General features: G+C 44.8%; 3 protein-coding genes across 5 annotated transcripts; 1 reads left to right on the forward strand and 2 right to left on the reverse strand.

Moving 5' to 3' along the window:
- Positions 1-1994: 1994 nt before the first annotated feature.
- Positions 1995-25287, forward strand: TAF12 (TATA-box binding protein associated factor 12). 3 transcript variants are annotated; one of them, XM_043990777.1, is made up of 7 exons: positions 1995-2124; positions 14175-14431; positions 15072-15323; positions 17482-17559; positions 18585-18699; positions 24418-24506; positions 24839-25287. In XM_043990777.1, the coding sequence occupies exons 2-7, from the start codon at positions 14360-14362 to the stop codon at positions 24872-24874; spliced, it is 642 nt and encodes a 213-aa protein (XP_043846712.1). In that variant the 5' UTR covers positions 1995-2124; positions 14175-14359; the 3' UTR covers positions 24875-25287. The 3 variants fall into 3 exon arrangements, with proteins under 3 accessions (XP_043846712.1, XP_043846714.1, XP_043846713.1); XM_043990779.1 differs by lacking the exon at positions 14175-14431 and having other exon boundaries at positions 1999-2067; XM_043990778.1 differs by lacking the exon at positions 14175-14431 and having other exon boundaries at positions 2003-2124.
- Positions 25288-27327: 2040 nt separating this feature from the next.
- Positions 27328-30297, reverse strand: LOC122745338 (ras-related protein Rab-39B-like). Its single transcript, XM_043990579.1, has 2 exons — positions 30068-30297; positions 27328-27760 (listed from the first exon to the last, which is right to left on the reverse strand). Exons 1-2 carry the CDS (start codon positions 30280-30282, stop codon positions 27328-27330), a joined length of 648 nt encoding a protein of 215 aa, XP_043846514.1. The 5' UTR covers positions 30283-30297.
- Positions 30298-45150: 14853 nt separating this feature from the next.
- Positions 45151-47294, reverse strand: RAB42 (RAB42, member RAS oncogene family). The gene is made up of 2 exons (XM_043990487.1): positions 47059-47294; positions 45151-45663 (listed from the first exon to the last, which is right to left on the reverse strand). Exons 1-2 carry the CDS (start codon positions 47292-47294, stop codon positions 45240-45242), a joined length of 660 nt encoding a protein of 219 aa, XP_043846422.1. The 3' UTR covers positions 45151-45239.
- Positions 47295-53191: the final 5897 nt, after the last annotated feature.

Consider the following 53191-nt stretch of genomic DNA (forward strand, 5'->3'; position numbering starts at 1 on the left):
ACATTATGTAGATATGATAAATTGTTGCTGAAACATGAAATTTTGCAAAATAACCTATGGCTGAACCCCTGAGGCTGGGGCACTCTGACCCAGGAGAGAGGGACTTATCGCTGAACATCCCAGGAGAAAGATTTATTGCTGAACCCAATTACTGCATTTTGCTCAAATTAGATGTCTGTAAAAAGTATAAAAACTGCTTGATTTCTAATCCCGGTGTGTCACACCTCCTGGTTGTCCCAGTAAGTGTGGTACACCTTTCTTTCAAAAGAAATAAAATCACTGCTTCGGCCTCCTTTCTCCTCGAGTCTCTATTACAGGGGTCAGTGGGTGTACTTCCCATCCCACTCACTACCAGTGGGGGATAGTCCTCTCTCACTAAAGGAACTTTTCATGGGCAGATGGTCCACCCCCATCAGTCCTCTATAAAAGTACCTTCCAGTCTCCTGTTCGAGGAGATTTGGTACCTCTGAGCCATGTGCTTTATGCCAATCTCCCCATGAAAGTCCAAGGATTTCTTTCATGGTTTCCCTCCCCCCACCCTTCCCTTCCCTTGCTCCTAAATAAACTATCACCTTATACTAAGTTTTGTGTGCAAGAGGGTGTAATTCTTTAAAGAGGAATTCCTAAGAACCCCAACCCCTACCCCAACCAGTACCCCATTTCCCACCATAACAGTTCTTTCTTTCTTTCTTTCTTTCTTTCTTTCTTTCTTTCTTTCTTTCTTTCTTTCTTTCTGTGGGGCAATGAGGGTTAAGTGACTTGCCCAGGTTCACACAGCTAGTACCTGTCAAGTTTCTGAGGTCAAATTTGAACTCAAGTCCTCCTCCATCCAGGACTCGTGCTTTATCCATTGTGCCACCTAGCTGCGCCCCCACACTCCCATTTATTTCAACAAATATTTGTAAACTGCCTACTGTGCACTTGTTCAGGCAGCCTCTGTGGCATTTGGAGACCAAAAAATGAAATAATTCCTAAGGTCCAGGAGCTTACATGTCTCCCAGGGAAGACATAACATGTGTGCACAGAGAAGAAAATACAATCAGTTAACCAACAAACATTTATTAAGCTGTGGATAGCAAGGAAAAGGAAAAACAGTCTCTGCCCAAAGGAGCTTAGAGTCTAAGAGTTCAATATTGGGACAGCTTAAGTGGCTCAGTGGATAAAGCGCCGGCCCTGGATTCAGGAGGACCCGAGTTCAAATCTGATTTCAGATTCTTGACACTTACTAGCTGTGTGACCCCTGGGCAAGTTACTTAAACCTTATTACCCCGACCGCAAAAAAAAAAAAAAAGAGTTGAATGTAAGGACACTGCAGAGGTAGGAAGGATCCAGGATGTGTAGGTACCTCGGGAAGCATGCATACAATTAACAAAAGTAACTTCAGGAGCTAAGAGGTGGGGGAAACGGAAAAGGTCTCGGAGGCAAGGCTGTGGCCCACCTGCCCGGGGCTATGAGGTGGGCAGTGCCAGGGAGGTGAAAGTCTTCATTCATTAGATCATAAGCTCCTAAAAAGCAGGGACTGTTCTTTTTCGTATCCCCAGCCCTTTGCAGTGCCTGACACACAGTGACCCCTAATACATGTTTATTGAATCGTCAGGGAGCTGAATAACTTCATTCAGAATGAACGTGTCACCCGCGTTAGGCTGTATGCTCCTTGAGCGCAGAGATGGTCTTTTTCTTTTTTGTATGCTCTGCGTGCCCCATACAAAATAGGCGCTTAATGTTTATTGAATTGAATTGAATGCATGCATGCATGAATGAATGATTTTAGGCAGGAAGAGAAAGTGCCCCCCCCCTCGCCGGCTCCCAATCCAGCCCTCCCCAGGCTTGTTTTCCCCAGAAAGCGAGAGCGTGGAGCAGTAAAACAGGCAACAGTAGCGTACGAGCAGCACGCGTGCGCATGGCACCAGTCACGTGGGGCAGGAGGCGGGCTCTTTAGGCGTCCCTGCGCGCGCAAGACCTGCCCGGCCGGAAACAACTTTTAGCTTCCGGGTCACGAGGCGGGGAGAGTGGTTGCCGGAAGTAGTCGCTGAGGGAAGCGCAGTCGGACCCGGCAGTTGGGAGTGTGTAAGTTAGTGCCTGCTGGGAGCCCGGGGATCATGGGCAGATGAGAGTTGCCTGCTGGTGAGTGCACGACCGGCAGAGGCATTGGGGAGGCGCGTCTGCGGGGGTCCGTCAGTCAGTCATTACTTACGCGCCTGTTGTGTGCCGGGCACTGTGCTGAGCGGTGGGAGAGGGGGAAGGAAGGGGCGGCAGGTGCCGAGGGGGCAGGACCCTGGGTCTGGGGGAAGGTTGGGTTCGAGGAGACAGAGAAGGGGGCCAAAAGAGGGGGCTGCGTCTGGTGGAGGGGATGCTGTCCCCGGGCAGGGGCGGGTATGGTGGAGAGGGGGTGTGGCTGAGGGGCAGGAGTCGGAGGGAAAAGCTGGGTCTGATGGAGAGGGGACCTTGTCTGCGGGAGGGGGTGGTTCTAATGGGGAAAAGGGGTGGGGGGTGTCAGATGGGGCTTGGATTAAGGAAGGGGAGTTGGGTCTGGGCGGGAAGGAGTTAGAAGTGGGGACTGGGTCAGATGGGGAGGCGAGAAGGAACTGGATTTGGGGGAGTGTTGTTCCTCCAAACCCTTTAAGATCGTTTCCTCTTTGTGCTGAATTCTAATAGTTTTCTTTCTCCCATGAAACAGCAAAGGGTTAGGCTAAGGAAAAGTGAACGGGGTTATAGCTACAGGAGGGGCAGCAGCTGTTGAGAGACATATCCTACCTCCCCACCCCCTTTACTTGTCATAAGGTCTTTTATTCTGGAAATGTTTTAGAACCTTGTCTAAAAATGAATAATCAGTTCATTTTGACAGTCGTTTAATGAGGGCCTTCTCTGTTCGTGGCCCTGTGTTAGGTATTGTGGGACTTAAGCAAGGCAATCCCTTCCCAAAAGGAACTTTTTACTTAGTAGGAGATACAGCAGATAAAACCATAGGTGCTTTAGGAAAGGCATTCAGCTGAAAGGTTTAGGCTGGGAATGAGAGATGGAGAAGTTCTGGTGAAGGTTTTCTTTGAACTGGTCTTTGAAGGATTGTTCTAGGTGGAGAGATCAATGTGAGCAACCTCAAAAAGTGCAAGGCATGTGCTAGAATCGGATAAAATACTAAAACTTTCCCAAATCCATATAGTAAAAGAAATCAGAAAAGATTAGGAAACAAGGAATTTATATTAATGCCAATATACACGTCTTTTAGAGTGGGATTAAGAGTCAATAAAAGAAGTAATAGACACACGTGTAGTCTAATCTGTTTTGTTTGAGACTATTTGCACATTCTTTGTTTTTATGTTCTTCATATAATTTAATTTAATTCATATAATTTAATACCTGTACTTATCAATGGTAGTTAAAATAAAATGTGTGTATTATATATTAAATGTATACACACATATTTTAAAAAGACTCTAAATTCCTTTTGACCCAACCCCTAGCTTCAGCAAGTGGCAGTAACAGCAGCAAGTGTTTATTAAGACCTCCTTATTTGTAGAGCACTAGCTAAAACATAGCCCCTATCTATCCTTAGAGAGCTCATGATCTAACAGGGAGGTAAGACAAACAGTGATAATTACATGTGATACCTGTATGTCATATGGACTTCAGTTCTTTAAATTGACATTTATGTCTACTGTACTGATTACTCTTTCCACACCTTTTCATCCCTCAAACCTTCCACAGCTCTGTTTCCCCATGTCCTCTCAGCTGTGAATATTGCCTTATATTTCATCGAAAAAACTTTTGGCCCATTCACCAAGAACTAACTCTTATTCACTCCTTATCTCACTTCACTCAGATGCCTTCTGCTGCTATCTTCTCCTTCACCCCTATTTCACATGAAGTGGCCCTTCTCCTTGCCAAAACAAATCCCTCTACATACAAGAGATCCTGGTTGTCTCCTCTCTCATCTCTACTCTCTCACTAATCTCCAGCCTCTCCCTGTCTACTGGCTTCTTCCGTACTGCTTTTGAACATATGTCTCTTTCATCCTCAGGAAATCCCTATTTGGTCCATCCATCCTTGTTAGCCACCAAAGGAGAGATAAGAGAAAGCAGCTAAGCTCGAGAAGGTTGTTTACAATAGGTATCTTCTGGGGCAGCTAGGTGGCACAGTGGATAGAGCACTGGCCCTGGAGGCAGGTGTACCTGAGTTCAAATCTGGCCTCAGACACTTAACACTTACTAGCTGTGTGACCCTGGGCAAGTCACTTAACCCCAATTGCCTCACTTAAAAAAAAAACAAACCCAATAGGTATCTTCATTTCCTTCCCTCTCAATCTCATAACTCTCTTCAGTCTGGCTTCCAACTTCATCATTCAAGCAAAACTGCTCTCTCCAAAGTCATTAATGATCTCTTATTCACCAAATCTAATAGCCTTTTCTGCCCTCATCCTTCTTGACCTCTCTTCAGCCTTTGATACTGTTTACAATGTTTTGTGTGACACTTCTCTATCCTAGCTGTCTCACCACTCCTTTTCCCTCTCCTTTGCTGGATCTTCATCCATGTTATGCCCGCTAACCATGGAGGATCATCAGGGCTCTGTCCTGGGCCCTCTTTTCCCCCTATACTATTTCATTTGGTTATCTCAAAAGCTATCTCAGTATAGATGATTCTTAGATCTTCAAGTCCAGCCCTAAGCTTTCTACCAATTTTTAGCCTTGTATCTCCAACTGCCCATTGGATCTCCCAAACTGGATATGCAATGGATAATTTAAAGGCAAAGTGTCTAAGACGGAACTCGTCTTTCCCCAAGGGTACAGTCTATCTACATCAGCCTGGAAATTTACACTCCTCATCTTCCATATCCACTTTTCAAAACTTGTCATTTCTACCTTTGTAACATCTTTAGTATATACCCCCTTTTCCCCCCCTTTTTGTCTTCGGGCATTTCTACCATCCTGGTACAGACCTTCATCTCCTCACCCCTGGACTATTGCAATAGCCTCCTATTTGGTCTCCATTCCTCTAGTTTCTTCCCATTTCAATCCATCCTCTATTCATCTGTTGAATTGTTCCCCACCTAATAAATTTCAACGGCTCCCTACTGGATCTGTACTGGCTACAGGGCCGAATAGAAGTGCCTCTCTTTGGTACTCAGAGTCCTCTACAACCTAACCCCTTCCTCTCTTTCCAGTCTTCTTATAACCTCTTCCCCTCCTCAGACTGCCCAGACTGGAAGCATGGTGGTCACTCACAAGCCTGACTCCACTGCTGATTTATGTTTGAGTTTGACTTGTTACCTTTCTGACTTGGGCCAGTAGAGTCTCCTTAGACAACCTGATAACCCCACCCTCCCTGGGGTTCACTCTGTTAATGCCTAATTTAGTGTAGGCACCCATTTGGCACTAAGATACCACAGCTCAGCATTCCCAAACTCAAGAGAACCATTGGCTTCAGTCTCCCCTAAGAAGCAGGGATTATAGGCATGTACCATCACTCCTGCTGGTCTGTGTTTTTCTGATAGTCTTTAATACCCCTTGGTATTATAGGACAGATTTTAGTTAACCCAACAACAGAAACCACAATGGAATCAGGAAAGCTCTTTGTGGAGAGCGTCAGGCCATCCCTCCCTCTGGCTAGATCCCACATTCCCTCTGGATCACATGACTCATGGTGCTCACAACTTTCTGCCATGCTGACTTCAGGCTTCTATCAAGAGCCAAATGAAACTGGTCTTTCTGTTTCCTCTTCCATTTTCTTTTGAGATTCACAGTCTTAAAAGCTAGCTTTGCCACTTAGTACCTCTGTGACCTTGGACAAGTCATTTGGCTTCTGTAAAAGCTTCTTCAACCAGAAGATTGGATAAATAAGACATGGTTCTTGCCTCAAGGACCTTGCAATTCAGTAAAGGAGATAATGGATCCATAATATCCCATTGGATCTGGGATCTCTTGAATGTAAGCAGTTCTCTCCAACGAGCCCATCCATTTGTGCCCATCCTGTCACACCAGTCCTCCCATGAATTGGGATCCACCCAATCCGTGGGAGTTTGGTATCCTCTTGACATTCTGTGGATACCAGTGGAGCATACAGGCTGTCCTTCAGTGTCTTTCACTTTTGTCCTGTGACCAGCCCCTCTATTTTTTTGGCCACGTACTTATCTGATCACATCTTTTTTAACTTTTCATATATAGAATCTTATTTTTAGAATTGTAGGGGAACTTAGATGTCATTGAGTCTAACCTCCTCATTTTACAGATAAGGAAACTGAGGCACAGAACAATTAACTTGCTTCCCTAAAGGCGCACAGCCAGTAGTAAATTTCTGAACTGGGATTTGCAGCCAGTTATTCCTGATTCCAAGTCCAGTATTCTCTCCACCACACCATCATGCCTTTAAGAATTTTGGGGTTGACTTTGGGAAGTTGCAAGGCTTCTTTTTTTTTTTATGGCCCCAAATTTCCTGAAACAAAGACCCGATAAAGAATTTAATTTGTTTTTATTTTAAAACAAGTCACAACTCAGCCCACACCTATTCTGCCATTGTATAAGTTACAAATGATTAACAGTTGAGGGACAATCTTTAGTAGCATTAAAAAAAATCCACATAAAACAAATATGGTAATCTCCTACAACAAATGTGACCCCATCTCCGACTCTTCCATATTGTTGCATTTGAGTAAACTACTCTTTTTTTTTTTTGGTGGGGCAGTGAGGGTTAAGTGACTTGCCCAGGGTCACACAGCTAGTAAGTGTCAAGTGTCTGAGCCAGATTTGAACTCCTGTCCTCCTAAATCCAGGGCCAGTGCTTTATCCACTGTGCCGCCTAGCTGCCCCCTGAATCAACTAACTACTCTTAAAACACATTTAAAAACTCTTGAGGATTAAGTTAATGCCCCTCCCCCCCATCATCTCAGTTCAAACTAAATTTACAGTGAATGGCTTTCAGCAGTTTCTCCACATTATTAATAGCTGGAACAAATGATGCTAAGGAATGATGTTCTGTTCCACTTTATATGCACTAGACAATGGCCTGGTGTTCCAATCCTGTGCTTCTACTTCTTCCTGGAAAACTTTGGTCCTTGGTTTGGTGCCTGCATTGCCATTCTGGCCCAGACATCCCATGATAGAGAGTGGGTCTCTGGAAGTCATTGAAAGGGAAAGTAGCAACAGTACAAGTACCCATGTTTTAAAACAGTCTACAACCTTCCACATGTATTTCTGGTAAATCACAGCATTCTGCAATTTGATCAAGGCCATTACCTGTTGGTCCTCATATGCTAGAAGAGTATTATTTCTTTTCTTCTTTTTTTTTTTGGTGGGGCAGTTGGGGTTAAGTGACTTGCCCAGGGTCACACACCTAGTAAGTGTTAAGTGTCTGAGGCTGATTTTGAACTCAGGTACTCCTGAATCTAGGGCCGGTGCTCTACCCACTGCGCCACCTAGCTGTCCCCCCTAGCTGCCCCCCCCCCCAGCATTCTTCTAAAGGGCAACAAAACAGGAAATGAAGAGATGAAATTTAGAGACTAGCTCTTTAAGAATGTAGAGCAGCCACATTATTGAAACCTCTGAACATTCAGCTTAAGAAGTTTGAAATTCATTGACTATTGCTGATTTGGTCTGTACCTAAAGTTAGTGGGAATGAAAGAAAGGAAACTGTACGCAGTATATTTGGAGGTAGAATTGACAAGATTTGGAAAGGTAGTTAAGGCTGTTGCCATTGAGCCCTATGGAGTAAGTGAACTATAGCAAGAAAATAGATTTGATCATCTCAAAGGCAATAGTGGACTTTCCCTTTCCCTCTCTTTAATTGCGTAGACTTTGATTCCACTTATAAATTCTGATAGGATTATGATGGATACTGAAGGTTCTACAGATAACAAATGATGGGTCTCCAAACCAAGTGTCATTTTCTGGCAGTCTTGGAGATGAGTGGCTGGTCACCCAGTAAGAGTCGAGTTTGTTTCTATTCTGAGGACTACTTCCAGTGCTTTGGTCACTTCTTTGTCATAGGGAGATGACTTAGGAAATTGGACTGTATACGAGGTTGATAACCTCCTTGGGAATAGGGAAAAGCAAAAGTGATGCAAAGACAGCCGTGGTATCTTCCATTGTGGAAAGCAAGTTGTTTACAACATGCTTAGATTCATCATGCTCATGTTACACCCCTTGTAATAGATGGTTGCTGAAAGTATCTAATACCTGGGGTTAGTTTAGAAAGTTGAGCAGAATCATAAAGACCTGCTTAAACCTACTCTTCCTAGGGAAGCAGCAGTGCACCCATGAAAATGTAGAGGTTGTGGCTGCTTTTCATCTCTCCCAATAAATGCATTCCTTTAGCTTGTGTAGCGCACACAGCTCCTTACCTTGTGTAGTCTCTTACCTTATGTAGGGCACATAGCCATAAGGCAGTGTAACGATTGGAATGACGCCACCTGCTGGATACTTACTGTAGAAGAGTTCTGCCCATGAAGCAAAGGTCTTTGAGGGCAAGACCAGGAGTCAGGAAGTGACGCGGACTAGTGGGAGGAGGAAGGAAGAGACTGGCGCTCAGTCTCGCTCTCTTTCCTTTGGACTCTGGTGGAGAGCGGAGCTAGAAATGTGCTCTCCCTTTAATAGATAGGAATCGTTCAGAGGTTACATAGGATTTCTGTGCTATTATATATACATTTTGAAATTAATGGTATGGGTTTATTTTCATAGAGATTTTCATGCTTTTGAGATTGTGTCTTATACTTAGTTTCTAAAACAAGGAGAATATTTGTAAAAGCTTTTTATAGTCATGTGATCAAGTTTATATTTTATAATACTCTTATTGATATTAAGTTCATATTCATTTAGATTTCCTTAGTTTGAATTTCACTGTATTTTATTGTTCCATGTGTATTTTCTTCTATTCATTTGTCTATCTAATTTTGAAACATTGCAAGATGGTTTTGATTTTATTATACAATGTTAATTCTAGGAGTATTGTGCTCCCATATTCTGAGTTGTTTGTTTTTGTTATTTTTTCTCAACTGATTATTTGATCAAACTCTTTAAAGCATTTCCCTGGCAAATTGTTTGCCATGGCAAGTGTAAATTGATTCTAGAAGTATTATTTTTGATAAGCATATTCCAAAAAAAAAAAAAAAAGAGGGGAACATTTGTAAAAGTTTTCTTTGAGATTGTGTTGTGCTTTAACTTGTATTTAAATATGTTCAGATTTTTCAAAAAAGTAATTGTATACTAAGTTAAAAAAAAGGGGTATTATTTGAAATTGTTGCATAATTATATATTGTGTTCTGAGTCAAGATGTATTCACATTTTTTGCAATCATTTATTATCCTCAATTTTTAAATCCATATGAGACTTGGATTATGGGAATTTATCATTTAAGACATTAATTGCCTTTATTCTGAGTTATCAGATGCCAGTTGGCCAAGATGCCATCCAATCACAAGAGAAATATATGCAAGAGCAGACACTGAACTGTCACATGAGGGGAGACATGCATGAAGTCAAGGTATGGCCGAGGGAACGGCTTTTGACTAATGTTGAGGTTGGATTCTCTTGGTTTAATATTTTATTTTATTTTTCCCCACAATATTGTACAGATGGCTGGAAGTATTCATCCCACCCATCTCACTTCTACACCTGGCTTCCATGCTCCCTCCTATATGCCTGATGCCATGGACATCTCAGTCCCATGCATCTGATTAAGTCTGACTCAGTTTCTTCCAATATGTTCGGTGGCATGGACATATATTCCATCCACCTATTTTAAGCCTGGCATACTGTATGGGCAGAACATATTGCTCAAGTGTGGGAATGCTCATATCCCATCATTTCTCTGTTCTTTTATGGTAACCCCCATAATTATCTCAGGTGTCATGATAAATACAGTGTTGAATTTGGCCTTGACACCTGTTACCAATTATATTAGATTTTTTAATTTCTCATAATGGCATGAGGATAATTAGGCAGATGATGCAAAAAGTGATGAAACAAAGATAAAAAATTATTTTTAATAATTAATATCGCAGCAATTGTCTTCTCAATTACCCTCCACAAGGGGGGGACTATAGTAATATTATAATTTTAAAGAATGGTTCAATTTTTGTTTTATTATATGTTTCATGTGTAACAACTAAGATTCTGAATTCCCTTAGACATGTTTTTGAGAACTTTCATTGTTTGATTTGATTATTGACAAAGCTATTTTAAAGTTCTGTTAAGCTCAATTTTGTAGGAAATTTTCCTGGCTGATTACCAGCATCCACACATCAACCCCTGAAAAGACTTCCATTCCACGACTACACCTAGAGGACATCTGAGAAAAGACTTTCAGAGACTTTAAATTAACAGTTTTGATTTGTTGTTTTTTTTCCTCTTTCTGTTATAATATACACCATCTGTAACATGTATTCTCTGCAGAGGCCCTCCCTTTGCAGGACTAATGTCAAAGCGTCGGTTCATGAGGACAAAAAAAAAAAATCGCCCCTCTGGACAAAACTTTCCTCTCTTCCTTTTCTATATTGTTGTTCACATATTATTAGTTAGCAATAGTTATCATATTGTTTTTACTGTTCCGTCAAGGAAACATTTTGTTTCTTGAGGAACAACAGGGGGGACTGTAACGATTGGAATAACGCCACCTGCTGGATACTTACTGTAGAGGAGTTCTGCCCATGAAGGGAACGTCTTTGAGGGCAAGACCAGGAGTCAGGAAGTGACGCGGACTAGTGGGAGGAGGAAGGAAGAGACTGGCGCTCAGTCTCGGGCTCTTTCCTCTGGACTCTGGCGGAGAAGGGAGCTAGAAATGTGCTCTCCCTTTAATAGATAGGAATCTAGGCCTTTTTCTCTCTCTTTACCAAATTCTTATTCTCCTTAATAAATGCTTAAAAGTCTAACTCTTGCTAAAGCTTATAATTTATTGGCGACCACTCATTAGATATTTTAGACAGTTTAGCTAGAATTTTAGCCCTTAACAGCAGAAAATGAGATCGGTGAGGCATGGTCCGAGCTTTCAAGGATCTTAACTTCTAGTAAGAAAAGTGAGATCGTACCAAGGCAGAGTACAATTTAGAATGTAGAGTAGGTGAAGGAGAAATCTCTTTGGAATTATACCTCAGGGTTACTCTTGAATTAACTGTGTAATTGTTCATGTTGCATACTGTTTGTCACCCATGATTTATATGGAATTCCAATCCTGTCATGGTAGATTCCATTATAGAGAACTCTGTGTAACAGATTTCATTTTTTAATACTACCACACATATTACAAGCTTCATCTTAAGTGTTTGAAACATGAGCCTAGAGCCAGAAAAAAAGCACTGGCTTTATGTTCTCTAAGAAGGGCCTTTCAAGTACCTGTGGGATTTGTCTTGGAGTCAGTAGAGTTTAAAAGGAGCACTTCTTTTTTTTTTTTTTTTCATTTTGCATATAAGGTATTTTATTTTTTCCATTACATGTAAAGATAGTTCTCAAGTTTTGTTTATACAAGCTTTACAATTTCAGATTTTTCTCCCTCCCCCCTCCCCTAGACAGCAGGTAATCTGATATAGGTTATATCTTTATATGTATATATCTATATACATATACATATAGATATATATATTTATACACATAATAACATTAATCCTATTTCTGCATTAATCCTGTTATAAGAGAAAAAATCAGAGCAGTAATGCAAAACCTCAAAATAGAAAAAAAAACACAACAGCACCCAAAACAAAAGAAATAGTATGGTTCAATCAGCATCTATACTCCACAGTTCTTTTTTTTTTTTCCTTGGATTTGGAGATCCTCTTCTATCATGAGTTCCCTGGAACTCTTCTGTACCATTGCATTGGTGAGAAGAATATAGTCCATCACAGTAGGTCAACACTCAATGTTGATGATACTGTGTACAATGTTCTTCTGGTTCTGCTCATCTCACTCATCATCAGCTCACGTAAGACCCTCCAGGTTTCTCTGAACTCTTCCTGCTCATCATTTCTTACAGCACAATAGTATTCCATTGTATTCATATACCACAACTTGTCCAGCCATTCCCCAATTGATGGGCACCCCCTCAACTTCCAATTCCTTGCTACCACGTAAGGAGCAGCTATAAATATTTTTGTAGATGTGGGTCCCTTTCCCCTTTCCATGATTTCTTTGGAAAAAAAGACCTAAAAGTGGAATTGCTGGGTCAAAGGGATCGCCCTTTGGGCATAATTCCAAATTGCTCTCCAGAATGGCTGGATCAGTTCACAGCTCCACCAACAATGAATTAGTGTTCCAATTTTCCCACAGCTTCTCCGATTTATTATCTTCTTTTTTTGTCATTTTAGCCAATCTGATAGGTGTCAGGTGGTACCTCAGAGTTGTTTTAATTTGCATCTCTCTAATCATTAGAGATTTAGAGCATTTTTTCATATACGAATAGATAGCTTTGGTTTCTTCATCAGAAAACTGCCAGTTCATATCCTTTGACCACTTCTCAATTGGGGAATGACTTGGATTCTTATAAATTTGATTTAGTTCCCTATATATTTTAGGGATGAGGCCTTTATCAGAAGTACTGGCCTCAAAAATTGTTTCCCAGCTTTCTGCCTCCCTTCTAATTTTGGATGCATTGCTTCGGTTTGTACAGAAATTTTTTAATTTAATATAATCAAAATCATCCATTTTGCATTTTATAATATACTCTATCTCTTGTTTGGTCAAAAACTGTTTTCCTTTCCAAAGATCCGATAGGTAGACTATTCCTAAAAGGAGCACTTCTGCATTGTTCTCCATTGGTTCTCTGGCCAATTTATGACATCTTATAGAATACTCTTCATTATTACTTTAATGCCTCAAAATATCTATTTCAGCAGTTGCAGGTCCTTCTGCCAACACAGATTACAGCCCCTCTACCTGAGACAACCAACACATAATGTATCAGGGGACCTATTCATAGAGCCTTTGTAGTGTGGTAGGCCATGCTAATTTGCTCTCTGCAATGTAGCTCTCTCAAGATCCCACAGTGCCACAATGAGGCATCAGAGCCTGCCTGTGTGGAGCAGTTGTGAGTGGTCCATTAATAAGCAGTTGCTGAGAGGTGAGACAGCAGAATGCATTCTTTAAACAGGGTAGGATAAAATAATGGGATTTGGCTGGGGCCATGGGGCCCCACCTGAAGATTGATTTGGAATTGATTGAATTGGGTGAGACTGAGAAACTGACTGAGAACCTACTTAAGAATGATTAAGGGGGCGGCTAGGTGGTGCAGTGGATAAAGCACCGGCCCTGGATTCAGGAGTACCTGAGTTCAAATCCGGCCTCAGACACTTGACACTTACTAGATGTGTGACCCTGGGCAAGTCACTTAACCTCCATTGCCCCGCAAAAAAAAAGAATGATTAAGTTGAGACCCCACCTGAGTGGGGTGTTATTCTCAGAGGCTGTGGACTCCACCATCAATAGATCACTCTCAACCAATCAGCTTGAAGGACCTTCCCTTTTGGGGAGGGATACAGGAAGTAGAAAGCTGAGGCTGGCTAGCTGGATCTTCTCTTTTTGTTTAGGAACTGGCGCATGGCGGGAGATGGAGAAAAAGAGAGGGCCTCTTTTCATTCGGGACTTCAGCTTGGTGGGAGATAGAAAAAAGGCGGACAGAGAAAGAGAAGAAAGTAGAAAGTAGATAGACTTTTCTGGTGTTATGGGATCCCGTGTGTTATTTTTACTCTTTAATAAATTTTTAAAAGCCTAAACTCTTGCTGAATTTATCGGTAATTTTAGCCAGTTTCCCCCCCAAAACTGGGGGGGGGCAGGTTAGGACCCACATTCGATTTTTTTTTTTTTTAGTGAGGCAATTGGGGTTAAGTGATTTGCCCAGGGTCACACAGCTAGTAAGTGTTGAGTGTCTGAGGCCAGATTTGAACTCAGGTACTCCTGACTCCAGGGCCGGTGCTCTGTCCACTGTGCCACCTAGCTGCCCCCCCCCCACATTAGATTTTCAACATCACAAGGGATATATTAGAGTGGTGGTCAGGGTAAGGAAACACATGGAGGGGCATGTGTGTGTATACACACACCTAAGGGTTTGCCAAAGTTCTTCTGAAAGGAGTTGGTCTCACATTGCTTCTAGTCTCAAGATCCTGTTGTTGTACAACTAGGCTGCACATACCCAGCTATGGGTAGACCACTGTCTGGTTCATCTATTCTGAGCTCATTCCTAATGATAGACATTTACCCTTCCAGGAGCCGGTGGGCACCCCCTGCAGCAAAACCTTAATCATATTGGCTTCATATAGCCAAGCGGGTCATCTTTCTGGGTGCTCATTAAGGACAAACAGCCTCTACTGCCTTCTCTCTCTGGCTAAGACCTGACAGCCCACATTCTGAAATAGAAGGAGGGAGCATTTACTTTCAGAAAGATTTAGGCAATGGCTGCTCCTCCTTTCACCGGGCTCACAGCGGTTGCTGATGTAATTAAAGATCTAGACACTCAGATAGCTGTAAGTAAGCTGGGACCGTGGCATCTGTGGCCAAAGTTTTTGAGTGTGCACCATCTTGTCATGTTAACGGGCTCAAGGCCCTTTTCAAAAGGCTGATTTGGCACTTTAAAGATTAACATCAGAACCAACTTATTCTTAAATTGTTAAGCTTTGTGCTTCTTGGACATAACTGCATTGAGTGTCAGTGCATGATGTGGCGTGCCAGTTAACATGGATTACTAATCATTTCTGAATCACTGGGGCTGTGCTCCTGTCTGCAGAGGTGGGTATGGTGTACTAGTGGAGTTTCTTTTTGGTTATTTGGATTTAATGCATATTTTCCCCCAATGTTCTATTTTTACATAAACCTCAGAAATATCTTACTCCTTCCAGTCGATGTCTGTATGTGACTCTTTGATCCAGTAGCCTTCTTCCTGTTCTGAAAACTATTTGTGATAGGCTGTAAAAGAGAGACAGTTTCCCAATGTCAGCTGAGAGCTGTGCATTGGCTTCTGTTTCCATTTTTGTAACCTAAGGTATCAACTTGTGACCGTGTCAGATGAACTCAGGTCCTGAACATCTGACAAACATGCAGTTTTAAAAATGTACGTCCTTTGTTACTGATGCTTCTGAAACAGATTTTTATGTTTTCTTTTCCCAGTTGATTGGCCTCGGTCCCCACAATCCCAAAAAAAAACAGGACCTTGACAAGCTCCATGAACTGAAGGCCAAAGCCCGGCAGATTATGAACCAGTTTGGCCCCTCAGCCTTGATCAACCTCTCCAACTTTTCATCCATAAAACCAGAGCCTTCCAGCACCCCCCCTCAGGGGTCCATGGCCAACAGTACCACAGTGGGAAAGATGCCAGGCCCCCCAGGGACAGGGGGCAGACTTAGTCCAGAAAGCAATCAGGTATCAGTCGTCCTTTTTCTCATGGACTTCTGGGTACTTTGTTTATTGTTTACTAATGCCAGTGTTGCATGTTGTGCTCTGTACTCTTACTTCTCTATGGTAAAGGGACTGGACTCAAGCATTGGGGTAAATTATTAGAAAAGAATAGGATAAAGATGTTTGAGTCCTGTGACATATAGCTTTCTTCATTTAGTTACATATTTTTTTCCAACTATTCTGGGACCTCAGGTGTCATAATTAAGTACCTACTGTGTGTCACCTGAGAGTCAGAAGGGTGTAGTGGAGAGGTTGGCCTTAGTCAGGACTAGCCTCTGATACGCCAGGTGTGTCACCCTGGGCCCATCACTGCTCTGAAATGATGAATGGCAGAACAGTGGAAGGAGATGTTTCCTCAAGGGGGATGGGTCTTTACTCAAATGAAATTAAAGGTCCCGACCACAGAAGACAGAATATGCTGGGTACTATCCTAGTGCAGAAACAGCCAGTCCTTTTCCTCAGAGAACCTAAGAGTCTACAGCATATACAGAGATGAGACACAAGATAATCTGGGGGGATCCAAGAAGGCTTCCTGGCCATGGAGCTGGAGCTATGTGGGAGAATTGTCCAGGTACAGGAGATAATCTATATGAAGGCACAATGTCAAGTACAGAAAACAAGTGTACTTGGAAGGGAATAAGCATTTATATAGTGCCTCCTATGTGTCAGGTACTGTGCTAAGCACTTTTTTTTTTTCTAAAGTGAGGCAATTGGGGTTAAGTGACTTGCCCAGGGTCACACAGCTAGTAAGTGTTAAGTGTCTGAGGCCGGATTTGAACTCAGGTCCTCCTGACTCCAGAGCTGGTACTCTATCCACTGTGCCACCTAGCTGCCCCGCTAAGCACTTTTTAGCAAACATTATCTCATCTGAATCGCACAACAGACCTGCGAGATAGATGTTATTATTATCTCCATTTTACAGTTGGGGAAACTAAGACAAACAGAAGTGAAGTGACTGCTCTGGTAAGTGTCTAAGGCTGGATTTGAACTCGGGTCTTCCTGACTCCAGTCCCAGCACTCTGTGCACTGAGCTACCCAGGTCCCTTTAAGGAAGTGAATAAGATTGTAGATTTAGAGTTGAAAAGGACCTCTGGTATCATCTAGTCTAACATCCCTTATTTTATAGATGAGCAAGTTGGGACCCATAGAGGTTAATTGAGGTCCTAAGATCAAAATTGACAGGTTGCTGAGTCAGGATTTGAACAGTTTTTGTCTACAAATCCTTCATTTCTTCCACTGCTGTATTGTATTTTTATTTATTTTGTTCAGTGTTTCCAGTTGCATTTTAATCTTGTTCTGCTGCACTGGGAGTTTGAGTTTGATAGCTCTCGTGTGTAGGATAGGTTGAAGAGCTGGGAAGGTTCAAGCTGGGAAACGGTTCTAGTAACCCAGGTGTGAGGCCTGAATCAGGGCCATGACATCTAAAGGAGGCACAAATCTGACAGATTTTGAAGGGAGAATTAGCAGAACTTACTGACTTGATAGGAAAAACAAAAGAGACTCATGAAGTAAAGATAAGACCTCCAGAGTTCCACCCTGCATGACTGGGATAAAGGCAAGGCCATTGAATTTCAGAAAAGAAGTCCCTTTTGTGGGGAATAAAAGGTCAAGTTTAACAATAAACCTCCCCCTTGGTCCCCTTCTGGGATGTTCCCTATAGCCCAGGGGCAGTCTGGGGACAGTAGAGGACGGCAAGAAGAACCTAGATTGTTTTCATGGGTGCCTTTGGCTACTGCTGGGGCCCTCAGACACCTCTGTAATCCCCAAGTTCTCAGAATCCTTCCACCTTCCTGATTTCCATTGTTTCTCCAAGCGTGCAAAGGTCTTGCTCTCTTTTTCACTGGCTTTTCCTCAGAGCCAGGCGCTGTACTCCTCAGAAGCTGTTAGAAAAAAATTTAATAAAAATTAAAAAAACAAAAAAGAAGAAGCTGCTGCTAGAGCTGGCTCCAACAGCAAGGGGGTGTCTTAACGAGGTCCTTCATTCAGAGGCTGACCTGGGAGTCTTGCATCACTGGGCAAAAGCTAAAGGGCAGAATGTATATTAACCATGTCTCTCTTGTCACAAATTGCCCGGTTTTTGCATGTTCCTAAAGCATGGCTAAGAATTCTCCCCGTTCACTAGGTTTTGACCAAGAAGAAATTACAGGACCTGGTTAGAGAAGTAGATCCCAACGAACAACTGGATGAAGATGTGGAAGAGGTAGGGGGATGGGTGCAGGTGGGGTGAGCAACCTTGGTTCTTACAACCAGACTCACAGCAGTCTTTGCCAACCCTTCGCCCAATGTGAGAGTTCCTTCTGGAGCATCCCTGAGAGGTAGTTATCCAGACTCTATTTGAATACTCCCAGTGACAAAGGACCTCCCTACTTCACATTGAAACTGTAAGTGTTAAGAGTTTTTCCTTAGAGTGAGCCAGGATTTGTCCCAATCCCTTTGGCACTGGAAGAAATTAAAGCGCAGAGAAAAGCAATTTTCCAACCAGCGTCAACAAAGCATTAAGTAGCAGAGTCCAGCTTCAAATCCACACCCTTCTCATTGTGCCATGCTTTCTGTTCCCTGCCATGGTACCCACTAGGGGTGCACAGGAGAGGATGACTGGGAGGCCTGAGGTGTCCTCCAGCCGAGCTGATTACACAGACTGTGCAGTGACTAAAGAAATCAGACCTAGAACCACCAGGCTGTGCTGGAGAGCAGCTCTCTCCTTTGCCCATTGTTTCCAGGCTGCTGCACGACACCAGGGAAATGTGGGTGGATAGTAAGGCAGGCAGTCAGTCACTGAGCTGACGCCAGGCAACCAGGCTGACAAACTTTTGTTTCCTAGTTGAATTTTGACTGGCTGCATAGACTTAGTGATGACTCATTCTCACAGCACTTATCTTGGACTCCTTCTATGGTGTGCAGTACCTGAGCATGCATCAGTCAGTTCTTCCACTGGGTGGGAACAGCTGAACCAGGAGTGGTGAAGACCAGTGGGCATCCAGAGAGGGTGGAGTTGGGAGCACAAGTAGCACAAGGAGCAAACCCCATTCACCCTCCTTCGCCAGTGAGAATAGCAGAGAGTAAAGGCCTGCTCTGAATGGCGTGTCCTGCCCCACCGAGTGCCGACCAGAGGCTCTCCCGAAGGAATCCTGTCTGGTTTGGGCAGCCGTCCCTGCCAGGCAGCCATCTGCCACTGCGGTTAGAACCAGAGTTCAGATTTGGCCTGTTTTCCTGCCGCCCCTCCAGATGCTACTACAGATTGCCGATGACTTCATCGAGAGCGTAGTGACAGCAGCGTGCCAACTGGCCCGGCATCGAAAGTCTAACACTTTAGAGGTCAAAGATGTTCAGCTGCATTTAGGTGAGTGACAAGTCTGCTCTGGCGTGGCTGCTGCACATCTGAGGAGGAGGCCTGGGAATGCCAGGGCACTGGCTGGAGTCACCGTTATGTGGGTCAAGATTGACCATGGTGTAGGGGGCACTAGAGCAAAGGGCACCCACTGGGTCTGGAGTTGGAAGGCCTACATTAGTCCTGACCCTTCGTATTTACAAGCGGAGGGGCAAGGGGCTGCTCTGAGCTTCAGTTTCCTAATCTGTTAAATAGAGGTGTCACTGGTGCTTCTGAGTTGGGAGGAAATGTGAGCTGCTGCTGTTATGGAATTAACTCACAGACACGTAGTTCAGATGATCCAGTGGGAGGAGCACATGCCTTTCTCAGTAATTTAGTTGAGCAGGGATTTATATACTGCGCACCCAGTAGGTGGAAAGCACAATCATGGAGTGTGACAGCCCAGGCAGCGCAGTATGGGGGGAGGTCACTGGATGTGGAGTGCCCAGGCCTGAGTTCAGGTACCTGGGTCATCTTGGGCAAGGCAGCTAAGCTCTCTAAGCCTCAATGCCTTCTTTTGTAAAACAAAGGGAATGTACTAGCCCTAGAGCCTATGTGAAAGACATGGGCCTGCCCTCTGGCAGTTGATGCTCTAATAAGTGAGGTGACACATGCATATAAATAGCCATCACTCCAGCTGTAATGTGGAAGACCAACCCAGAGCTTTGGTCACAAGAGGGCGGCGTCACTGGCAGTGGGAGGTAAGGGAGACTTCATAGAGGAGCTGTGAGCTGGCAGGGAAGGGGACAAAGGAAAGGCTATTTTTTTACTATTATGATTTTTTTTTCCTTTAAAAAATGTTTTATTGATACCTTTATCTTTTTTTCTGGGTAATTTAATCATTTTAATAATAAGCCAGCAGGTTATTAATAAAAGGGTGGTTGATGGGCATCTCTCTCAGACCAAAGACAGGAAAGGCTATTTTAGCAAATGTAGAAACACTCAGACCTTTTCAGGGCTTGGCAAAGGAGTTTTTTGGGTGGGCTGTCAGGGCCTAAGTGTGCAGGTACTACACTCTGTGTCAGGAGATAGAAGAACAGCCACCGTTTCTGCCCTCAATCAACTTGCTTTGTTGCTAAAGAGATAAGACACGGGGCAGCTAGGTGGCGCAGTGGATAGAGCACTGGCCCAGGAATCAGGAGTACCTGAGTTCAAATTCAGCCTCAGACACTTAACACTTACTAGCTGTGTGACCCTGGGCAAGTCACTTAACCCCAATTGCCTCACTAAAAAGAGAGAGAGAGATAAGACACATGTGAAAATAATAAGTTATTAAAACAACTGGTTTTAGCTGTTTTTAAAAAACTGGCTGAAATAAGTGACTTCAGAAAGCCAAAAGCAAGTAATTGGTATAGTATAGCCCCTAGCTCAAGGCTGGGCATGGGAGAGGCCTGCTCCTCAATGGGTAGAGGTGTGGGAGAAACTATTAGTAGCATTTTGGCTGTCTCTTCAGCCCTTCCTTAAGCTTCAGAATCAGCAGCACCCCCTCCGTGGGGCTGTGATTGGACAGTGTATTTTTGTCTGGATTTACACAAAAGCCTATATCTGAAAGATCTTGTTTAAGTCAGAGATTTGAATCACAAACTAGCATGAGCTCTTCTAATTTACTGAACCCTGACCTGAATTCAAAAGGTTTTGTAAATTAATCATGCCAAAGTTTTGTTTTGTTTTGTCTGAGGCTGAATTTGAACTCAGGTTCTCCTGACTCTAGGGCTGTTGCTCTATCCACTGTGCCACCTTGCTTCCCCTTAAGTTCTTTTTTTGTTTTTTTGTTTTGCAGGGCATTGAGGGTTAAGTGACTTGCCCAGGGTCACACAGCTAGTAAGTGTCAAATGTCTGAGGGTGAATTTGAACTCAGGTCCTTCTGAATCCAAGGCCAGTGCTTTATCCACCAAGCCACCTAGCTGCCCCAAACTATGTTTTTATTTGCTTGGACAGAAGTCATAATTAGTGGACATGGACTTTTATAGCACTATCAGGTAACATATACTACTAAAGTATAGGCACAGCAAGCTACAGTATGGTTTATAGCTGTGAGCTGAGACTGTCTCCTCCCCAGTAGTTACAAGAATAAGCATAAACATGGTCAGGTAGGTAAAAGGGAATGAGGTTTCTGTGGGCTCTCTCCCAAGCAAGAAGGGGAAGTGAAGGGTCTACACGTCAGTCCTCTGACCAGGCACACAAATCCCAGCTTTCAGCATTTGCTGCTTTCTGTTCCTCTGCCTGGTCCCAGTTTTTCTGCATGTCTCTGCTCCTGGCACCCTGGTCTGGTCAGCACCTGGCTTCTACTCCCAGTCTGCTCTCTCCTGTGCTCCCTGCCTGAGGTAATGAAGGGGCTATAAGCCTACTTCAGGCTCTCCATGGAGCGTACAACCAGACTCATCCCCTTTTCTCTTCTCTCACAAGGAAATTCCTTCAAGGTCAAAAGCCTCGAGATCTTAGGGAACTTAAAGTAATGTCTGCCAACAAGCATCAGCACCCCAGCCTTCCCCCTACCTTCTCAACAACCAGCTCTCCATGGCCACATCTTTGTGGTAGGGTCATTTTCCCCTGGGTTTAAATCTGTTTTCTCATCTGTGAAATGGGGATGATAATAGTTTAAAACTACCTATCCTACAGAGTTGTCCAAAAAGCACTTTGCGAATTCTAAAAATGGGCAGCTGGGTGTCACAGTGGATATAGAGCACCAGGCCTGGAGTCAGGAAGATGAGTCTTCCTGAGTTCAAATCCAGCCTCAGGCACTTGTTAGCCTGAGCAAGTCACTTAACACTTTGCCTCACTCTCCTCATCTGTCAAATGAGCTGGAGAAGGAAATGGCAGACCCCTTGTAACGATTGGAATGACGCCACCTGCTGGAGACTTACTGCAGGAAAGCTCCAACATGAGGAGCAGGCCTCTGAGGGCAAGGCCATGCAGCTTTTCTTTGGTGTCAGGGAGTGACGTTGGCTGGTGGGAGGAAGAAGGGGGAGGCTGGTGCTCTGACTCACTCTCTTTCACCAGGACTCTGGAAAGCAGAGGAGAACAGTAGCTCCCTGAGATAGATAGATGAATCTAGGCCTTTCTCTCTCTCTTTACCAAATCCTTATTCTCCTTAATAAATGCTTAAAAGTCTAAACTATTGCTAAAGATTATAATTTATTGGTGACCACTCATTAGATTTTTAGATAGTATAGCTAGAATTTTAGCCCCTTACACCCTCCAGGATCTTAGCCAAGAAAACTCTAAATGGGGTCACGGGGCCAAAAAAGACAGGGCAGCAACAGATTCCTAAAATGCTTAAATTACTCTTATATGCAAAGAGCTTATGCTAGGAACTGAAAGGTTTCTATGAGTTAGTGTTGGGAACCTTGAGCAAATCACCTGACCTCTGTCTGCTGCAGTTTCCTCTTCTGGAAAATAGGGATTCCAGCACCCATCTCCCAGGTTTGTTGTGAGGATCAAATGAGGTAATAATTGGAAAGTGCTTTGCAAACCTTATAGTGTTACAGAAATGCTGGCTGTTATTGCATGCTTACTGTACATGAGGGGATCCTTCTAGGTATTATAATCAACCAGCATTTCTGAGTTCATGTCTATGAGATCAGGGATTTTGAGCTTGAAGAAGGGCCCCCATGAGTGTCTGTCTGCCTTGCTTTTGTCTCCCTGTGCTTAGCCTAGTGCCTGGCACATGTGCTGTACAAATCCTTATTGATCGATTGATGGCTAGATTGTCCAACCCCTCATTTTATAGATGAAGAAACCGAGGTTCATAGAGGGCAAGTGAAAAGTTAAAAGCCTTCCTAAAGAAAATCCTATTATGAATGTGCACCTGCTCCCAGTGCAAGTTACTAGTCAGAATAAGATCAATAAGTAGGCCCTGAGCCCTTGAAGTCAACTCAGCAAGTCTATGCATGTGACCAGACAGAGCCAGGTCTTATAGAGCAGGGCTTCCTAAACTTTTTCTACTCGCCACTCATTTTTGCCTGAGAAATTTTTACTCAGCCCCAAGTATCTAGGTTTATAATATAGGTATACATAACCTTTTACTTTTGCCAAAATTTTTGCAACTCCCACATTGTTGCACAAGCCATAGTTTAAGAAGATAGGCTCTAGAGAGCAAGAGCAAGGTACTAAGGATTCTATGGCAACCATCTCCCCTCAGGCTGACTTTGAATTGACATGGTTAAAGAAGGGCCATGTAACTCTCCACCCACCCCCACCTCACACATCCAACCCTTGATGTTGAATTCAAGCCCCTCCACAAAGGTTTTCTTTGACTTCCCTGCTCCCCAAAGTTGACAGTTACTGTCCCATCCCTCTCATACCTTTCCATAGACTTTGCTTGTACTTCTTTGCACACTTAACTTTGCACATTATGTGTCATTTTGTATTCTTTTTTTTTTCATTTTTTATTTTTAATGTTTATTTTTAAAATTTGAGTTCCAGATTCTCTCCCCACCCCTCCCCCGTGCATTGAGAAGACAAGTAATATATCAGTTATACCTGAGATGTCATGTGAAACATTTCCATATTAGCTGTGTTGACAAGAAAAGGGGGAAAGAAAAATAAAGAAAATTAAAATATCCTTAAATCTGTCTTCAGAGTTCATCAGTTCTTTCTCTGGAGATGGGTATCATTTTTCATCATGGGTCCTTTGAAATGGTCTTGCATCGTTGTATTCAGAGTAGCTAAGTCTTTCATCGTTACAATGTTGCTGTTACAATGCACAATGATCTCCTGGTTCACTTCACTTCATCAGTTAATATAAGTCTTCCCATGTTTTTCCAAACCCATCCTGCTTGTCATTTCTTATAGCACAATAGTATTCCATCACAATCATACACCACAATTGATGGGTGTCACCGCAAAAGAAATGCCATAAATATTTTGGTACATATAGCTTCCTTTCCTTTTTCTTTGGTCTCTTTGGGTTTCAGACCTAGTAGTGGTATTGCTGGGTCAAAGGGTATGCACAGTTGTACAGCCTTTTAGACATAGTTCCAAATTGCTCTCCAAAATGGTTGGACCAGTTGACAGCTCCATCAGCAGTGCATTAGTGAAGCTATTTTTCCATATCCCCTCCAGTATTATCTGTCTCTTTTATAATTTCTCTCATAAGGGCAAGGGCCTTCCCTTGTCCATGTTTTGTATGCCCCTCCCACTCCTAGCCCTTAGCACTAATTAATTGGATAGGGACAAACTGAGGAGGAGAGAGCGTTCAGTGTTGAATGGGTACAGAAGATGGAAAAACTGGGCAGATGTGACTTTGTATAGGGGACAGTAGGATGGCTTGGTGCCAGCAGTGGGGAATGAGCAAGAGACACAGTACCTGGGTTTCAAAGCCTGTACCTACAAGTATATGTGCATGCCTCTTTCTGGGTTAAAGATGTTTGGTTGGGTCCTTAACATGGTTAGTTTATCTCAAGAGCCTCTCAAACTTAAAGCAGAAACATGGGGATTTCCAGTATTTTCCAGCTGTCCCTTTACAGCTGCTGTTCTATAATCAGTAGTCAGAGACTCATCCTCGTTGTATGTTCTTCTCCAGCCGTGGGATTGAGGGCCAGGAGGAATCAGCGTGGCCCAGAGAAGCCTGGCTGCCTCCTCATCAGTGATGAAAAAAGAGGTTTGCCCAGTCCTAACCTGCTGGGATTTCAGGATCTCCCGACCATCAGCAGGCTTCACACTCTCACTCGGTATACTTCTGTTTTCCAGAGCGCCAGTGGAACATGTGGATCCCAGGTTTTGGCTCAGAAGAAATACGACCTTACAAAAAGGCCTGCACCACAGAGGCCCACAAACAGGTACAGAGGAGGGTGGGCAGCAAGAAAGGACGACAGCACCCCCAGGATGGGCTGTGGTTGGGGGCAGGTTCACCTGTGCTATGCTCAGTGGGACATCTGCTCTGTCCCATGGGATCTGCCAGAAATGGTCTGATTGGTGCTGTTGGATTGTGTGTAAGAGCCATAGCTGCAGAACCACATGCTAGGCCTACTACAGGTTTTTATTGTGAGACCACGTGCCCAGCTCAGGGAATAACACGATCTCCCCCTTTCTTCTTATCCTGTGAACAGGCCCACCATGCCCCACTCTTCCCTTATGAGTAGCTTGAATGTGATCTTTCTTTTTCTTTCAGAGAATGGCCTTGATCCGCAAAACAACCAAGAAATAACACATGGGAGGGGCAGGGAGAAGACAGCGCTGCATTTGGAAACACAGGAGAGGCCTCCAAAATATCGCCTATGGAATTTTTTTCATGCTTTAAAGAGAAGCATATGTTTTTATTAACAATACAGCAATATCTCTAGTGACTGAGGAGACCTGCCAAAAACCCTAGCCATTATATGGTCCCAGTTCCCCTCCCTTTCACTTGCCCTCTCAGAGGGGAGCAATGTATCTCAACCCAAAGGAGGTTTTATTTGTGGTTTATCCTAAGCGATTGTCCGAGGGACAGAGAGCATCCTGGTCTTGTTTGATGCGACAGTAGAGGTTTCTGTTTCCCTTTCCTCCCCATACTTTGTAATGTCAGTGTTTATATGAATGACTTTGATTTGTTTTTCAAAAATAAAGATGTTATTAATCTAACAGTGCAGGCTGCACTGCTGGTACTGCATCCACGTTGAGGATAAAGGAGTGAAGGGGTGAGGCGATAGTGGGGAGATAACTCTGTGAGACAGTAGAGGGCAGTGTTGTTCATTGAATTGCATTTACGACTGGAGATCTCGGCGCCCCCTTCTGGAGTTCTTCGGGATTCTGTCCAAAAGCCAGGCTGATCACCGGTGGGACCTTGATGATGGGTTTAGCCCAGTTACTCCAAAGGAAATTGGGCAGAAGCAGCCTGTCCCTTAGTGAATTCCCTTTGCAGTAATATAGGCCAAAGGCCACCATCCCCATCCTCCCCTTCCTCTCCACCCCCACCAAAAGAATCAGACATACTAGCAGCTCACTATTCACCTCTGCCTAGAGAGATGACGGGCAGCTTGGGAAAGGCTGGTCAGTCCAGACACATGACCACTCTGGAATTGATGGATCCCTGGGCCTTTGTCCTTTCCTCGGGGAGAGCTCTGTATGGCAGCTTCTTCCACCACAGATGTTTACACCCCACCCCAGCTCTGTTCATTCCTCCAGAAATTAGTTTATGTTGAAGGAACTATGATCCAAAGGGAAGATTCCAGGTTAGCAGTTTGAAGTTACCAGATCCAGAGGCAAAGCCCTACCCCTCACCAGAGTTGGGAACTGGGGAATGGAAAACCCCCAAATGTTTCAAATTAGCATCATAAATTTCTTAGGTTGCTGTCAAAGGAGTTCCGTATCCTGAGTGAGCAGATGAGACTGAAGTCTAAAAACTAGTCTTAATAGACTAGGACCAGTGAGCAAAGACCAAGAAACCTAATAAATCCAGGGGTATGGAGCTGAAAGAGTCAAGATTGGAACCTGCCACGATGAAGATGACCAAGGCTGGAAAAATCCAAGAAACTGGGTTTATCTAAGACTATCTTCGTTCCTTACCTCCTTTGAGATCACTGCTTCATCTGAATGGGGATGGGCCTAGGAGTCTGGGCTGATTAAGGGTTAGAACCTGCCTTATGGTACCAGAGAACAGAGTAACAAAGAAGCTGTCTGACCCTGTGCCATATGTGTTAAGCCACGCTCCGGCTGTGTCCGCTTCAACATGTACTGTCAGTTATTCACTCCACCTCCTACTTGAGGTAGATGCTGAAAAAAAACAGAGGCAAGACCTTTCTTAGAATAAGGGGAAATTTTACTTCAAATCATACAGAATTATTACTAGAAGAAATTTTCTGTGACCACTTATTTTCTATAGGAGCTCTCATTATGTCATTCCTTATGGCTAATAGGAAGGGAAATCAGGAAGGTAAAACCAAAGCATGAAAACCAGTAGTGAAGACTAGGGCCAGTGAGCAAAGAACAAGAAACCTAATATGTCCAATCACTTTTTTTTGTTTTGTTTTTTGTTTTGTTTTGTTTTTTTGTTTTTTGGCGGGACAATGTGGGTTAAGTGACTTGCCCAGGGTCACACAGCTAGTAATTGTCAAGTGTCTGACACCGGATCTGAACCCAGGTACTCCTGAATCCAAGGCCGGTGCTTATCCACTGCGCCACCTAGCCGCCCCCCAATCACTTTTACAAGAAGTTACATATCCTCATTGTGAGAGGAGTAGGTATTAACCTACTTTATTAATATTAGTTATTAAACTAAATTAAATATGAGGAAAACAAAGGCTGGGAAGTGAACATCCAGGAACATGAAGCTGGTGAGTAGCTATTGATTTGATTCCATGGTGCCCTTTGGTACGGTTGACTACTCAAAGTTGTGGGAAATGTAAATATTTTTGGAAAGTCACCTTGGGAACAGATAAATCAACCACCAGGCAACTGAGAATGGGTTGGAAATCAATCAGTCATGAAGCATTTTTTAAGTGCTATGTGCACAGAAAGAAAGGAGGGAGGGAAGAAAAGAGGGAAGATGAGGAAGGATTCAGAAAAGAAGGGAGGGAGAAAGGAAGGAAATAGACCTTCCCCTCAAGAAAAGGAAAGGCACCATGTTTTGTGCATGTAGAAGGTTGGAGATAGCAGCTGTCACCTGGTGTGACGTTCAGTGAGTCACCAGCATGGACACTTCCACTCTTCCATACCTCTGTCCTTTGTTTCTTGCCTCCCAGGGCAGGATGGTACCCGACTCTTCACCCCATCCCACTCTGTGCTTGGGCCCATTGTCCCCTTCTTCACAGCCTCATAGATGTCATGGGTGAGCAGCTGGATGGCCAAGGCCACATTGCTATCACTTTTGGCTGAGGTCTCCACATAGCGGGCCCCCAACGAGGAGGCCAAGTTCTCTCCTTCCTCAGGACTGACTTGTCTCTCGGCCACCAGGTCACTCTTGTGCCCCACCACTAGGAAGATGATGTCAAAGGGTTTCACTTTCTCCATGGCCTCCTGGTGCCATTTGGGAATGTTCTCAAAGGATGCTCGGTTGGCGACATCAAACAGCAGCAGGCCACCTGCTGAGTTCCGGTAGTAGGACCGAGTCACTGACCTTCATCACCGGAAAGAAACGCAGTCACTTCTCTGCATTAAAGGAAGGGTGCGGGGAATGTGTCATGAAGGCAAGGGGAATCAAGGGACCTCCTCCCCAGCCTCTGCAAGTCACCTTACCTCTTGTGCTCCAAATTTCTCATCTTTCAAATTGGTGTGATCACATTTTCCCTACCTCACAGGCCTTAAGACAAAATAACACAACAATTGACATTTATATAATGCTTTATATTTAATCACATTTCGGCCTTTGCAATAACCTCATGAGGTTTGGTGCTTTTTATTCCCTTTTTACTTATGGGGAAACCAAGGCTCTGAGCCATTAAGTGACTTGACATGGGTGACACATTTAGTAAGGAGACAGAGTTGTGTGGTGGAAAGAGTAGTGGCTCTGAAATCAGAAGACCTGGGTTCAAATGTTGCTTCATTGTGTGACCTTGGGCAAGTCACAACTTCCTGGGCCTGAGTTTTCAGATCTGTGAAATGGGTGTGTCAGACTAAATAAAATTATCCATATCTTGATTCAGGGCATCCTCTTTGGCCGTCCCCCATTTCTGGAATACCCCCCCACACACACTTATTCGCACCTACTGCCCTTCCTGGTTTCCTTTAAGTCCTAACTAAAATCTCGTTTTCCCCAGGAAGCCTTCTCTAACCCCTCTTGTTTGTTTTGGGGTTTTTTTGTTTGTTTTTTACAAGGCAACGAGGGTTAAGTAACTTGCCCAGGGTCACACAGCTAGTGTCACCCCAACCCCTCTTTTTGTTTTTTTTTGTTTTTTGGTGTGAGGCTATTGGGGTTAAGTGACTTGCCCAGGGTCACACAGCTAGTCAGTGTTCAGTGTCTGAGGTCAGATTTGAACTCAGGTCCTCCTGAATCCAGGGCCAGTGCTCATCCACTGCGCCACCTAGCTGCGCCCCCCCCAACCCCTCTTAATTCCAGTGCCTTTCCTTTGTTTATCCTGTATACAGTGTCTCACACACATTTTTTTTTTTTGGTGAGGCAATTGGGGTTAAGTGACTTGCCCAGGGTCACACAGCTAGTCAGTGTTAAGTGTCTGAGGCCGGATTTGAACTCAGGTCCTCTTGAATCCAGGGCCAGTGCTCTATCCACTGCGCCACCTAGCTGCCCCCCACACACACATATTTGCATCTTGCATTAGATTGTAAGCTCCTTGAGGGCAGGGACTGTCTTTTGACGTTTTTGTGTGTGTTCCCAGTGCTTAACATAGTGTGGGCTGCCTAGTAGGTGCTTAATAAACGTTGATTGATTGATCAATTGATAGATGGCCTCAGAAGTCTCTTCCAATTCTAAATCTATGATCCTAAGTTTCAGACAGGATTCAAACTCAGGTCTTTCTGACTCTTGGTTTGCCAGTGCTGTTTCTCCCTCCCCCACCCTCAACCCCCTGCCCAGGATGCTGATCTCTAGTGTTGGTGGTAAGAGAAAGTTTGGAGGAAAAGAATGGGGCATTCTATGGGTAGTAGAGGGGGACCAAAAGCATTTGAGTGCCTAGCACTGTTCTAGGCACTGTGGGAGGGAGGGGGAGAGAGAGAGAGAAGGCAAAAAAAAAAAGTTTGATATTATCCAGCCACACTGAAGGTACTCTAAGTAATTAGTTAGTTCCCTGCCCTGGGCAGGCAGAGGGTTAAAAGGAAATAAGGAGAGTTGTCAAGCCCCAAGGGCAGCCGGAGTAGAGTCATTAATCCCAGATACACTTGGGCCCCAGGTCTCCCAACCACCCTGCCTGTGTTCCTGGCTAAAGGCTTCCCCTCCAGCCCCTACCTTTAAGAAGCAATGATCGGATCCCCCGCCGTGTACCCTTCTACACCTCACAATTTCCTCTCTATAGCTGGCAAAGGAATGAAAATGGGCAGAGAGGAGATGATAGAGAGGCCCAGCCCTGCAGAGACCCCAGGGAGCAGGGGCCCAGGGTGTGGGGGGGCCTGTGGAGACCTGGGAACCAGGATCAGGCTGAGAGGCTGCTCTATAGGCCTCCAGGGCCTCTTCTCTGGGTTCCACTATCAATCGACTTCTCCTGGCCTACTGTGCTGTTACACCTCCTTACCCTCATTCTCTAACCCCACTTCCTAGGCCCATCTGGCTTCTGCCCCAGGAGCTGTCCAGCCTCTTACACTACCCTAGCCCACGAGTATTCGGAATTCCTAGAATTTTGGACCTAGAAGGGATCCAGAAGACCATTGAACATCAGCCCCTCGATTCTGTGCACAAGGGGAGAGACTTGTCCAAGGTCATAGAAAGGCAGAACAACAGGAAGTGTAGCCTAAGCCCCTCCTAGGACGCAGTCACCTGAATCGCTCCTGGCCAGCCGTGTCCCAGAACTGTAGCTTCACCTGGACCCCAGGTTCCACTTCCACAAAGTGGACGGAGAAATCAACCCCCACCGTCTGGTCTAGACAGTCCACAAAGACACCCTCCGTGTAACGTCGCAGCAGAGAGGACTTGCCCACTGTGGAATCGCCCAGAAGGATAAGGCGGAACTGGTAGTGCCAGAGGGTGTCCATGGGCAGGGTCGGAGCCACTGGAGGAGGAGGGAAGCTCCCACCAGGAGCCACAGAGAAGGTTCTGAGGACCAGGCAGCTTGAGGAACACAGCAGGTTTGTACATGCAGGGAGGGGAGGAGAAATCCTGGATCCTAACATCCAGGGACACACCCAGCGTGTGTCCTGAAATGTCATTTGAAACTTCTTAGTCTCTCGTGCCAGACCCAGAAGCCAAGACTCCCCCGGGGGCAGGGCTCTCAGCTCCCCACAGTCTCTACCCAGCATAAGATCCTGGGACTTAATGTGAGATGGAACCTTAGAAATTAACCCCTTCATTTTACAGAGGGGAAAACAGTGCCCCCCCAGAAGCAATTTGCCCAAAGCAACTGAGTGGCACAGGTAGGATTTGAACCCAAGGCGGGAGCTAGGTGGCACAGTGGATAAGCATCGGCCCTGGATTCAGGAGGACCTGAGTTCAAATCCGGCCTCAGACACTTGACACTTACTAGCTGTGTGACCCTGGGCAAGTCACTTAACCCTCATTGCCCCGCCCCCCAACCTCCCGAAAAAGGATTTGAACCCAGGGCCTTGCCTCCAATTCCTGTGCGCCTTTTTACATGAGCCCCTGCAGATGGCAAGCTGCAGAGCCCGTATTCAGACAACAAATCAAGGACTTTTTTCCATTCTAGATCCAGAACACTGCCACAGAGTGAGTCAGAGGGGGGGAGGGGGGGGGCCTGAGAAGTGCTGCCTCCCCACCCCACCCCCCACTACCTCTAGGCTGATTCAGGCTTAAGAACATCTCCCTCCCCCTCCCTCAACCTTGGTCTTGGCCCTGGTCAGCGATCTCATTACTCAGGGGATTTCCAGCATTTGGTGGGGAGGGGGGAAAAGGGGAAGCAACTGGAGCCTCTGCCCCCAATAACTTGAGCAGATCCCAGGCATGGCCTAATATCCCAAGGGCCTCTCTTCAGGGGAAATGAAGAAAACGTCCTAACTTGCACTTGGAGAGTCCCATAGGTTCTGTAGACTCTATGAGGTCTTCAGTGAAAGCAGTAATGAGGCTTTGAAGGCCTTGGGAGGCGTGTCTGCTGCAGGGTGGGGATGGGCAGGGCTTGTGCTTAGGATCAAGAATGCCCATTCCTGTGGAGTTTGCCCTGCTCTCTGTGGGGAGGCAGACCCGATGCAGATCCACGGCCGGCCAACAACAACCAGGCTGCCAAGCCTTGACTTGTGCCAAATGCCAGCAGATGGTATATAGTAAAGCTTTATTGTTTATACAAAGTACTTTGAATTTCCTATCTCATTGGAACCTGGGTGGGCAGGATAAAATAGCCCACATCCATACCTAGCACAGTTTGCAAAGCTCTACCTTCTTGTAATGGGGAAATGGGGTACGGGTTAGGTTAGGGGTTGGGGTTCTTAGGAATTCCTCTTTAAAGAATTACACCCTCTTGCACACAATAGTAGTTAGAATAAGGTGCTAGTTTATTTAGGGGTAAGGGAAGGGGCGGGGAGGGAAACCGTGACAGAAATCCTTTTCTCGTGGGGAGATAGGCACAAAGTCACTTAATGGCTCAGAGGTACCAATCTCCTCTAGCAGGAGACTGGTAGGTACTTTTATAGAAGACTGATGGGGGGAGGGGTCACCATTTGACTGTGGAAATTTCCTTTAGTGAGGGAGGACCATCCCCCACTGGTGGTAGCTGGGGTAATTGGGTAAGGAGTGGAGGACCATCCCCCAGTGGTAGTGACTAGAGGAATTGGGTGAGGGGTGGCTACAGATCTCTCTTCAGGACACAAAGGCCGGAGCCACACCCAAACTCATCTCCCCAGGGTAAGGGAGACCAGAATGAAGGATGGGAATCTCAAGGACAAAGAGGTAAGAAGTACAAGGGTTGGGGCAGCTAGGTGGTACAGTGGATAGAGCACCGGCCCTGGAGTCAGGAGTACCTGAGTTCAAATCCGGCCTCAGACACTTAACACTTACTAGCTGTGTGACCCTGGGCAAGTCACTTAACCCCAATTGCCTCACAAAAAAAAAAAAGAATCTATTAGAAGTACAAGGGTCATTGTCCCTGTTTTCCAGATGAGGAGACTGAGGCTCGGGGGTTAAGTGATTTGTCTAAAGTAACAGCCAAAACTGAACCAGCAGAAGGCACTTTCTATGTACCTGCAGTTGGAGTTCTAAGTCAGACTTCCAACCAAAATCACACATGGGACAATACCAGTGCACAGATCTATACTGCCATGCAGGACCGAGCTGGACTCAACAGTTCCCACCTGCTCCTCCCCAGGCCTCCCAGACATGGCCCAGCACCCCGCTGTTGAGCCCCTCCTCCCAGGGACAGAGCACCTGAGTCCCTTCTGAATTGTGGTACCAGGCAGGAAGCCAGTCTCCTCTAGCCGCTTCTTCCATGGGCACTGGGGAGAGACAGCAGGGTGGTGGGGTGGCCCTTGGGTTAGACCAGGAGTCAGGAAGACCTGACACTGAGAACTATCACCTTCCTTAGGTACCCAGGATCTGTTGGGTCTGCATGTCCCATAAGAAAGGGCACTGGAGTGGGAAGCAGGTTACCTGGATCCCAAATCTGGTTCTGCTACATACCACTTCTGTGACCTTGGGTAAATTATTTAACTTCTCTGGGCTTCAGTTTCTTCATCTGTAAACTGGGGTTCAATCAATCAGTAAGCATCATTAAGCATTTGCTATATTCCAGGCACTGTGCTAGATGTTGTAGACAAAAAATCTTGAAAATGAGTCTCCCTGCCCTCTAAAAGCCTATATTTGAATGTACTCCCAGCACAGTGCCTGGCTCATAACAAGAGCTTAAAAATGCCTGTTGACTGATTGACTCACTGACAGAAAGACATTCTACTATTCATCTTCCATCCTGGGCTCTGCCTAGTTCAACCCCACAGAATATGCTGCCTCCCCCTGGGTAAGCCAATCACCTAATATCTCATCACCATGCAGATTGACTCAGCCTTTGATATTCTTCTTTTTTTTTGGTGAGGCAACTGTGGTTAATTGACTTGCCCAGGGTCACACAGATAGTAAATGTCAAGTATCTGAGGTTGGATTTGAACTCAGGTCCTCCCAAATCCAGGGCTGGTGCTCTATCCACTGCGCCACCTAGCTGCCCCTCAGCCTTTGATATTCAACACCTTCTCACAGAGGAGGCTCCTTGATGGAAGTAACAGAAAAGGAGACTTTTTAAGGGAGCTCCTGGACAAGATAGGCTAGAAACAGATCTTAAAGTGCTTTCAATGCCAAACACAGGAATTAGCATTCAGTCTTACAGACAAGAAGGAGCCTCCATAGTGTCTTGAATAGAAGGGTGACATGATCAGGCCTCTGCTTTGAGCTATCACTTCTGCCACTGTGGGGAGGGTACAATGGAGAAGGGAGAGACTGGAGAACTAAATGCTGGCTTCAGGAGTGAAGAGAAGAAGCACCTTATGCAAATGAAATTTCAGAGAACTGAGGTTCCTAAGGTTTGACCATTCCTGTGTAACCAGATTCTGAAGTTCCTAAAAGGAGATAAAATGACCTGGAGATTCCTAGACATCAGAAACAAGGAGTGAGGAAGGATGCAGTGAACTCGGAAAGGGGAGAGGTGGTTGCTGAATGGTTCTGACAAAGAGAGGGCCTAAGAGTAAAAGTGGGGAGCCAGGAAGACAACCCCTCCCCCTGGAGCTGAGTGCCAAGGATTGGGAGGGAAGGAGAAGCCAGACTTGGAAAGAGTGCTGAGAAATGAGATGTCTTCAGGAAAAAAGCCAGGTTTAAAGCCATTTCAGAGAAACCTGGGAAGACTTGTGTGAACTGATGCAGAGTGAAAAAAGTAGAACCAGGAGAACAATTTACATGATGATCTTGATAAAGTAAAAGACCTTGAAAAGCTTCAGAACTTGTATCCATCCTTCAGAAAACCAATAATGAAGCACACATGCCTCCTGACTTTTGGCAGAGAAGTAGTAGACTAGGGGTGCAAAAAAAGACATACATTCTCCAACACAGCTAAGGTGTCAAAGTGTGTTCCTTGACCATTCTTCCCGGCTATAAGGGAGGAAATCTATTTGGAGGGGGACAGAATTGGTGGGTAGTGATAGTAAAAGCCAAAAAAAAAAAAACAACAACAACAAAAAACCAAAACCCAGAAGAAAGAAAACATCAAAGGAACAAAAGCAGGGCAGCGTCAGTTTATTGTGTTCAAGATAACATATACTTTAAAAAACCGGACTCACAATTTCCCATACAATCCTCTTTTATGTTCTTTTTTATTGAAATGCTCATGATTGTTTGATGCTGTTAAAAAATAAGATGACAAATTTTATAAAGCTAGGTTTAAGAGAGAATGAGGTGGGGCGGCTAGGTGGCGCAGTGGATAAAGCACCAGCCCTGGATTCAGGAGTACCTGAGTTCAAATCCAGCCTCAGACACTTGACAGTTACTAGCTGTGTGACCCTGGGCAAGTCACTTAACCCTCATTGCCCTGCAAAAAAAAAAGAGAGAGAATGAGGAGGTGGAGAGAATGTGAAAAGAGCTCTAGGTTGATGGGAATCATAGGATCTAAGATTTAGAGCTGCAAAGGTTTTTAGAGGATCCAACTTTCTCATTATACAAATGAGGAAACTGAGGCCCAGAGAGGTTAAGTGAGGCCCAAGGTGACATAACTGATAAGCAGCTTCAGGATTTGAACTCAGGTCTTCTTTTTTTCCCATATAAATATTTTATTATTTTCCAGTTACATGTAGAGATAGTTTTCAACATTTGGGTTTTTTTGTGTTTGTTTTTTTTTGGTGGGGCAATGAGGGTTAAGTGACTTGCCCAAGGTCACACAGCTAGTAAGTGTCAAGTGTCTGAAGCCAGATTTGAACTCAGGTTCTCCTGAATCCAGGGCCAGTGCTGCACCACCTAGCTGCCTCTCAACATTTGTTTTTATAAGATTTCTTGTTTCAAATTTTTCTCCCTCCCTCCCCACCCTCCCCACTCCCCAAGACAGCAAGTAATCTGATATAGGTTATATATGTACAATCATATTAAACATATTTCTGCATTAGTCATGTAATGAGAAAAGAATCAGAGCAAAAAGGAAAAACCTCAAAAAAGAAAAACAACAACAAAAACAATAGAAATAGTATAGTTCAATCTGCATCCAGATTCAACAGTTGTTGTTTTTTTCTGGATTTGGAGAGCATTTTCCATCATAAGTCCTTTAGGACTATCTTGGACCATTGTATTACTGAGAAGAATCAAGTCTATCACAGTTGATCAACACACAATGTTGCTGTTACTTTGTACAATGTTCTCCTGGTTCTGCTCATCTCAGTCAACATCAGTTCATGTAAGTTCTTCCAGGTTTCTCTGAACTGCTCCTGCCCATCATTTCTTACAGCACAATAGTATTCTATTACATTTATATACCACAACTTGTTCAGCCATGCCCCAATTGATGGGCATCCCCTCAATTTCCAATTCCTTGCCACCACAAAAAGAGCAGCTATAAATATTTTTGTATATATGGGTCCTTTTCCCTTATGATCTCTTTGGGGAAAAGTCCTAATAGTGGTATTGCTGGGTCAAACGGTAGGAAAAGCTTTATAGCCCTTTGGACATAGTTCCAAACTGCTCTCCAAACTGCTGGATTAGTTCACAGCTCTACCACCAATGCATTAGTGAGGATTTGAACTCAGGTCTTCTTGACTCCAAATCCCATGTTCTATCTGGAATTCCCAGTAAGGATGGATCAAGAGACTACATTGAGAGGGGCAGCTAGGTGGTGCAGTGGATAAGACACTGGACCCGGACCTGAGTTAAAATCCAGCCTCAGACACTTGACTGTGTGACCCTGGGCAAGTCACTTAACCCTCATTGCCCTGCCAAAAAAGAGAAAGACAGAGAGAGACAGAACATTGAAAAAGGAAAGGCAGTTCCCTACCTCTGGGGCACCCATTTAAGTGGCTGGATGGGCTCTGGGGAGAAGAGAAGACCATCCAATTGAACAGTGTAGCCCTCCAGAGCTGGGAATGGGGTTTGGCCTCCTAGTGGACACTTGCCCAAAGGCAGGACATTGGTCCCATATTGGTCTGATATTTCAAGGGAATCATGCCCCTTTATAGAAGAAAGCAGGAAGGAGCCTGGTGGTGGTCTGGTAGAGTAGAAAAGCTGTAGGTGGTCCAAAAGAGAGGGGAGGACAGAATTAGCTTCTTTGTGTTGGGGACAAAAGGGGAGAAGAGGAAGCAGTTCTTAAGGACTGCTACTGGTGGGACCCAAGCTCTGGCCCAGAAGTGGAGAGAAAACTTGTCCCCAGTCCACTGTGCCCCTCTCCTCTCCAACCTCACCCAGGAGGCCTCTTGACCCAGAGCCAACAGCAACAGTACAAGGGACCCACCAACTGGCTGCATGTGCCTCTTCTGGGGGGAGGGGGCACAGGTAAAAGAGGACAGCAAGGCAAAAAATAAGGGCAGTGGATAGAGCACCAGCCCTGGATTCAGGAGGACCTGAGTTCAAATCCAGCCTCAGACACTTAACACTTACTAGCTGAGTGACCCTAAGCAAGTCACTTACCTTCTCTTTGTTTCAATTTCTTCATCTGTAGAATGGGTATAGGTTGTTGGCAGAGGTTTTTTAGAGAGCTGATTGTTAAACAATTGACTAGCACATACCAGTGTTAAGGGTTAAAATTCTAGCTAGTCTGTCTAAAATATCTAATGAGTGGTCGCCAATCAATTACAAGCTTTAGCAAGAGTTAGACTTTTTAGCATTTATTAAGGAGAATAAGAATTTGGTAAAGAGAGAGAGAAAGGCCTAGATTCCTATCTATTAAAGGGAGAGCACATTTCTAGCTCCGCTCTCCACCAGAGTCCAAAGGAAAGAGCCCCAGAGTCAACGCCAGTCTCTTCCTTCCTCCTCCCACTAGTCCGCGTCACTTCCTCCCGCCAAAGAAGAGACTCCTGGTCTTGCCCTCAAAGACCTTCACTTCATGGGCAGAACTCTTCTACAGTAAGTATCCAGCAGGTGGCGTCATTCCAATCGTTACACCAGAGAGGGAGGAAGAGAGAGGAGGGAGGGAGGAAAGGGGGAAGAGGAGAGAGGGAGGGAGGGAGGGAGAGAGAGAACATTTAAGTATTGTGCTAAGTGCTAGAAGTAAAAATACAAGCAAAAAGCTAGTCCATCTCCTCAAAGAGCCTCCATTCTTTTTTTCTTCAATATAATGGTATTTCGGGTTTTTTTCCAGTTACATGTAAAGATAGTTTTCAACATTCTTTATTCTTTTCTTTTCTTTTTTTTTTTTTGCCGGGCAATGAGGGTTAAGTGATTTGCCCAGAGTCACACAGCTAGTAAGTGTCAAGTGTCTGAGGTCAAATTTGAACTCAGGTCCTCCTGAATCCAGGGCCTGTGTTTTATCCACTGCACCACCTAACTGCCTCCCCCTCAACATTCAGTAAGATTTTTAGTTCCACATTTTTCTTCCTCCCTCCCTCCCCCCTCCCCAAGATGGCAAGCAATTTGATATAGATTATATATGTACAATCATGTTAAACATAATTCCACATTAGTCATGTTGTGAAAGAAGAATCAGAACAAAAGGGAAACACCTCACAAAGAGAAGGAAAAAAAGTAGAAATGGTATGGTTCAATCTGCATTCAGATTCCATGGTTCTTTTTTCTGGATGTGGAGAGTATATTCCACCATGAGTCCTTTGACATTGCCTTGGATCACTGCACTGCTGAGAAGACCCAAGTCTATCCCAGTTGATCATCGCACAATGTTGCTGTTACTGTGTACAATGTTCTCCTGGTTCTGAAGAGCTTTCATTCTAATGGGCAATGATAACATATAAAAGGGAGCTGGAAAGTGATGGGAAGTGATGTAGGAGGTGAAAAAAGGGTTAATAGAAAAACCCAAAGGGGCAGCTAGGTGGCACAGTGGATAGGGCACCAGCCCTGGAGTCAGGAGTACCTGAGTTCAAATCCGGCCTCAGACACTTAACACTTACTAGCTGTGTGACCCTGGGCAAGTCACTTAACCCCAATGGCCTCACTAAAAAAAAAAAAAAAGAAAAAGAAAAAAGAAAAACCCAAAACCCAAGCTTTAATTCAGATATTAGCTCCAAAAGGGAGTTAGACCCCAGTTAATGGATAACTTATGCTAGGTTATCGTACCCACAAAAATCAGTGCCCATAATGGAAACAGAGGGAGAGAGGCCATGATGACCTTAGACTAAATGACAGCCTATAGAAATTCAGAGCAGAAATAAAAGAAAAATGGTGTTTTGAAACTAGCCATGGGAATCAGAAAGAGACATGCACAGAAAAAGCCAAATTTGTCCCCCAAAACACACCTCCATGGAAAAAGGTACCCACCTCAGGGATTGGCTTAGGACCCCAGGAACTCCAAATTAGGATAAACCCTCCCCTGTACCTCCCAAAGGTAGAGATTATTATAATGAGACCGATAAATCAATTTATCCATACTGTAAATATAACTGTCTTTCCTTTCACTATTTGAGAGATACCTTTCCACTTTTCTGGTTCTCTCCTTGTGGTCACTCATAGTATTGCAATAAAACCTGGGAAACTGAATCACTAAGTCTTGTAATTCTTTTGGGACAACTCACGTTCAATTTGACCCCAAAATTCTATCCACATCAGGAAGGATACCTTTAAGGGGCAAAGAAGTCTGGAGAGTGAGTTGATTCTCTTAAACAGTGAGAACTTCCCTAGACAAGATCAATTCTTCGTGAAGTTGCAAATTCCTTTGTCTGGTTGATGTGGGTGACTAAAGGAAACAAGTCTTTCCTAAACCCTGATTATATTATCTCCTGTGATCTTTACAACATGGCATGGGGGAAGGTCCTATTATTATTTCCATTTTACAGTTGGGGAACCTGAGGCAGAGGTTAAAATGACTTTCCCAGAGTCACACAGCTGGTGTGTCTGAAACCAGATTTGAACTCAGGTTTTCCTGACTCCATGTTCACCTCTATCCCAGCTACCAAGTCCCTTAACTTCTATATTTGCCCAGGTGGCCCAGGTAGATCTCTAAGCCTGGAAGATAAAAAAGTGATGTTGCTCCCTGAGTCTCTCTACCAGTGACATCACAGGCTCAGTCCCTCCTTCCTTTCTCCCCCTCCCCCCAATATGTTTGTCTTACTAAATAAACTTATAAGGGATGATGTGAGGGAAAAATTCATCCTCTTCTCAATAATTCTCAGGAACTCAGCAGCGAGGTGACAAAGGCTTTATTTTCTTCTCATGAGAAGGAGGCACCCTAGTGTGCAGCTAGTGGGTGCCCAGAAAAGGGGGCTCGCAGGCCCTGTTTTATACCCTAGTCCCTAACTCGAATGGACCTTCCCCTTTTTCATCACTGGTCGGGGTTACAATCTACGCGCAAAAACTAGCTAATCGGAAGGCAGTATTCCCACCCCTCTTCCTTGTATGGGCATAACTCAGGAGTGGACCTTATACTTCCTTATATGGACAGAACTCTGGAGAGGACCTAATTGAGACCAGGGCTCCTTGAACCATGTGACCTTGCTAACCTGAGGGGGAAGGAGGGGATCTGAGACCTTTGTCCTACAAACAGGTCAGGGGAGTATAACTGTTATATCCACATTGAGAGGAGACAACTACCCATTTCTCACAGATGAGGAAAACAGAAGCTTGGGGAGGCTGGGTGATTTGTTCATCTATAATCACTATTCTAGGGGGAAGTTAGGTGACGCAGTGGATAAAGCACCAGCCTTGGATTCAGGTGGACCTGAGTTCAAATTTGACCTCAGACACTTGACACTTGCTAGCTGTGTGAACCTGGACAAGTCACTTAACCCCCATTGCCCTGCAAAAAAAAAAATAAAACTAATCATTATTCTAGGATCTAGTCAAGCAGTCACTCCTTTCCCTGCCCCCCCCCCCGTACCCCCTACATTTTAGAGGGAGGGAGTCACTGGATACTTCCTCCCCAAGAGAGACTTTGGAAACTTGTTTCAATCGCCTGATACTCTCTCCCTCCCCCCATGTGACTTGAGTGACTTGAACCCAAACAACTTCCCTGTTTGTGTACCTGGCATGTCTTGGAGTTTAAACAGCCCGAGGGAGGAGTGGGGGCAGAGGCAGCCGGGCAGAGGCAGCCTTCCTCTCTTCTCCCCACCTCCCTCATTGAGGACTGTATGGGTCTTGGGGAGGACCCAGGCCTGAAGAGAAAAGCTAACCTGTCCTCCCTCCCTCTCGCCCTCCCTCCCTCCCTCCCCACCCCCCATAATAAAATTCGACTGAATCAGCTACCCCGAAGCTTCCACGATTTATTTGTTGACAGGCTCAGACAGAAATGATCAGGTCCTTGACAATGACTAGATGAACAGAATGTAGCCAGTATGGAAAGTATCTGACATGAGACCTTTCTCCAGGCTGAGGGGCTTGGGCAGCGCTAACCTGGAAATTAAGGCAACAATCAGTATAGGAAAAATAAGGTCTTTAATCGGGGCAGAGGAACTATAGCTCCACTCCACTTTGCGATACAGGTATTGCAAAGCTCAGAAGCTAGGAATACCCAAAGATGGGAACAAAGAACAGAGTTTTAATGAGGTAACAGAGCAAAAGGGAACCAAAAGATTGCTCTGAGTCAGGTACAAGGGGCAGCTAGGTGGCACCAGCCCTGGAGTCAGGAGGACCTGAGTTCAAATATGGCCTCAGACACTTAACACCCACTAGCTGTGTGACCCTGGGCAAGTCACTTAACCCCAACTGCCTCACCCAAAATAAATAAATAAAAAGAGTCAGGTACAACTACTTAATGCAAATGAACCTTTAACAAAAGAAACAATAGAACTGCTCCTAATTTAAGTATAGATGCTACTAACTCTAAATAGAAACTACTTAAAGTAGGTGGACCGTTGTTTTACTTAAAGTCCCGGGAGTAAGGCAGGGATCATTTTGCTGGGGGGAAGGTCCATAAGTCCATCAAGAGTCAGGAATTGACAAAGTTTGGTTAGCCCCAGGCAATTCATTGTCTGGGGAGGGGGGACTGGGTAGGGAATCAATTCTCAGTAAATTTTATAGCTATCAGCAGTAAGGGAGAGATTTCTGCCAACCCTTCAGAGGAAGAACTGGAAAATTCAAAAAGGAGCCTGTGTGGAACTGGGACTACAGCCAAAAATCACGTACCCAGCAAAACTAAGCATCCTCTTTCAGAGGCAAACATGGAACTTCAAGGAGAAAGAAGACTTTCAGGCATTTGTTATGAAAAGACCTGAACTGAATAGAAGATTTGACCTTCAAATACAACACCCTGGAGAAGCATAAAAAGATAAACAGGAAAAAGACTTCATGAGGGATATTAAAAGATCAAACTGTTAACATTCCTATGTGGGAAGATAATACAGAGGACACAGGTCTGAACTGAATACGAAGGGAAGTTATGTTTTGTTCTTTGTGGAGTGTCTTATGTATGGGGCCGGATTTGGGCTTGGGGCCTCCTGGGTCCAGGGCTGGTGCATTGTCCACTGTGCCACCTAACTAACCCATAATGACATCCTTAAAATAGGGTTGAGGTGTAGGAGAAATAGACTGGGGGAGGGGGAAGGGGAGAGATGGTCTGGGGAGAGGTTATTCACATGAAGGAAACAAGAAAAAAGCTTATGGAGGGGAGGGGAAGAGGGGGAAGGAATTGGGGAGTGATTGAACCTTAATATCATCAGAATTGACTCAAAGAAGGACTAACATACATACTCAAGTGGGTATAGTAATATATTTTGCCCTGAGGGAGGGGAGGGAGTTAAGGGGGGGGAGGGGAAGGAGGGAAGGGCAGATTCTAGGAGAGAGTAGTAAAAAGCAAAATACTTTCAAGGAAGGTGAAGACGTTCTGCATAACGGCACAAGTATGAAATATTGAATTGCTTGATTTCATAGGGAGGGTTGAGGAGAGAGGGAGGAAGAAAATTTGGAACATAGAATTAGCTCAAAGACCTTAAACTCATCAGAGTTGGCTCATGGAGGGAATAACATTCACACCCAGTTGGGAGGAGTAATCTATTTAACCTTACAGGAAAGTATGAGGGGAAGAGGATAAGGAAGGAAGGGTGGAAAAAAAGGGAGTGTAGAGTAGGGGAGGGGACAGTCAGAAGTAAAATACTTTTGAGGAGGAATAGTTTAAAAGAAGATGGAAAATAGAGTAAATATCATGGGAAGGGAATAGGATGGAGGGAAATAGTTATGATGACTTTGCTGGGCTAATACGAAGAAAATTCTTTGTCAAGTTTAAGGTACATTATTTAGGGTATGATGAACAGGATACTATTAGAACAACCTGGAAAGACCTACATGAACTGAAGCAGAGTGAAATGCACTGTATACAAAATAACAGCAATAGTGTAAAATGATCTGCTGGGAAGCATGTGGTTATTTTCAGCAAGGCAATGGTCCAATATAACCCTGAAGGACTATGGCAACCCATCTACAGAGAAAGAAGTGATAGTATCTGAAATAGTTGGAAACACATTTTTTTTCTTTTCTCTCTTTTTTTTCTTTTTTGGTGAGGCAATTGGGGTTGGGTGGCTTGCCTGAGGTCAAGTGGCTGGTGGGTGTTGGGTGTGTGGGGCTGGATTTGGGCTCGGGTGCTCCTGGTTCCAGGGCCGGTGCTCTGTCCGCTGCGCCACCTAGCTGCCCCTGGAAACACATTTTTTAAAAAAATTTTTCTCTTTGACAATTCCTCAGTCTGAAGTTTTGGGAGTTTTTTGACTGTTTTTTCCTCACAACCTAGCTAATGTGGGAATGTTTTCCATGACTACTCATGTATAATTTATTTTGAAATGCTTGAGTTCTAGTGGGTGGGGGTGGGAATAGAGGAAGAGAAGTTGGAACATTTTTTTTTAATTGATGTTAAAATTTGTTTTTACATATATTTTGGAAAATAAAATTCTATTCTAAAAAAAAAAAAAAGGAGCCTGTGTGTCTATCACCTGGGGAATGACTGAATAAACTGGAGTAGCTGTGTGACCCTGGGCAAATCACTTAACCTTTCTCAGCCTCAGTTTCTTCATCTGTGAGATGGGGATAATAACAGCACCTGCCTCACAGGATGGTCCAGAGGATCCAATGAGGCAATATTTATAAATCACTTTGCAAACCTTCTATGAATATAATGGACCTATATGACCGGACTCAGAGAAATGTAGGGAGACTTGTAAGAACTGATGCAGAATGAAATGAGCAGAACAAGGGGAACAGTTTATGTAATGACTTCAGAAGGAAAAAGTTCTGGTCAATGCCTGGGCTAACTTCCAAGGATCAATGATAAAGCGTGCCTCCTGCCTCTAGGCAGAGAGGTGGTAGACCAGAGGTGCTGAATGAAATATAGCTGGCTAATGTAGATGGGTTCTTCCTGGCTGTATGTATGTACATTACAATGGGGGATGAGTTTGTGGGAAGTGACTAAGATCAGAGGGGGGAAAAAAACAAAAAACAAAACAATAAAACTTATTTTAAAAATGCATTGGGGGGGCAGCTAGGTGGCTCAGTGGATAGAGCACCAGCCCTGGAGTCAAGAGGACCTGAGTTCAAATCTGCCCTCAGACATTTTACACTTGCCAGCTATATGACCTTGGGCAAGATCCTTAACCCCAATTGCCTCACCCCAAAAAAAAATGCATTGAGGCAGGCAGCTAGGTAGAACAGTGCATAAAGCACTAGCCCTGGATTCAGGAGGATCTGAATTCAAATCCAGCCTTGGACACTTGACACTTACTAGCTGTGTGACCCTGGGCAAGTCACTTAAACCTCATTGGCCTGCAAAAAAAAAAAAATGCATTGAGGGGCAGCTGGGTAGAGCAGTAGATAAAGCATTGGCCCTGGATTCAGGAGGACCTGAGTTCAAATCCAGGCCTCAGACACTTGACACTAGCTATGTGACCCTGGGCAAGTCATTTAACCCTCATTGCCCCCCAAACAAACAAACAAACAAACAACAAAAAAAACCACCTTACTTTATTGCCTTCAATGTTGTTGTACAGTCATTTTTCAGTCCTGTCTGACTCTTTGTGACCTTGTTTTGGGTTTTCTTGGCAAAGATACTGGAGTGGTTTGCCATTTCCTTCTCCAGTCCAGCTCTTTTTTTGGGGGGAAGTGGGGGGCAAGGCAATGAGGGTTAAGTGACTTGCCCAGGGTCACACAGCTAGTTTAAGTGTCAAATGTCTGAGTCTGGATTTGAACTGAGGTCCTCCTGAATCCAAAGCCAGTGCTGTATCCACTGCCGCCACCTAGCTTCCCCTTTCTCATTTTATAGATGAGGAAACTGAGGCCAGATTTGAACCCAGAAAGAGGAGTCTTCTCAATCCAGCCCCAGCACTCCATCCACTTTGTCATCCAGCCACCCCTTACACTTTAAAGCACTGCATAAGAGTTGACTATTATCATTTTATCTTGGAGGCAATAGGATCTCGCTGTCTTCTGCCAGCAGGCAATTCAATGTGGACCCAAGGGGAACCTGGCATGCTGGACTTTTGCCAGAGAAATACTGGCGGCCTGATCTCCGTGCTCTGAGGAGCAGCTCAATTACAGCAGAGAAAACATTAGACTCCAGGGTCAGGGGAATTAGGTTCTAGTCTGGTTTAGTCACTGACTAGCTGTGTGACCTTGGTCAAATAACAGGCCCTCTCTGGGCTTTGCTATTTTTCTCTGTAAAATGAGGGCACTAGGGGCAGCTAGATGGCACAATGGTTAAAGCGCTGGCCCTGGATTCAGGAGTCCCTGAGTTCAAATAGGGCCTCAGATACTTGACACTTACTAGCTGTGTGACCCTGGGCAAATCACTTAATCCCCATTGCCCTGCCTCCCCCCCAAAAAAAATGAGGTTACTGGATTAGATGACCTAAGATTCTTTCCAGTTTTGAGTTTCTTTGGGTCCCAGGGATGGGACCAACCAGCTCCAGTTTGGTCCTTCATGTCCATTCCGTCCATCTTGACCCAGCTCCTCGCGTTAACATTGGCATCGCCTAGATGGCTCTTTTCTCCTCTGGTCTGAGGGAGGCTGGGCCCTTCGAATGACTCTGACTCTCCCCCCGGCTCCATCCACTTTGATCTCCCCATTCTGAATGCCCTGCTGAATGTTCTGGGCGAGGGTTTCGAAGGCCAGAGTCACATTGCTGTTGGTCTTGGCTGAGGTCTCCAGGAAAGACATGCCCATAACCGCCGCTAAGTTTTCTGCTTCCTGGGTCGACACCTGACGAGCCTGCTGCAGGTCACTCTTGTGGCCAACCAAAAGGAAGACCACCTTGTTCAGACCCTGCACGGATGCCACCTCCTGGTACCAGTCTGCTACATGGTCAAAGGACTTCCTGTTGGTCACATCGAAGACCAGCAGGACACCCACCATATTCCGGTAGAAGGACCTAGTTATGCTCCTGGAGGTTAGGGGGAGGGAAGAGTCAGAGACTGGTGAAGTCCGATACCCCATAAAGAGTCATATACCAAGAGAAAAGAAAACTTCTAAGCTAAGGCTTCTCTCTCAAGGAGACGGTCCTTTGAAAGACCAGTGATGAAAATCTCTTCTCCTTGCTAGGATCGGGAAGTGAGACCTGGACTTCTGAGAACCGTGCTGACAGATGCAGGCCCCTCTCTCCCCTAATAAACTGACACCCCACCCCCAGCTCCTCCCAAACTGGGCCCATTTGCCTAGAGTCCCCAGCCACCCCCTCAGCTTCCAGAGGTCCCCATAATCCCCAACCCCTACCCTCCGGTCAGGCCCCAATGATCCCTCTCAATGATCACCTTTAAGCATGATGGGATCATAAACTCGGAGACACAACTGAAAAGGGTTTCCGAGGCCATCTGGCACAGGGTCATTGTCAAGAACCTCAAGGGCCATCTGCCCCAACCCTCTCATTTTATTTATTTATTTTTTGTGGGGGGCAATGAGGGTTATGTGACTTGCTAGTAAGTGTCAAGTGTCTGAGGCTGGATTTGAACTCAGGTCCTCCTGAATCCAGGACCAGTGCTTTATCCACTGCACCACCTAGCTGCCCCCCAACCTTCTCATTTTACCGATGAGGAGACAGAAGGAGAAGTGATTTGGCTAAGTTCACAGGGCCAATAAGCCAGAGACAGAATTGGGATGCAGGACTTCCTGCAGCAAATCCTGGGCTGTTCCCCCTGAGATAAAGTCCACGTGACTTTCTTCATAGGGTTGTGGGGTAAAATGAAAACAGATTTTTGTTTTTGTTTTTATCTCGATATGACGAACACTCGCACAGTAGTGGGCACTTCATAAATGCTTGTTGGCTTGTGAGGAAATCAAGTTAAAGGACTTCAAACACTATGGAAAAGCCTGGTCACTTAATTTGGTACCAGAATGCCTAAGCCTCACTTTCCTCATCTGTAAGACGGGGAGAGGGGACCTCTGAGGTCCCATCCAGCTCTATATCTTTGATCCACCCCCCACCTCACGGTTTAGCATCCACTCCCAACTTCCAATCCTCCCATTCCAGAGGAGAGGAAACAGAAGCTGGGAGGGTTTAGCCGCTTGCCCGAGGACACACGAAAAATCAGTGGCAGATTTCTAACTCACTATTACCACCCGTCCCACTTCAGCAGCAAAGGACCTGGGTTAGAATCCGGCTCTGTCCCTCGTTGCCTCGGACAAAATCATTACTCGAGTGACACTCCAGTCCCCAGCTGCCAAATGCGGGGCTTGGAGTTAATGGGCCTTCGGGCCTCTTCCAGCTCTAAGTGACTCACTCCCCTTAGCAGCCCCCAATCGGGCCCTCACTCTATTCCCCAGCCCGTCTTTGCTCCCTGACCTGTAGCGTTCGTCGCCTGCTGTGTCCCAGAACTGCAGCTTGACGCTCGGACCCGAGGTCATCTCCAGCACCCGGCTGTAGAACTCGACACCCACTGTAGAGCTGTGAGGCGAGTCAGTCCAGAAGTCTCCCTCCACGTAGCGACGCAGCAGCGAAGACTTGCCCACGTTCGAGTCCCCCAGCAGCAAGACGCGGAACTGATGCTGGCTGGGCTCGATCTGGTGTTCCTCGGCCATCGGAGCTCAGAGCTGTGGGGCACGGCACGGCCGACGGGGCGGGCCGGCGGGAGCCGCTGAAGCCGGGCTTCGGGCCGAACCAGGGACCGACGGGGCGGACCTGAGTTGAGCCTTCTGAAGACAGAAGGCCCGGGACGACCCCGAGAGGAGCCTCTGAGGATGGGGTGCTGGAGGAATCCGGAACCAATGGGAGGACCGGAGCTGAGCCTCCTGAAGGTGAGGTGCCGTAGGAACCTGGGGCGGACGGGGCAGACGGGAGTTGAGCCTCCTGCAGGCGGGGTGCAGGAGGAACCTAGAGCTGCCGACGGGCCGACCAGGGACAGACGGGGCGGAGCGGAGCGGAGCTGGGAGCTGCTTGGGAAGGAACCCGGACAAGATGAGGTGGAGGGAAGCGGAGCGGAGCAGCTGAAGCCTGGCTGCTGGAGCAACCTGGAGCGAACCAGGGACAGAGCAAGGCGAGGGAAACCACCCAGAGCAGCTGGAGCTAAGTGAGAGATGAAGCAGCCCCGCCCCAAGGCCCTCCCTCGGCTCCAGCGGGGGTGTCCCCTACAGCCCTCCTCCTGGGTAACATTTCCAAAAGCTGGAAGAAGGCTTCTAGGAATCCAGCCAATCCAGACCGAAACATTCATTTTACAGATAGAGAATCGATCAGTCAATCAACACTCATTTTATTAGGCTTTCCGTTCCAGGCTGACACAGTCACCAAAATGACACTATCCCTCACCTCAGAAAAGCTCCAGATGACCTTATTTTGGGTGAGACAATTGGGGTTAAGTGATTTGCCCAAGGTCACACAGCTAGTAAGTGTCAAGTGTCTGTGCCACCTAGCTGCCCCTCCCGATGACCTTGAAAGTCATTTGCAGATCTGTGGATAGAGGAACTTCTAAGAATGATTGGAACTCCAGTTTAAGGTCTTTGAGCCTTTTCTGATGAGTGTAAAATTCATTTACTGCCCTGCTCCTCTCCCATCTCCATAAGCCTTTTCCTGTTACTTTCATGTAGGATTTCACCTCTGCCCTTCCCCCTCCTCCAGTGCATTCCCTTCACCCCTCAATTTAACCGTAAGGATGTCATCATGGGGCAGCTAGGTGACACAGTGGACAAAGCATCACCCCTGGACCCAGGGGGATCCCAGCCAAAACACAGCCTCACATACAAAACAGTCACCCACTGTACAACCCCAGGTATGTTCCCCAACTCCAATTTTTTATAGTTCTCTAGGTCTTGTATTTGAAAATCAAATTTGCCATGCAGTTCAGGTCTTTTCATCGCAAATACCTGAAAGTCCTCTTTTTCATTAAATTCCCACTTTTTCTGCTGAAAGATTATGATGAGTTTTTCTGGGTAGGTTATTCTTGGCTGTAATCCCAATTCCTTTGCCCTTTAGAATATCATATTCTATGCCCTCCTGTCCTTTAATGTAGAAGCTGCTAGATCTTGTACTATCCTGACTGGGGCTCCACAGTACTTGAATTCTTTCTTTTTTTTTTTTTTACTTTTTTTTTTCTTTTTTATTTTTTTGTTAATGTATGAGGTATTTTTTTTTCCATTACATGTAAAGATAGTTCTCAACTTTTGTTTATACATGCTTTACAATTTCAGATTTTTCTCCCTCCCCCCTCCCCTAGACAGCAGGTAATCTGATATAGGTTATATCTATATATCTCTATACATATACATATAGATATATATATATACACACACATATATATACACATAATAACATTAATCCTATTTCTGCATTAATCCTGTTACAAGAGAAAGAATCAGAGCAGTGATGCAAAACCTCAAAATAGAAAGAAAAAAAAAACAACAGCACCCAAAACAAAAGAAATAATATGGTTCAATCAGCATCTATACTCCACAGTTCTTTCTTTCTTTTTTTTTTCTTGGATTTGGAGATCCTCTTCTATCATGAGTTCCCTGGAACTCTTCTGTACCATTGCATTGGTGAGAAGAATATAGTCCATCACAGTAGGTCAACACTCAATGTTGATGATACTGTGTACAATGTTCTTCTGGTTCTGCTCATCTCACTCATCATCAGCTCACGTAAGACCCTCCAGGTTTCTCTGAACTCTTCCTGCTCAACTTGAATTCTTTCTTTTTGGCAGCTTGCAATATTTTCTCTTTGACCTGAGAGCTCTGGAATTTGACTATAATATTCCTAGGAGTTTTCCTTTTGGGATCTCTTTCTGGAGGTGATCGGTGAATTCTTTCAATTTCTATTTTAGCTTCTGCTTCTAGGATTTCAGGGCAATTTTGCCTGAGAATATCTTGGATGTCTAAGCTCTTTCCTTGATCCCATGATCAAATGATATCCATGATATCATTTTTCAGGTAGACCAATAATTTTCAAACTATCTCTCCTGGACCTATTTTCCAGATCAGCAGTTTTTCCCAGAAGATATTTCATATTGCCCTCTATTTTTTTATTAATTTGGATTTGCTTTATTGTGTCTTGTGTGGTAAAAAAAAATTATTTGTGGTAAAGATATATATATATATATATCAGAAGTTTTAGCTGAGTCAGGTTCTTCACTCACCTGGCCTGTTCCCTGGTCCATAGATGACCCCAGGCCAACTTGCTAATCAACCAGCTTTGTGTGTTGTGGTTGTTAGCCCCCTATGAGCCTGTGCCCCTCCCCCCACCCAGGCCACTGCTACTCAAGCCTACCTCCTGGTTCCCAGCAGGGGTGAAAAATCCAAGTTCTGCCTAAGCACCTGCATAGACCCCTGTAGTCTCCCCCCTGCCCAGGGCTCAGCCCTCTCACCAGACTGCGAGCTTAGTTCCAGATGACACTGGTGCTTCAGCTGATTCAGAGGCACTGGGAGTCTCCTTCTCTGGTGAGGCCTTCCTGGGACTGGATCTGTGTCAGGGTGACTGTGGGGTTGGGCTTGACTCCTGTATTAGCACAGCAACTCCCTCCTTCTGACCTTCCAAGCCGTTCTTGGTTAGAAGATGATTTCAGCACATATTTCTGTGAGTTTTGCTGCTCTGGGCATTTTCCTATGGTGTTATTTGGATGTTTTTTGGAGTGATTGATGAGTTTGAGAGCTCACTGATTTTCCTCCACCATCTTGGCTCCGCCCCTCTTCTGAGTTTTTTTGTTTGTTTTGTTTTGTTTTTTTGGTTTTTTTAGTGAGGCAATTGGGGTTAAGTGACTTGCCCAGGGTCACACAGCCAGTAAGTGTTAAGTGTCTGAGGTCGGATTTGAACTCAGGTACTCCTGACTCCAGGGTCAGTGCTCTATCCACTGCGCCATCTAGCTGCCCCTCTTCTGAGTTTTTAAAAACATTCTTCATAACCTTTTATTCTTTCCTTTCCTTCCTTTCTTTCTTTCAGAGGACTATTCCATCCCTATCTCCTATCTCCCTTCTCTTCCTCAATCCATTGAGGGAAAAAGACAAAAGAAAACAGAATCTTTGTAACAAATATGGATGATCAAACAAAACAAGTTCCTACATTAGCCAGGTCCAGAAATATGTCTTATTCTGTATTTTGAGTCCTTCACCTCTTTGTCTGAAGGTGGCTATCATGTTTCATCACTGGTCCTCTACGAGTGTGGCTGGTCAACCTTCTTGCATCTTTCAAATTTGCCTTTCTTTATGATATGATTAATGATTAAATGTCCTTCTAGCTCTGCTCACTTCTCTGAGAACAAGTTCATATGTCTTCCCAGATTTCTCAAGAGCTATTCCCTTCATCATTTCATATAGCACAATAATACTCTATTACATTTACAGATCATAATGTGTTTAGCCATACCCCTAATTGATGGGTATCTCCTTAGTTTATAATTCTTTGCCACTAAAAAAAGAAATCAATACAACTATTTTGTACATCTGTGTCCCTTTCCTTCTTTCTTTTATTCCTTCGAGGTGTAAGCCTAGTAACTATGTAGCTGGGTAAGATGGTTTACACATTTTAATGACCATGGGGGAATTTCTAACTGCTTTCCAGAATGGCTGAACAAATTCACAGCTATACCAGCAGTCTATTTTGTGTGCCTGTTTTCCCACAGCCCCTCCAACATTTGTCGGTTTTGTGTTTTTTTTTCATCTTTCACAATCTAATGGGTATGAATGGAAACTTCAGAGTTGTTTTCCTACACTTTTAATTTTTTTTTTTTTGGTGAGGCAATTGGGGTTAAGTAGTCACTTGCCCAGGGTCACACAGCTAGTAAGTGTTAAGTGTCTGAGGTCAGATTTGAACTCAGGTTCCCCTGAATCCAGGGCCAGTGCTCTATCCACTGCACCACCTAGCTGCCCCGTTTTCCTACACTTTTAAAAAGTAACTATTTAGGGTGGCTAGGTGGCGCAGTGCATAAAGCACTGGCCCTGGATTCAGGAGTATCTGAGTTCAAATCTGACCTCAGATACTTAACACTGACTAGCTGTGTGACCCTGGGCAAGTCACTTAACCCCATTGCCCTGCAAAACAAACAAACAAAAAGTAACTATTTGTTGAGTCTAAATTCCCACAAAACATCTTCATCCCTAGCAGGCAAGTCATCAATGTGTCTTGAGTGATTAAGTGAATTAGATACTTTTTTTCTTCACATTTGACATTTAAGGAACCTCATGGATTGAATTGGGAGGAGATGGAGTGAAGAGGAGTAATATTGACAGTAAACAGAGATATGCTTTGTTCCCCCTTAAATCCTTATAGTTATCACATTAGACCAAGGACCCAGGTCCTTATAGTTATCACATTAGACCCAAGAAGGGATCTGAGAAATCAATCAATGATTATTTTTTGTTTGTTTGTTTGGTTTGGTGGGGCAATGAGGGTTAAGTGGCTTGCCCAGGGTCACACAGCTAGTAAGTGTCAAGTGTCTGAGGGCGGCGTTGAACTCAGGTCCTCCTGAATCCAGGGCTGGTGCTTTATCCACTGCACCACCTAGCTGCCCCTCAATCAATGATTATTCTAGATTAAACAACACTTACTTTCTTGCTCTACACTTGCTTTTCACTCTACACTTGATCTCCTGACTTCATGCTTTTTCTCTGGTTGTCTCCTCATGCTTAACCCTCCTCACCTTCACCTCTGGGTTTCCTTGGATTCCTGCAAGCCTCAGCTCAAATCCCATCTTCTGCAGGAACCCTTTCCCCTTCTTCCTGAATGCTAGCGTCTTCCTTTTGAGATAACTCTCCATTTCCATTATACATACACATGCACACACACAAATATAAACATATATACATACATACATGTATGTATATATGTGTATATGTGTGTGTTCATAGTTGTTTGAATGTCTCTTTGTTCATTATGTATGGGGCAAACTGCCTCAGTTTACCCAAATAACTCGAGGAGACCACCAAGTCAAGCAGAGACAGATTTATTACATTCCTACGGGAATGGGCAAACTCAATGCCTGAGTCGCAATAGCTAATACATGCCTTGACCTTTTATAGGAATGTTGGTCAGAGGGGAAGTCCCCACGCAGATGAGGGAGAGCTTACAATCTAACATCCAATCCTGTCTCACCCAGGGTGCGTGTTTGGCTCGTGATCAATGTATGGAGGCATGCATACCTATTCCAGGAACAAGGGAGAAAAGGGGAGGGGGAACAAGGTCAAACCGAAGGAAGAGGGAATGGGGGAGTGACAGTCAGATGTTTCAGATCTCACAGTTCCCACTGATTCCCCTCTCCTGGCCTCTATCTCTAAAGATATTCAACTTGAATAACAGGAAGAGTCACTCAGGTGTTTCAGCATTGTTTTGTAGTCGTGTTAATTTTAGGATGACAGGGTTAAAATTTATCTTCAGCTATGTTGGGAAATCAAAGAAATAGAATAAAGAATAAAAGAATAATCCATTGTTGGGACCCTAGGGTCAAGGAGATTCTGCTCTGAGAAAAAGAGACATGTCACTTAACATCTGGTCTCAA

The sequence above is a fragment of the Dromiciops gliroides genome, chromosome 3 (assembly GCF_019393635.1).
Source record: "Dromiciops gliroides isolate mDroGli1 chromosome 3, mDroGli1.pri, whole genome shotgun sequence".
NCBI classification, from domain to species: Eukaryota; Metazoa; Chordata; class Mammalia; order Microbiotheria; family Microbiotheriidae; genus Dromiciops; species Dromiciops gliroides.

Bases quoted from the DNA above. Each gene is read 5' to 3' on its own strand.
- RAB42 (XM_043990487.1), bottom strand. From the start codon at position 47,294: ATGGCCGAGGAACACCAGATCGAGCCCAGCCAGCATCAGTTCCGCGTC. The intron at 45,664-47,058 runs GTCAGGGAGCAA...CCTAACCTCCAG, and splicing joins GCAGGCGACGAACGCTACAG to GAGCATAACTAGGTCCTTCT.
- TAF12 (XM_043990777.1), top strand. From the start codon at position 14,360: ATGGCTGCTCCTCCTTTCACCGGGCTCACAGCGGTTGCTGATGTAATT. The intron at 14,432-15,071 runs GTAAGTAAGCTG...TTCTTTTCCCAG, and splicing joins ATCTAGACACTCAGATAGCT to TTGATTGGCCTCGGTCCCCA. The intron at 15,324-17,481 runs GTATCAGTCGTC...CCCGTTCACTAG, and splicing joins TTAGTCCAGAAAGCAATCAG to GTTTTGACCAAGAAGAAATT.
- LOC122745338 (XM_043990579.1), bottom strand. From the start codon at position 30,282: ATGGACACCCTCTGGCACTACCAGTTCCGCCTTATCCTTCTGGGCGAT. The intron at 27,761-30,067 runs GTGACTGCGTCC...CCGGTGATGAAG, and splicing joins GCTGGCCAGGAGCGATTCAG to GTCAGTGACTCGGTCCTACT.